At 46.2% G+C, this 70466-nt stretch overlaps 4 protein-coding genes across 5 annotated transcripts in view; 3 read left to right on the top strand and 1 right to left on the bottom strand.

Moving 5' to 3' along the window:
- The first annotated feature begins 3309 nt into the window (after positions 1-3309).
- On the top strand, positions 3310-6197 carry LOC134504901 (immunoglobulin superfamily containing leucine-rich repeat protein 2-like). Its single transcript, XM_063314336.1, has one exon. It carries the CDS (start codon positions 3310-3312, stop codon positions 5455-5457), a length of 2148 nt encoding a protein of 715 aa, XP_063170406.1. The 3' UTR covers positions 5458-6197.
- Positions 6198-16190: 9993 nt separating this feature from the next.
- LOC134504648 (immunoglobulin superfamily containing leucine-rich repeat protein-like) lies at positions 16191-19971 on the top strand. The gene is made up of 2 exons (XM_063313944.1): positions 16191-16330; positions 18673-19971. The coding sequence occupies exons 1-2, from the start codon at positions 16244-16246 to the stop codon at positions 19951-19953; spliced, it is 1368 nt and encodes a 455-aa protein (XP_063170014.1). The 5' UTR covers positions 16191-16243; the 3' UTR covers positions 19954-19971.
- A 1148-nt stretch (positions 19972-21119) lies between these two features.
- Positions 21120-45991, bottom strand: STRA6 (signaling receptor and transporter of retinol STRA6). 2 transcript variants are annotated; one of them, XM_063313947.1, is made up of 17 exons: positions 45867-45991; positions 43529-43607; positions 41068-41153; positions 39360-39499; positions 37746-37912; positions 36347-36472; positions 32548-32615; positions 32363-32439; positions 31890-31951; positions 31634-31811; positions 29937-30012; positions 29645-29778; positions 28540-28657; positions 27716-27817; positions 23665-23828; positions 23043-23177; positions 21120-21980 (listed from the first exon to the last, which is right to left on the bottom strand). In XM_063313947.1, the coding sequence occupies exons 1-17, from the start codon at positions 45965-45967 to the stop codon at positions 21802-21804; spliced, it is 1992 nt and encodes a 663-aa protein (XP_063170017.1). In that variant the 5' UTR covers positions 45968-45991; the 3' UTR covers positions 21120-21801. The 2 variants fall into 2 exon arrangements, with proteins under 2 accessions (XP_063170017.1, XP_063170016.1); XM_063313946.1 differs by having other exon boundaries at positions 21120-21983.
- A 10473-nt stretch (positions 45992-56464) lies between these two features.
- Positions 56465-70466, top strand: part of CCDC33 (coiled-coil domain containing 33) — a 110061-nt gene continuing 96059 nt past the window's right edge. Inside the window, exons 1-5 of the mRNA XM_063314215.1 lie at positions 56465-56774; positions 58192-58667; positions 60046-60226; positions 60487-60516; positions 70160-70170. Of these exons, the coding sequence (XP_063170285.1) occupies positions 56465-56774; positions 58192-58667; positions 60046-60226; positions 60487-60516; positions 70160-70170 (1008 nt within the window). The remainder of the gene's footprint in view (positions 56775-58191; positions 58668-60045; positions 60227-60486; positions 60517-70159; positions 70171-70466) is intronic.

The raw sequence follows: 70466 nt of genomic DNA on the forward strand, positions 1-70466 counted from the left end.
AATCATAAAGAGCAGGACTAGGTGACTGGGGAATTCTGGGAACTGAAGTCCACACATCTTAAAGTTGCCAAGGTTGGGAAATGCTACATCAGCACACTGGGTTGCAAGTACAGAAGGAAGCCATTTGTGTCGTGAGATCACCATGTGCATGTCATTTTGGCCTCACTGCAGTTTGCTGCAGAGGCTTGTGGCAACGTCATTGGTTTAGGAAGCTGAGAATGAAATGGAATCTATTGCCCTGATAGATTGTAAAAATCGATCTTCTATGGGGCCTTTCAGTGACACCATCACCCTGGGCCCAAAACCATTAGGACCTTCACAGATTTTGCAGAAACAATTGTGGGTTTTTTGCGCAAAACTTGCCCTTTTCACTGCCTGGACAATTTATTCATAAAGGAATGATCTCCCTTAATTGCTATTTAAAAAGGGATTTAATCCCTTAAATCCCTTTTTAAATAAAAAATGCCTCCTGCTCCGCTTTTACATAAATACCAAAGATCCCTGGCATGTTTTCAATGACGTGTTTAGCATCCTGCCCAACTTGACCTGAATTTCCCCAGCTTGGAATAGGATTGACACTCAATATTTCCTGGATTGTAAACAATATGCATTCATCATTCGGAAGGTGGTAATAATAAGCCACAACAGTACTACAAAACACAGATGGCCAGTTCTGTAATATTAACAAGAATAAATATGACAAAAGCTGCAAGGAAACAGAGGCTGGGGAGCCATAAATGGAGCAAGATGTCCATCCAGGGTTGACCCTGGCATGCTGAGCTTCCATAAAGTATAAACCCATCAAGAGCTGAGAGTGGGGCCTTCTTAGCAGTTGCTGGACTTTTTTATTGGCCATAAGAAACTTCTGGAAATAAGGCCAGAAATGAAAAGAAGATGGGAACCTTTTGCTGCTGGAGTCTTGGATGATCTTTTTTCTATCCTGATCAGGAGTGCTGGGGGGCAAAAAAGTCAATATGGTGGCCTCAACCATGCAGTCACAGACCTGCTCTTTTTAAATGTTGTTTCTACTGTATGTGTCTGTTGGGGGTGGGCTATCCATTCAATCTAGGTGCCCAAACTCCCATAAACCCTAGATTCCAGGGGATGCTGAGTTTTGTCATTCCACAGTGTCTGAAGAGTCTCACGGTCCCCATCCTGTATCCTTGCCTAGCATAGCAAGCCTACCCCATACACACAGACCACTTGCACCTATTTTAATTTCCAAGGATGAGAGGGGGAGCAGTTAAGAGTCCAAGGGGTAGCCCCCTTTGTGCCACAAAGGCAGGAGAGGGGAGGGGGAGCTAGCAGCTGAAGAATACCCCAGTTTTGCTGATTTGAGTTCAGGATAGAAAAATCGGGTGGAGAAGGATGGAAACAGCTGCAGCCACAGGAGAGGAAGAGCGAGCACAGCTGGATCGTTCAGATTATTGTCCAGCTTTTGCCTTTGAGCTTCCTCTGGGCTGTTGGAAATGGTTTCCAAGCCAGAGCTGCCCACTTAAAGAGGAGGAGGAGGAAGAGGAGGATGGTAACAATACAACTCCATTCTCAGTTGGGCTGGTGCAGAGGGGGCGGGAAGGGCCCGGGGTCTTGGAGAGATCTTGACATGCTGAATATTGTATGGCTTCGCTGGGGAGGGGGCTGCGATTTCCACACCCACTGAAGAAAGGGGAGGTGGGTGGGCGGCCGAGCTGGGCGCGTCTGCGGGCGCCTCGGCTGCGCGCTCAGGCTCTCCAGCCTCTGCGGAGCTAAGGTGAGGCTGTTCCAAAGGGGTGGGGTGGGGGGCGCTGAGCGAAAGGCGCGGGAGGGGGCGAGGCCCGCTCGGGCGTTCTAGGGAAAATCCGGGACTCGGGAAGCCGCTCCCATCCCGGGGGCCAATCTCATCCCGAAGGAAGGAAGGAAGGAAGGAAGGAAGGAAGGAAGGAAGGAAGGACCCGCGGCGACCGCTCGTCCCGGCTGGGGCGGCGCGACCCGCGACCTCAGTCCCATGCCTGGAGTTCCGCAGGGCTCCTCCGCCCCCCGAAGGCAACACTCTCGGAGCCGCCGGTGAAGCGGTAAGGGGGCTGGCTGGAGTGGAGACGGGCTCCGGGGAGGCGGGGGCGTCGGGAGCCGGTAGCAACTTGTCGGCGCACGGAACAGCCCCCCTCGCCCGCCAGGGAAGCTCCCCCCCGGCGGATCCCGGTTTGCCTGGGGTGGGGGGGCTCAAGCCAGGCGGGGAGCGACCCCTGACTGTATCTGGGCAAGGGGAAGCCGACTGGCTTCAAGGAAGCGGGAGCGGGTCCCTGCAATCGGAGGAACCCGTCAGCCGGGGGCTGCTCTGGGCGGTTGGCTGGTGGCGAGTCCAGGCGTCTCGGGAGAGCGCGGGGGCTCGGCGGGCCAGCGGGGGCTCCGACTTGTTTGGGGCTGGGTCGGGATCAGCCCAGCCAACGCCCGCGCTGGCAAGCGCAGTTTATATCTCAGCCTAAAGGGTGGCATTGAAGAAACCGGGGCTTAGCGAGCTGTGTTGACCAAGTCCCTGAAAGGGAGGGAGGACTGGACGGACGGATAAGCTTGTGGGGAGGAGCGGCTTGTGTCCCACCCCGGCAAACCTTTCCGGTGGCGCCTGCCAAACGAGAGAGCACGGGGGGCGGGAGGGCGAGGCTAAGGGGAAAACTCCCGGGACAGAGAGGCATGGAGAAAGCCGCTTGGCCGTTGACAAGGTCCTTCTCCGCTGGGAACCGAGACCAAAAGCGGGGGAGGCTCCGTTCTCAGATTCGGAGTAAGTTCTCTCCGGTCTCCCCTGGCGAAAGATCAGACTCGAGCGGGTTAGGAGAGAAAAAGGAGGAAGGCAGGCAATATCGGGTGGGCAGACTACATCTGCGCCACCAGCTGACCTCTCCAGCCAAAGGCGTGTCGACCTTCGGTGTCGTGGGAACCCGGCACAGATGGTTAGTTAGCGGTTCTCTGGCAAGCCCCGATGACCCGTGTGGAAACCCGGCTGGCCAACGCAGCCGGTATGATGGCCTCCAATTGTGGCGCTTCTTCTGGCTGCGGATGATGGGGGTGGTAGTGCAAGTCTGTTGATGGTAATGCAAGTGTCCGTCGCCCTCAGCATGGAATATCGGGGTGCAGTTCCACTATCTGGGGATGATGGAAGCAGCTAACCCTCCCAATGCAGATGGCACGCCCCTGGTTGGGAGGAAAGCGGGCGGGGGTGTCTGCTCCAGGGTTGAGTGTTTTCTCCTTCCCAAGAGCCCTGGAAGGGGCTGGGGATCCTGGGGGGCGCGCGTCTCTCAGCCTCTCTCTCTTTCTTCCCGCCTCCGCAGGGCCAGGATGGTGGCGACGGCGCTGCTGCGCGCCTGGCTGGCGGCCTCGGCTTTGTGCTGGGCGCCCAGCGCCGGCTGCCCGGAGCCGTGCGCCTGCGTGGACAAATACGCGCAACAGTTCGCGGACTGCGCCTACAAAGACCTGCAGACAGTGCCGTCGGGGCTGCCTTCCAACGTGACGACGCTGAGCCTCTCGGCCAACAAGATCGCGGCGCTGGCCCGGGGTTCCTTCGCCGAGGTCACCCAGGTCACCTCGCTCTGGCTGGCCCATAACCAGATCCGCGCCGTGGAAGAAGGCACGCTGGCCGTGCTGGGCCAGCTGAAGAACCTGGACGTCAGCCACAACCAGATAGCCGACTTCCCCTGGGCCGACCTGCGCAACCTCAGCGCCCTGCAGCTGCTCAAAATGAACAACAACCGCATGGCCCACCTGCCGGGCGGCGCCTTCCAGGCCCTGCGCGACCTGCGCTCCCTGCGCATCAACAACAACCTCTTCAGCGGCCTGGCCGAGGGGACCTTCGACCCGCTCACCTCGCTCTCTCACCTGCAGATCTACAACAACCCCTTCAACTGCAGCTGCCAGCTCATGTGGCTGAAGAACTGGACCGAGCACACCCTGATCTCCATCCCGGAGAGGGAGGCCATCAGCTGCGCCGCGCCCGAGGCCTGGAAGGGCCGGCCGCTGGCCAGCGTCCCCTACCTGCGGTGCTCCGCTCCCGCCGTGCGCCTGAGCTCCCAGCCGGATCTGCAGAGCCTCGCCTACGGCCTCGCCCTGGCCTTGCACTGCCACGCCGAGGGGGTCCCGCGGCCCCAGCTCACCTGGAGGATCCAAGCCTCGGGCCAGACGCTGGAGATCGCGGGCGGCGAGGCCGACGGCCAGAATGCCCTGCCCCCGGAGGGCGCGGCCGGCGCCGGAGAGGGGCAGAGCTTCCGCGCCTTCCCCAACGGCACCCTGCTGCTCCCTCACCTGGGCAAGAAGGAGGAGGGCACCTACACCTGCCTGGCCGCCAACGAGATGGGCAGCAGCCACGGCTCGCTCCGCGTGGCCCTGGCCGACGCCGCCCCCAAGGACCCCGGCGGCGGCCCCAGGGCCGAGGCCAAGGCACCGCCCGGCGAGCGCAAGGCGGCCAAGAACAGCGTGATGAAGCCCGAGGAGAGGCGCAAGCTGCTCTCGCCGCCGGACCCGGACGCACCGCGCGATCCTGACGCGCCCGGCGGCGGCGGCGGCGAGGCAGGGCCCGACGGCTCCGACCTGGGGGCCGACACGCCCTCTCACCCGTCCGGCTTCGAGCCTCGTTGCGGCGGGGGCGGCAGCTCGGGCCAGCTGCCGCGCTACGTCTCCAACCACGCGTTCAACCAGAGCTCCGAGCTGAAGCCGCAGAGATTCGAGCTGGGCGTCATCGCCCTGGACGTCTCGGAGCGCGAAGCCAAGGTGCAGATCACGCCCTTCTCCGCCCGGGAGAAGGGCCAGCTGCGCCGGCTCTACCTGTGCCAGGAGAGCCGCCGCGGGGCCCCGCCGGCGTTGGTGCAGTGGTCGCAGGTCGAGGAGGGCCTGAACGCCTACTGGTTCCGAGGCCTGGTCCCGGGCACCAACTACTCGGTCTGCCTGACCTTCGCGGGCGAGGAGTGCCAGGTGCAGGTGGTTTTCAGCACCAAGAAGGAGGTGCCCTCGCTGCTCATCATTGTGGTGGTCAGCGCCTTCCTCCTGGCCCTGGCCACCCTCCCGCTGCTGGGCGCCACCTGCTGCCACCTGCTCTCCAAGTACCAGGGCAAGACCTACCGGCTCATCCTGCGGGCGCAGAACCGCGCGGACCAGATGGAGAAGCACATGGCAGCCGACTTCGACCCCCGGGCGTCCTACCTGGAGTCGGAGAAGAACTACCAGCCCAGTGAGGTGGGCCGGGGGGAGCTGGAAGAGGAGGAGGAGGACGACGAGGACGAGGAAGAGGAGGGGAGGGCCAGCGAAGCGGGCGGCGGAGGGCAGCTGCCCAGGGACCCCAGCGTGGCGGCCGGCTCCATTGCGGAGTCCCACTCCAAAGCCAACCAGGAGGAATTCGAAGGGGGCTCCGAATACAGTGACCGCCTTCCCCTCGGGGCCGAGGCGGTCACCATCTCCCAGGAAATCAACGGCAACTACAAGCCCCCGCCACGCTGAGCTGGCCCAGGCGGCGCCCCGCCCGAACCTCGGAGGCGCTCGCGCCTTTCCGGACCCGCCGTTCCGACCAGCTGTGGTTGGGAAGGGTCCCCCCTTGGTAAGGGGTGGATATTTGGATTTCAGCGTATGCTGGTTTTGATTGGGGTCGGGGGGTTGGAGGGGTGGTGGTCGGTGGTTTTCTCCCTAGCTCTTTCTTAGGGGGGCTGACCTAATCGGACAACTTGTAGAGGTAAGCGGTGGAGAAATTCCTTCCCCACCCCGATTGTGAAGTCGGAATTACATATGCACCAAACGTAAGCGTTGGCCACGCGTCTCCCCTCCTTTCCCCTCATTCTCGTTGAATCTTTGTCAAAATCGAAATGTAAGGTTCGAGCAGAAGCCGGGCGTGGGTGCGCAGCGGATGTCTGAAACGTTGGCGTTCCTAGAGGTGGGCGCGTCCGTTTCCTTTCAGGAGGTCGCGGTTGCTGGACAGCTCCCGCCCTTTGTCCCCGCTGGCGAACCGCCCGGACGAACTGCCTTGCCTTCCCACCCCGTGTTGGGTGCGGCAAGTTGGTCGTGAGGACGACACCCGGGTCAGGTTCGCTGCTCGGCAGCCGACCCACGAAGGTCCAACCGAAGGAACAGGTTTCCTCCGACCGTGTGAATAATATTGGAGCCCGTGCTGTAGAAACGTGTCAATGTATTTGTGTGCATTTGGACCGCTGGTGGACTCATTCAGTCGAGTAAACAGGCCGTGTTTAGCCCCTGTCGTGTATTTTCCCTCCCCGGCCCCCGCCTGAAGCATTTCCCTCACGAGGATCCGTGTTTCCTAAATGTTTATTCGGTAGAATAGTTGCTTAGAGAAACTTTCCTGCCCTGGCTGGTATTTAGGTGGCGTTAAAGGCACAGAAAGGAAAAGGAAAATATCGGCGGGTCTGGCTGTTGATTCTGGGAGCGAGATAGTTCTTTGCATCCGGTGAAAATGTGGTTTTATTCGAATTAGCGGGATATAGTTTTAGACTTTTGCCAAGGAAAACAACGCTACAAAAATGCAAAGAGAACAGCAGATCAACTAGGAAGCAGCACAACTTTTTTTTCCTCCGGGGCCGGGAGAAATAATGCCACTTAAATCTATGATCGTTTAAAGTCCATGAAGAAATAACAGTACAATCAAACCTGAGCCACAAGAAGGGTATATTTCTGTGTATGGAAAGTCCAATAAAAACAGGCCAAAAAATACCCACTCTGTTGGATCCTTATTTGGCGACCTGAGAGAAAAAAGGTGCCCTGTACCGGATTGCCACTCGAAGTGGAATGGAAATAGAGAGAGAGCGCGCGCGGTAATTCTGCCCCTCCGCCTCCCCGCCCCCAGTCCCTCCCTGCAAATTTTTTTTTTTAATATAAATGCAGAATATCTAGATGCCACCCCAACGCTGAATATATATAAAAAAAAAAAAAAAAAAACCTTCCGCAACAAGGGATTGTTCACAGAGTTTGCCCGACAAGGCAGGGCTTGCCCGTTTTGGAAAATGGGTGGCCCCTTTTGCGAGGAGGAATCTGCCTTTCCTCTCCTCACTATCCCGTCCTCCACCCCCACTCCGCACCGCGAATTTGAAGCCCCGCTTAGGCTTACGAATTAATGGGAGCCGACTGTCGTTTCCTTTCCCGGAGAGCGTAATCGTTTCTACCTTCATTGGTCCTCACATTTAAAAAGCTGTGTGTGTGGAGGGAGAAGACGAATTCGAGGCAAGTGACTAGATTTTTAGGGAGGGGTTAGCTCTAATTGCCATAATTTGGGGCAGCAGGGGGGTGGGGAGGAATGATTAAAAAAAAAAGAATGGTGAAAATGCTAAATAGCTCAAGCGGTCAACATCTTTATGATTCTTAGCAAGCCTTCTCCTGTTAGGGGATTCGAAGATTCGGCACCAAGAATCGGTGAGAGGACGATCAAAAGGGGTCAGCCGGAGGAGACCCCCCCCCCACCTGTGAGCCGCGCCACATGGACCCCGTGGTCGCATGGTGGGCAAAGTAAAGCGAGGTTTGACTTTTGCTCAAGCCGCGCGCTCTTGGGCGCGCAGAGAGCCCTGCAGAACGCTGGCGCTGGGCTTCATTTCAGCTCCGGTTTGAAATGAGTCGCTCGCTTTTGAAACAATGGGAGCCTTAAAAAACAAAAAAACTGGTGTGTGTGTGTGTGTGTGCGCGCGCGCGTGTGCGTGAGAGAGAAGAAGTGAGACCTTGAGGATAGGCAGAGCAACTTTTGATTCTGCGCAGTTGGAGGTTCGGATAGGTCCTCTTATCACCCAAGCATCCAGCGGTGCCCGACCCGAAGCGTTCGAGGGGCCTTGGAGTAAAACTTCCCATCATCCCCGACCTTTGGCCCTGCTGACTGAGGAACATGAGACTTGTAGTGTAACCAGTCCGGGAACGCTGAATTGTGTACAACTTTCCAGCCCCCCCTTCCCCCGGCAGGGGTGCACTCGCCAGGTTTACCCTTCCTAGAAAGGGCCTCCATACGGGGAAATAAAATATAGCAAAATAAAACTCCAAGCCTCCACAGAGGGATCTGGGAACCTCGGCGGGTTCCGCTTGAACACAAGCCAAGTTCGGAGATGGAGGATACCCCCAATGGAAAATATCGCTGGGCTACCACACCCCTAAAACCCAGCCATTGACCCACTGGCTTCACGCTTTTCTTCACCAAATGTTTTCTTTGCGGGGGCGGCGGAGGGAAGCAATGTTCACACGTGAAATGTCGCTCAGTCTCAGTGGACTTTAAGCCAAGGAACTCGGCGCAGACTTAAGAGGTTAAAAAAAAACTACAACAAATCAGGTCCATTGGGGTCGTTGTCGGTTAGAAATGAGGCGTGGGGGAGAGAAGGGGACTAACAAAAGGCTAACAAACGCCCGCGATTCTTTTCTTTCTTCATTTTTACTGTGCGCTCCCACCGCCAAAGAGATGCCAGCGCGGCGCACCTGCTCTGCGCTCTGGCTTTACCCCGCTGCGACCTTTGGGGAAGAAAGGAACGAAATCTAAAGATTTCTGCAGAAGTGAAATCTCGCCTGGCTCGCGTCCCACCAGCTTTCCGGAGGAGGCCAGCTGGCTTTCCTTGGCGTCTCACCTCCTGCGCCTCCCCACTCCTCATCCTTTTCCAGCAGAACCCGTTTTGCGCACCGGCTTCTTTGCACCGGATTAACCAAACCCGAGCTAAGGCGCGAATAACTCTCACCCGCGGAGAAGGACTCCTCGCCCCGAGGTTTAGAAAAGCCAGCCGCTTCTCGCGGGCGAAGGGGTGCTCCAAGCGGGGTTGGGGGGCAGCTAGCAAAGACCCACCGGCGCCCCTCGGCGCGGCGCTTGCGGTCGCAGCCGGTGGGAAAGGTTGCGGCAAGGAAACGCGTCCGCCCTCCGGTTTCCTAAAGTCAGCTGGCGGCAGATTTCTGAAGGGAGGAATAAAAAAGGACAGGAGGGAGATCCGGGAGGGGTCTGTGTGTCAACACCACACCACTGAACCCAACAGGTGTATTGCGAGGAAGCTGAACGTGGCAGCGTTCCACACCCGTCTGTGGCTGTCTCCCCACCCCTCCATCCATCCAACTTGGGAAAAGAACTCGACCAGGCTGATTTCAGCCTGCCATCAGGGCATCCTCGCTACCATTCAGCGCAAATCAAAGTTGCCCCGATTAAGTAGAATTTTTTTCTTTTTATCCGTTCAATCGTGTCTGATTCCTGGAGACTGCCTGGACAAGTCCCTGCGGTTTTCTTGGCAAGGTTTTTCAGAAGTGGCTTGCCATTGCCTCCTTCCTGGGGTTGAGAGGGAGGGACTGGCCCAGTCACCCAGCTGGCTTTGTGCCTAAGGCGGGACTTGAACTCACGGCCTCCCGGTTTCTGGCCTGATGCCTCAACCACCACACCAGACTGGCTCTCAGGTAGAAATACTCTCCACTAAACACAGGGCCCTGAGCAAGAGCATCATTGCACTGTAAGCAGAGCAGGGGGGGAGGGCGCTGTTTGGAAGGGTGACCCAGATACATGTGTATATGTACATATGTACATATATGTATACATAATATATATATATATATATATATATATATATATATATATATATGAAAAACAAACACAGCAAACAATGCAAAAATGGGTAGGGCTGGACTCAGCTCTTTTTGGGGCCGGGGCAGGGTGGGGGATGGAGCTTGTCAAAAGAAGGCCGTGCGTTCAAACAGCCAGTTCCACGCAGCCTTGAAAGTTGCACACCCCATGGATGAAGCCTCAGTTGGGAAAGGAAGCACCTCCTTTTTAGACTGGCACTGCAGAATCTGAAAGGTGAAGGGGGACTCCGCGCTATCTCGCAGTGGGTGTCAGAGCAGATGGACCGCTAGCTCTCTCTCCTGCTTCACCAGAGCTAATCTGCGGAAGACAGGAGGCGCAAAGCAGCGAGTGCCTGGCTTGGCAGAGGCGCAGTGTTTTTTGGGTATTCCTTCCATTCTCTCTATAGCCGCTGCTTGGGCTATCGCTGTCAGGGGGCAGTGGGGCTGGCAAGCATCAAATGCTTAGTCACTTTTTCAGTATGGCGAAGGAGTTGACATGACTCAACCGGGGTTTTAAATTGGGCAGCTGCTCCCCTTTCTGCATTACAGTAGAAGTTTATTTTAATTGCTTTCTCTAAGATTTGCATTTGCAGACCAGCCAGCGCCACACATGGAATCTTATCAATCATCACCTGTCAAATACTACCTACCCATTCATGTTTCTGCCTGTTACTTCATGCAGCTGCATGTCGTTGATTCAAATCTTGAAGGCCGAAAGCCAAACAATGAAATCAAGCGTTAATGCATCAAGGTCACCCAACTATCCTTCCAGACAGGATCAGATAGCTTGGTTGGAGGGGGAAATGTCTCTGTTAACGCAGAGACATCATCCAGCAAGCACCTGCCCTGTGCTCACAATTCACATTAGTAGTCCTGATTTCAAGAAATGTGTTGGCTTGCAAGGAGAGACAAGGAGTCAATCTTCTCACCAATAATAAGCTTGGAGTATTCGGGAAAGGCAATCTTCTTTGCCCAAAGATACGTGTTTGAAATCATACCTTGCAGCTAATGCTATTGCAGATTTTCCATCTGATTAAAAACATGATCCATATGGAAAGCACGTCTTCCTGTCTCTCAGTCATGAAGCAAAATAATGGGTCCAATTAGACTTGGAAAATTGATTTAATTAAATTCTGCGGATATCTGTATAAAATTCAACCAAACTGGCTCTTAAAATGAGCATGCACCCAAAGCATTCAATATAGTCTGGATTGATCTGGGCATATTCAGCTGCGTTCAGCGAATGGATTCAAACATTTAGGTCTATCAAGTTTGGTGAATCAGTTCAAGCATTCAAATATTCTCACAGTCCTAAAAAATAAAGGGGGTGGGGGAGTGCTTGCCGCTGTTTCAAATGAAAAGCAATTTAAGAATTGGGGAGGGGGCAAGATAGGGAAATTATATGGGCAAAAACCTTGAGGGCAAAGTAACATATACTTGGCACACTCAATTTCCTTTCAGCCCCTGCCTGATTTAGGGTCTAGATATCAGAGCTGCAATGGAATAAGTCTTCTTTCTCCTGAGCGGATGACAATATCAACATTTTTATGGTGCATTAGAAATGTAGACTTTCTCATTAAAGAAAAATGGTCTCTTGTGGATGTGCTTTAATTGAGTTTTCTGCTTTAAGACACAGCAAGGAGAGAGAAAACGCAGCTATCTCCACATCCAATTAATTAGAGAGTAATAGATTTCTTTCCCTTTCTGCCCTCCCCATCTAATATTTCTACTGGGAATCTAGTTATGATGAGATATTGGAATTGGATGGTATGCCACGGTTCCCTTCGGGACCGGGAAGCAGACAGGAAACGAGGGAAGATGACAAATGTCTCTTTCGAGCAATGCTGCCATTATGTAAAAGATAGATGTCCTCCAGTCAGTTCTGACCCCTGCTGACTGTGTGAATGTGTACATGCAGGTTTTTTGGTAATAGTATGCAAGTAGTTCATCATCCTTCTTCTAAGGAGGTCTTCAGACTTCCCAATATAACTAACTGGAGCCACTCACAGGGTGTGGTCAAAAAAGTCAAAATGGCAGCCATAATGCTGGGATTGAAGCCCTGCCTGCTTTTTATGCCTGTCTTATGCTTTGATTGCATCACTGTGGCTGCCATCTTGACTCTCGACCACATCCTGTAGACCCCCCTGTAACTTAACCGTCCTGGGATCATAGGCTGGATGTTTCCCAGCTTGTCAGGAGTCCATGCAGAAAATATGTAGTTCTTCCGTGTCACAGAAAGCCTGCCAGAAGTAGACACCATAAAGGTGTAACAAATGCAAATTGAATTTCCCAGATATTTGGCAAAGATGTCACAGAAACCTCTTGGCCTTTACTTGTCTATGCTTCGATGTATTCACGTTCTTAATGTGAATGTAACAGCTTGGCGACATGGTTTAGCCCTCACACTCTTTGGCCTTTGTGGAGAAAGGCAGAAAGCAAGATCACTGGTTTTGCTATCCCAATATTGTCACCATCGATCAGCAGGTCCTCTGTCATGGCGCTGTATCCCTCCTCCAGTAAGAAGCCATCCTATTGAGCCCTGAAGTGGTACAGACATGCATTAGTCGTAGGATGCTTGCTTGTCCCCCTGCATCAGTCCTGAATGTTCCACGTCGCGTCAATGTGATCAATATCCTCATCAGAAGCCATAAAATGGCTCATTGAATTTAACGGACTGTGCCATCAATTACTGTAGAGCAGCTTGACCTGGTTGCAGCGCCCCCAGGTGGCCAGTCACCATATTGCAAAGAGCAGCCTTCGCAATGAAGCATCTTCCAGCTCTGGATAGACCCTGCCCATCTAGGCTGGCCAACGGACCCCACCTCCTGGACAGGGAACAGTATAAAAGGGCTTCCTGTTCTGGTTGAAGCTTGGTCAAGTTCTTGTGTGGGTGGTTGATCTCAGGACCAGAACACCAGCTTGTCTTTTAAGAATGACTCCCTTTTTTGTAGATTCAAGGAGAAAGGGTTGAGAAACAAGTCAGAATTAAAAGTCAGGTTGGGCTAGAATTGTTCTTTAAGTTGGTCAGAAGTTGAGTATCCAGCCCATCTCAGATTTTACCCAGGGGACAAGCAACTCAAAGCGCTCATAGGAGTGAATATCTAAAGCAGTGTTCCTTGGGTGCCTTCAAGTTTGATCCTGGTGGCCGGGGATGAGGGGAATGATAATGCAGCTGATCTGGAGAGAGGTTGCTAGGGAAGTGGTCTCAATACCTGATCACTGAGATTTCTGGGTGAGAGATCTTCTGAAAGTCTATGAAGACAGGTGATGAGTGAATTCTTAAAAGCAGCTGGATTCTTCTGGAGCAATTCATTCCCTCCAACCAATCTCTGCCCTAGAGTTTAAATTCCAGCTCATTTTACAAAGGACAACTATTTTGAACTCACCTTCATACCAGAGAAAGAAATTGAATGGCCTGATTGCTTAAAATAGGGTTTTGTCTTTGAGCAATTTGCCATACAGCAAATCTTTAACCTGCATGACCTTGAGAGGTTGTTGTTAGGGCTGTAAGATGATGTTCTCCTGCAACTAGATTGCCTGTTGGTTGCTTGGTGAGTTTCAGTGGAAACGAGCAAGCTTGGATAAGATAGGAGCTTCTAATCACTGGGGATATGCATGTATGTTGCACTAGTCATAATAGATTCTACATACCCAATAAAGTATTTGAGCTGAAGTGTACAGGCAGTCCTCACTTAACAACCATTCATTTAGTGATGGTTCAGACTTATGACGGTGCTGAGAAACCTGACTTGCGACTGATCCTCACACTTATGACTGCCGCTGTGTCCCTCTGGTCACATGATCATGATTTGGGAGCTTGGCAACTGGTTGCAGCATCCTGTGGTCACATGATCACCATTTTCAACCTTCCTGGCTGGCTTCTGGCAAGCAAAATCAATGAGGAACTGTGTGATTTGCTTAACTGCCACATGGTTTGCTTAACACCCGTGGCAATTCACTTAACGATCACTGCAAAAAAGGTCATAAAATTGGGTCAGATCTGCTTAATGACAGCCTTGCTTAGCAACTGAAATTCCAATCCCAATTGTGGTCATTAAGTGAGACTACATGTATGTATATATAGAGAGAGCCATTTTGGTGTGGTGGTTAAGGCATCAGGCTAGAAACTGGGAGACCATGAGTTCTAGTCCTGCCTTGGGCACAAAGCCAGCTGGGTGAGCTTGGGCCAGTCCCTCTCTCTCAGCCCCAGGAAGGAGGCAATGGCAAAGCACTTCCGAAAAGCCTTGCCAAGAAAACTGCAGGGGCTTGTCCAGGCAGTCTCTGAGAATTGGACACGACTGAACGGGTATATCTCTATCTCTATCTCTATCTTTATGACAAAATACTGCTCTCAACCTGCTCCGTGGGCTATGACAGGAAGAGCACTTGACCATTTAGACAAGAGGTTAGTGAAAACCAACTTGAGGGGTTGCCAACTTTCATCTGGGTGAAGAATCCTCTATTTAGTAAGAATGTCAGCTTCACTTCCTTTTTGATCTGCTTGCGTAGTTGTAAAGGAAACATTAAAAAGAGGCTTGCGGAGCATGCTCCCTCATCCACAGGCACTGCAGTTTGAGAGCGCAAGTCACTTAGAAAAGAGTGTGTAACGTGTTGTGAAAGAAAACAACTTGTTATTACTTTTTCTACCTTAAAAGGAAGCTGATTGTCCTTGCTCCAGCAGCTCAGATTTCACCAGCTGTTGAGGACTTCTGCCAACAGGAAAAGAGAGTCTTGGTTCAGCAAGGAGGAAGGGCCACCAGTGCATTTTACTCTCCTCTAAAGGAGCCCTCACCCCTTCCCAAGTAAGACTGTTCATCTCCAAAAACAAGGGAGGAACCACAACTCTCAGGCAACGGGGGTGGTGGATGGGGTACTTTTGGCCTTTTCTTCCCATTGGGAAAAAGAACAAACAGGGGAGATCAGTTGAGTCCAATCCGAAACACCCCTCGGGTCTGGTAGCCAGAGGAGCAGATCACAGATGGTTGGGCTGCGATTGGCTGGCATCCAATGCCTCATGGGTAGAGAAGAGACATGTTTGAAGAAGGGGTGGACAAAGCTTCTGCAGACTGAAAGAAGCAGCTGTGGGGAGATGCCTTGATGCAAACGACAAGGTGACATCTCTGCCTGTTCTTCATTTGGGATGGGGACTGGGTTGGAAGCTGGATCTTATTTAACAGTGGTGGATGGGCAGCAGCACCACCCGACCAGAGGGTAGCAGGCTAAAAGCAAGATGAGGAGATTCTACGTGGCATCACAGAAGTCGAAGGTGGAGAATGCCAAAGAGGTAACCTCTGTGTCTTCTCTAGCCTACAACATCTGCTGTCTGGGACACCTGAGACACACAACCTCATGCAGGGGCAACAGATACTTTTCCCTCCCCACATAAACTGAACTCCAGGTAGTCCTTGATTTACGACCCCTCGTTTAGCGACCATTCAAACTTACGATGGTGCTGGAAAAAGTGACTTATGACTGGTCCTCACACTTATGACCACCACAGTGTCCCTGCGGTCACACAATCAAAATTCAGGCGCTTGGCAACTGGCTCACAGTTACAACAGTTGCAGCATTCCGGGGCCACAAGATCGCCATTTGCAACCCTCCCAGCCAGCTTCCAACAAGCGAAGTCAACAGGGGAAGCCAGATTCACTTAATGACCATGGCAAAAAGGATCGTAAAATTGGGTGTGACTGACTTAACAACCGCCTCGCTTAGCAATGGAAGTTCCAGTCCGAATTGTGGTAGTAAGTCGAGGACTACCTGTAGCTTTTATAGCATGCTGGCTGGGGAATTCTGGGAGTTGAAGCCCACCCACCTTAAAGTTCCCAAGGTTGAGAGACACTGCTTTATAGTCATCTTACAAAAAAGGAAAGTTGAGTCGGGTTTTCTTTCCCTGTATATGCTTCAGGAGATTTTGTCTATGCTAAGAGACATTACTTCAGTCCGAAGCAGGGAGTGAGTCAGGCTGGTGACTCTGTTCATCTGTTATTCATTGGGGAGAAAGATAGTCACCACTTTATTTACTCTTCTCCCCCCTCATCTGTGCTTTACAGCCAGGAGGAGGCAGAGAATGTGTGAATTTTTAAGTGTGTATGTACAGAAGGAGGGAAAAAAAAATCCAAGCAGGCAGGAATGAAAATCTGTCATGGACCCGGGATGTCATCTGCATGGACTCTGTGGGCAGGTTTTAACCCGATCATCTGAGCTTGTGCAAATGCTGATCTTTAGACAGCGCCCCCCCTCCGCCCCCCAGAGTTGGTTTGTATGGCCCACATTCCTTTGTCTGTATTTTATATTTTGTTTCATGGTGAGTGGGTTTTTAACTGACTCTTGTTTATTGGTGGCCCACACAGCCTGAGCTGTTTGGTGAGCAGGGTGGCTACACAAATCAATCATTTTTTATTTATTATTCACATTTCTATCACCGCCCATCTCCCCCTAAAAGGGGGAGATTAATTAAACAAACAAATAAAATCCATGTATGTTGTTGGGCAGAGGGAAGGAATCTCTACAAAGGATGGGTTCTCCTTGGATGTCCACTATCAATGACAATGCTGGGCTGCTTCTTGTCAGAAAGCATGCTGCGAAGCAGAGGCCCCTTCTGTTAAACCAGAAAAACCAATTTTTTTTTTGGTGAGGCCTGCAAAAAATCACCCCCCCCCGTTGCTGTCTCCTGCCAAGTTGGAGGCTGGACTTGCTCATTATTATTAATGTTTTTGGAATGTGCAAGCCTGTCTGCGCTCCACACAATGTAGAGTTTTTCGGACTGAAACACCACAGGAAAGAAAACTGGGGAGCTTGGAAGAAGGTAAAAAAAAGGGAGAAATGTTCCTTTTCGTGTCTTGAATTCAGGAATCTTTTCTTTAAAGCGTGTATTTTCTGCTATGGCTCTTCGTCTTGTCTGAAACTTGGTTCTGTTTCTCTTTGGATTTCAATTCCTCTCCTTCGCCGAGTTGCTCTGCATTAGGGCCAATGACTGTGAAACTGGAAGAGACGAAAACATCCTGCGTATTCCAGGAGGGCAACAGTTGCAAAAATAGGAAAGGAGGGAATGGGTAAGGACTATTCTGGAGCGGAAAGGCAGCCAAATCAGATTTGCTTCTTTTGCATTCCAGCAGAGAACAGGCCAAACTTTATAGAGTTTGCTAGAGAAGACCACAAACTAGTCCCGGATGGCTTCAAGCAGTGGCGAGAAAATTGCTTGACATCAGGCGTGTTGAACCTGCCCCTCCAGATTTGGCCGTGAATTCCAGCTTTTAGCAGCCCGTATGCTCCATAGTAAGGAATACAAGGTTCTTCTCCTTGGCCCTCTAGAGCTGTTGCCAGTGGGTGAAGCCACACTCCCCATCATCCATTGCCTGTCAGACGGGTTGGATTCTCTGCCAACTTGGGCAAAGCCAGCATTCTCAGGATTCTCAGTTTAGGGGGAAAAACCGTGAAGCAAGGCTCTAGTCTTTGTAGGCAGCGGGCATTAGCACTGGAGAGAATTCAGGGGTGGGGCTGTCAAGGATCAGATTTTAACTGTGACAACCCTAGATTTCCAGGGTGGGGAAGATTCCCACCCAGCCTTTTCATTCATTGAACTATAGAAAGCAGTAGAATTCCAGGGCATTGATGCTGGTGCCACATGCTCCTCATGAAGGCCCCTTTTCAGAGGGCAGTCTAGAGTATCTGAACGGTCATCAAGGGCAGCCTTACACAAAGTATATTGCAGTAGCGTAGCCGTGAATTTGTGAAGGCCTGCGTGATAAGTCTGTAGTTCTACATCCGTGGAAGAGGGCTTCTTAATTAGCAAAACCTGTGGAAAAGAGCCCTGCTACATTAGTGGCAACCGAAATTTGTAACTGACTTGAGCTCCAGGATGGGGTTGACCAAAAAAACATACAAGAAGACCTGGACTCCTGGCTTTCTCTTTACCTGCTAGCTGCTGATTTACTCCATGTCCTGGGATCAACCCAGTTTGAGGTCACTGTCCTTGGGGAGTGTGAAAGAGGGAAGTGATGGAAAGGTGCCGCAGTGGGATGCTGATGATCCACATGAAAATTCTTCTTTTAGGCACAGAGTCATCCTTTTCATAGCAAGGCACGTCTTGTCAGCTAGACAAATGCTGACTCGGTCAGAAGGTACTGATTCACAACAGAGTTGTTTCAGCTGAATGGATAAATTGGCATCCTACAGAATAAGTTGGGCAGGACAGGGAAAGCCAGACCACTAATTTCTTTAGCTTCAGCCCTTGGGTTGAAGCCTTCAATGCCTTCCACCATCAGAACAGGCAAGACCTGCTAATAAACCCACATCTGCCCCTCTGTGGTCTGCTTTGTCCCCCATAGATATGGAGTAAGGCAGCCCAGATCTCTCTCTCTCATATGGTGGGAGGCATCTCTGCACAGCAGTTCAACAAGATCACAAAAGAAGTACACTCAGTCTGAACAGATTATGGGGATGCTTCTTGAGTCGGTTTCCATGTGTTTCTGGGGATAAACCAGAGCTGATTAAGTAAGCAGCAATGGATTGGATTCACACAATATATAGAAAGGAACACGCCAGTAAACATAATGTGAGAACCTTATTCTTAAAGTAAAAGAGCTGGCAGAGGGAAATTATAAATTGGATAGCTAAGTTACATAGGATTTATGGCCTGGCCTACACAGTCTATGCAAAGGATGTATTTCATAATGAAATACATACACACATACATACGTATAAAAGCATCTGTTCTTGATTAAAATTCATTTGAAAGGTTGAAGGACATCCAGATATGAAATAAATAGAAACCAGGCTGATGTATATCTATTTTATTTTTACAAATAATGTTCCTTGCTAGCTGCGATATATTTTTTGATAGTCATCGTTTTCTAACTATTATCCACCCATCCACCTGGTGCTGCTGGAGTGATTTTTTGCAGACATCCAAGAACAAGTTGAGAGTGAATTTGCTATTGCACACAATTGCTGGGAAGAAGTCTTGAGGCCCGATTTGTTAGATTACTGAACTCTAGGTTGGCTCCCTCCATCACCCAAAAAAAGAAAGTCCCACCAGGAAGTGTTTTTATTTGATCTCAGGTGATACAACAGAGTTATAGGCCAATCGTTTGGTTGGACTAGATCTCAGAACTATGCAAGATAATCTCCACTGTTATTGTTTTGCAGCTAAATAGGGAGAAAGCAATGGATCCATTCACCTGCTTACTAACTGCACTGCTCTTTGTGGGGATCCAGAGCTGCCCAGAGGTCTGCCGGTGTGTAACAAAGAAGAAATATGAGCGCCATGTTGCAGACTGTTCTTATCAAGATCTCCAGGTGGTTCCTCAGGGCCTTTCCTCCAACACCACCACCCTCACCCTGTCTGTCAACCACATTGCCTCCTTGTGGGAAGATTCCTTTGCCAACACAGCAAAACTACAAGGTTTATGGCTATCCTACAATGAAATTGGCACCATTGCTGAGGGCACCTTTGTTTTTCTGGTACACCTTCGAGCCCTTGATCTCAGCCACAATCAGATTATGAATTTCCCCTGGGGAGACCTATCCAACCTCACCTCTCTGCAACAGCTGAAGCTCAGCAACAACCGCCTGGAGAAGGTCCCACCAGGAGCCTTTCATTCACTGAAGGATCTGCGTTCTTTGTGGCTCAGTGACAATAAGCTGGTTACTCTGTCGGAGGGGACCTTCAGTTCCATGTCTCAGTTAGCTCAGCTGCAAATCAACAACAACCCCTTTCACTGCACCTGTAAAATTTGGTGGCTGGATGGATGGCTACAGAGCACCCGGATTTCAGTTCCAGAGAAGACGCTCATCACATGTGCTGCTCCTGAAAAACTGAAAGGTCTCGTTCTTGGGAGATCCTTGAAGCTGGACTGTGCACTTCCATTGGTGCAACTGATTTACCATTCCAATCTGGGTGACAATGGGTTGAAAGATGGGCTTACACTACAACTGCACTGCAATGCTGTGGGCAAGCCACCACCAGAGATCAAGTGGAAAATCCAGACAGCTGATCAAAATGTGGCCATCAGTGGGCCCAACGTTGAAAGAGAAGAGGATCTGTTGGCAGACCCTGTGGGTTCCTCACAGAGCAGAGGGCGCTTCCTGGTCTTCAAAAATGGATCCATGGCTGTCACCAAATTCAGGAAGGCCGATGAAGGCACTTATACTTGCCAGGCCCTCAATGATGTTGGCTCTCGCGAGGCCTCAGTCCATGTGGCTTTGGCCAGCTCTGAGAAGCCCACCACTTTCCTCAAGAACCATCTCCAAGCGAGCAAGAATCCAAACAAAACTTGTGACATTGAAGTAGTCCTGAAATCTGATGAAAAACTGGTGTTTGTCTACTTGACTCCTGAAGTGCCAAAGACTGTTTGCAGTGGAGGGACTCAAAGCCAGCTGTATTTCTGGAGCTTATTTCTGTTCTGCTTGCTTGCCTATCATAGCTAAAATATTTGCAATCTGCAATTGTGTAGAAAACCCAACTTCTTTTTTCACTGGCCCCACCCACTTTTTGCAGCATGGCCCTTGACAGTTCTTAATTTAGGCAAAGGGTTCACACCTCTGTTCTAGATCAAGAATCTTTGTTTGAACTGGGGCAGGTTCCCCAATTCTTGAGCACGAAAAACTCTAGTTGCCAAGTTGACAATGAGAGAAAAAAAAATCCAGAGTCCAGACAGGCACTTTGATTAGGTAAATTGAGGCTGTCCAGAACTTTGCAAGCTTTTGAGATTCCAGAACTGTTCCTCAGGGGGCAGGAAAAAAAGTTAGGGGAGGAAGAAAATGTGAGCGATATCTTGAGGATGCTTATCCTGACTTAGTTGAAATGATGGAGAGTTCAGATATATAAGCTCAGCTTTGTCAGATACAGAGTAGAGCAGGATTGCAAGAATGTCCCTTCCAAAACTTGCTGAGAAGATGCAAACAAGGGATTGTCCACAAATTCTCCAGACTGGGAAATGGAAATTCTAGCTACAGTATTCCAAGCCAAAGGTGTTGTCTTTCTGGAACAGCCTTCTTCCATCCCTGTTACCTGATCTTTTAAACTGGCAAGACCTGGACAAGATCTTCTGCCGCAAAGCAGGGGCTGTACAAGGGCCAGGCTACAAAAACACCCTTCTCTATCCAGTTTTGTTCCCTAAAGTCCCAACATCCTCAAAACTACCTTCCCATCAGATGCATCCTTCTGACGTTCAACTTGACGGGCTGAGAAAGATGCATCTAAAGTGCAGGAGAAGACGACAAAACCACAACTTTTCCAAGAGACTAACAATGAGGTTTCATTTATTATTCATAATAGTAGAAATCAGGTTTCTGTATTCTTTGATTACTCTACATTAACTAGATGTGGAGCGCATCTGGGCAGCTCCTGCGACTGGAGCTGTTTTAAATTTAAAGAAGGGGGAAGGAACCCTAGTGTGCCAAGGTAAATAAGGACGAGGAGAAGCAATTCCATATCCAGGCATGAAGAGGGATTGTGGAAAAGAACTGTGTAGGGACTTTCTCAATATAATCTATCAGAACTGGAAGGATTAAAAATTCTGGAATGTGTTCTTTCTTCTGCATCGTATTTTGATCGTCCAGCCTCCTGTTCTTCCCCATATTCATGATCTTTTAATCCCATTGAGAAATGGCAACAGTGCTGTTAAACATCCAGACAGCCTGAAACAGTGTAAGTGGGAATTCAAAAGACTGAACAAGATAAGGCAGTCTGTCAATGCATTTATATAAATTCTCCCTCTCACACACCACCCATCCCAACATTCAAAAAGAACCCATTACTCACATTTGCAAAGCCCTCACATCCCTATTTTGGGACTGCTCCAGTCCCTGTGCTGCTTTTAACCCAGACTTGTAAACCTGCAACATTGGCTTTCTTTCTTCCTAAAAGTGAGCCTCCAAGATTTAGGATGTGCCCTTCACTTCAGGAGGCCTGGAAACCTGAGAAAGTTGAAGGGCAGCAGTGCCAGGTTTCCCATATTAAAAAAAAAGAGGAGGGCACATGCTAAGGAACATCTTGTTATAGACAGAAAAAGACCAGTTGGGGGTCAGTTCAGAGGCTTGCTTGTGCTTCATGCCCATCAAGGACTGTTTGTCTGGAGGGTGGGGTGGGGAAATGAAGGGAGGGCAACTAAGCCTCTGTCATCTTCTAAGTCTACAAACAGGTCAGGGTGGATGCATAGGCCTGAGAGAGGCATGGGGAAGAAGTTGAAGAACCCCAGATGAAAACTCATGGTGGAATCCATCCATCATCCAGTGATGGGCATTCATGGCTTCCAAGAAACCCTGCTAGTTCCATCAAGGCTTTGTGATGCTGGCTTTTGTCCCGTTAGCTGTGGCATCCACAAGGGCCCCTTTTCGGTAGGGCACCAGGGAAGGGTTGTTGAGGAGGGTATACGCCAGGCCCCATCGGACCCGGTTCTGTTGGCCCTTTGATGCTTTAGGTGCCGAACCTGTGGTCTTCATGAGCTTGATTCCTGCTGAGAAAAGAACCAGGTCAAAATGGAGGTCTTAAAAGTTTGGGGGGTCAGCTTGAAGATAATCTGGAAGGCATTTGGAAGGAGCAGGGAGCGGATGGATATGATCCTGATGGCTGATGGGTTTGTTTCATGCAAGTTTTAAAAAGAAAACTAAGTTAGAGAAAGAAGACTTTTAAAGGAAGGTACAAATGTAAAAGAAATATGGAGAGGAAAGGAAGGGAATTTTTTTTTTTGGACTCATTTCCTGGGTTTTTCTCCTTCTCCCTTTTACCTCTCCCCATATCTATGTCCTATATGGGCAGGGAGTTCCGCAGGGTGTGGTCAAAAAAGTCAAGATGGCTGCTGTGACGGTGTGATCAAAGCTCTGCCTGTTTGACCATGCCGTTGCAGCTGCCATCTTGACCTTTTCAACCGCCGCCTGCAGACACAGCTGCATATGGCATTGGCAATGTTTAGCCTTGTGAATTCCAATTGCCTGATCCTGCAATATTCAAAATGCCATGAAGGAAATATTCCTCCCCCCTTCTCCTAAGGGAATGAAGAAACAGAATTTATTTTTAAAAAGATGAGCACACAAGGGCCACAAGATCCTGTCTTCTTCGCTGCTGGCATCAGATGAAAAGTCAGCTTGTACTCAAAGACCGGTTTTCATCAACTCTTCCCACTTCCTACCCTACCCGGATCGGAAGTTCTTTGGAAGAAATTCCAGAATGTGGTGCTTGTGTTCCTTCCCCCATTGCCTGCCCCCCTCTCCCTCTTTGTGCAAAACGATGGGAAAGTGTGGAAGAGGCATGTCGCACATGGATGCCCACCTAGGCATGGCACATAAAAGGGGGAGGGCTTTGATTACATTGTGGTGGCTGCTGTCTTGGCTTGTTGACCCTCCCTGCAGACACCCCTATGTCTGCTCCTGGTACAACAAGGCAGAGGGGAAAGCTTGGGGTGACTTTGGCAAATGTTGGCCCATATGATGTATTTTTCTCCACCTCCAGAGCAATCTGATTCTTGCAGCTGTCTACTCCTTCTGCTCCCAGGATCGGCCCTCAGCTGACCTCTTACCTTCTGCATCTCTGGATGGGTGGCTCTGCATCTTTGGGGGGCCATGCCGATGGAGAAGCAAGAGGCAAAAGGCTCTCATTACTGGGTGGGATTGGCTGACCTCAATTTTCAAATATTGGCAGTAAGTGCGGTAGCCTGGAAGAAAGAGAGGGGTAGTGGTGGTGGGTGGTGGGATGCATGGAAGAGAAGAGTGGGAAGAGGATAAAATAGCAGCATGTTAGAGCAGACATGTACAAAGACATGACGGGAGAGAAGACAAAGACACTGGGGGATCTCAAGTCAAGTTGGTTTCAAGTTTCTCCAGGAACCACCCTTAAGGCTGCCCACAGAGTTGAGAAAAGGTTGTGCGATAAGTGAAGTTAATGTCCTTGCAGTCTGCTTGAATGGAGGTGTCCCATGGCATTCTAAGCAGTGGTTTGTTTAACCTTGGTCTGCTGAATCAACCCCAGTTGGCTGGGCTCCCATAGACCACACTAGATGGGTTTACATGTTGCATTAGGCTGCAACCCAACAAATCTACGTGGGCTTCACGTGACGTGTGAATGGAGCCCTAGGCATCATGAACAAGAGGGAAGGATGCAGCCAGGGCAAAAGGGGCTGGTTGGGGTCTTGTATTCCTCACCTGGATCAAAGCCCTCGACGCCACGGCTCAGGAGACTCCCATCCAGCTGGCAGAAATGAATGACGTTATAAAGCATCGACACCACCATCCTCCAGATCCCTGCCAATAAGCCCAGGAGCACGTTGATGGGGAAAAACATGTATGTCACAATGTAAAGGGCTCGCCTGCATAAGAGGGATGCAGAGACAGTCGTGAGTAAAGCACGCGCACTTCCGTACAGTACTCGCTGCAACCATATAATAATAACTTAAATGTTCAGGTAACATCAGTTCCAATTATGGTTGCTTCCCGTATTGCATAATTTCCTGTTGCCTTAACCATTTTAAGTTGGTGGAAACTTTTTGAGGAAGTGGTTGGGGCTGCGTCCAAAACTTTCAAGGGCCTTATTTGGCCTTGCGGCCCCAACCGAACACCTCCTGGGAGTTCTTCAGTCCTCGAGCAAATCAGTTCGCAGCCCAGAGTTCTACTGGATGCCCAGATGAATTTGTGAAGGACCCAATGGCTGAGTGGTGTTGAAGCCAAACCAGAACTTCTCTGCTCCTCTCGCAAAGAACCATAGGATTTTGTCAGGTCTGGGAACACAGCAGCAGAAAGCAAATCAGGGGAGGGTGTGGTGGTCCTACCAGCTGTGCTTACACAACAGGACTCATCCTTTTTCTGGGTTTCTCTAATAACTGAACCACAATCTAACCAGCAGCCTGATTTTTTATAACATGCTAGTTCACAGGAGACTGGAATGCTAAGGTGGGCAGTCAAATGACACCTCGAATTACAGGTAAGTATGGCCTGGGAGAACAAAACGAAGCAGGACACAGGCTGATAGAATTTTGCCAAGACAATTCACTCTGCATAACAAACACTCTCTTCCAACAACCTAAGAGACGGCTTTATACATGGACTTCACCAGATGGACAACACCGAAATCAGATTGATTACATTCTTTGCAGCCAAAGGTGGCGGACATCTGTACAGTCGGTAAAAACAAGGCCTGGAGCTGACTGTAGTTCAGATCACGAACTTCTTCTTGCACAATTTAGGATCAGACTAAAGAGATTAGGGAAGACCCACAGATCAGCTAGATATGAGGAATTCCTAAGGAATATGCAGTGGAGGTGAAGAATAGATTTAAAGGACTTAGTAGATAGGGTCCCGGAAGAACTCTGGACAGAAGTTGGCAGCATTGTTCAGGAGGCGGCAACAAAATACATCCCAAAGAAAGAGAAAACCAAGAAGGCAAAATGGCTGTCTGCTGAGACACTAGAAGTAGCCCAAGAAAGAAGGAAAGCAAAAGGCAACAGTGATAGGGGGAGATATGCCCAATTAAATGCAAAATTCCAGAGGTTAGCCAGAAGAGATAAGGAATTATTTTTAAACAAGCAATGCACGGAAGTGGAAGAAGACAATAGAATAGGAAGGACAAGAGACCTCTTCCAGAAAATTAGAAACATCGGAGGTAAATTCCAGGCCAAAATGGGTATGATCAAAAACAAAGATGGCAAGGACCTAACAGAAGAAGAAGAGATCAAGAAAAGGTGGCAAGAATATACAGAAGACCTGTATAGGAAGGATAACAATATCGGGGATAGCTTTGACAGTGTGGTTGGTGAACTAGAGCCAGACATCCTGAAGAGTGAAGTTGAGTGGGTCTTAAGAAGCATTGCTAATAACAAGGCAACAGGAGACGACGGCATCCCAGCTGAACTGTTCAAAATCTTGCAAGATGATGCTGTCAAGGTAATGCATGCTATATGCCAGCAAATTTGGAAAACACAAGAATGGCCATCCGATTGGAAAAAATCAACTTATATCCCCATACCAACAAAGGGAAACACTAAAGAATGTTCAAACTATCGAACAGTGGCACTAATTTCACATGCCAGTAAGGTAATGCTCAAGATCCTGCAAGGTAGACTTCAGCAGTTCATGGAGCGAGAATTGCCAGATGTACAAGCTGGCTTTAGAAAAGGCAGAGGAACTAGAGACCAAATTGCCAATATCCGCTGGATAATGGAAAAAGCCAGGGAGTTTCAGAAAAACATCTATTTCTGTTTTATTGACTATTCTAAAGCCTTTGACTGTGTGGACCATAACAAATTGTGGCAAGTTCTTAGCGCTATGGGGATACCAAGTCATCTTGTATGCCTCCTGAAGAATCTGTATAACGACCAAGTAGCAACAGTAAGAACAGACCACGGAACAACGGACTGGTTTAAGATTGGGAAAGGAGTACGGCAGGGCTGTATACTCTCACCCTACCTATTCAACTTGTATGCAGAACACATCATGCGACAAGCTGGCCTTGAGGAATCCAAGGCTGGAGTTAAAATCTCTGGAAGAAACATTAACAATCTCAGATATGCAGATGATACCACTTTGATGGCTGAAAGTGAAGAGGAACTGAGGAGCCTTATGATGAAGGTGAAAGAAGAAAGTGCAAAAGCTGGTTTGCAGCTAAACCTCAAAAAAACCAAGATTATGGCAACCCGCTTGATTGATAACTGGCAAATAGAGGGAGAAAATGTAGAAGCAGTGAAAGACTTTGTATTCCTAGGTGCAAAGATTACTACAGATGCTGACTGCAGTCAGGAAATCAGAAGACGCTTAATCCTTGGAAGAAGAGCAATGACAAATCTCGATAAAATAGTTAAGAGCAGAGACATCACACTGACAACAAAGGTCCGCATAGTTAAAGCAATGGTGTTCCCTGTAGTAACATATGGCTGCGGGAGCTGGACCATAAGGAAGGCTGAGCGAAGGAAGAGAGATGCTTTGGAACTGTGGTGTTGGAGGAAAATTCTGAGAGTGCCTTGGACTGGAAGAAGATCAAACCAGTCCATACTCCAGGAAATAAAGCCAGACTGCTCACTTGAGGGAATGATATTAAAGGCAAAACTGAAATACTTTGGCCACATAATGAGAAGACAGGACACCCTGGAGAAGATGCTAATGCTAGGGAGAGTGGAGGGCAAAAGGAAGAGGGGCCGACCAAGGGCAAGGTGGATGGATGATATTCTAGAGGTGACAGACTCGTCCCTGGGGGAGCTGGGGGTGTTGACGACTGACAGGAAGCTCTGGCGTGGGCTGGTCCATGAAGTCACGAAGAGTCGGAAGCGACTGAACGAATAAACAACACAGTTCACAAAAAAGGTTAACTGTGGGTAGCACGCTGTGGAAATGCAGCTGTTCGGAGCTAGGCTGCGTAGAAGCAGGTTGTGGGAATAACCCAGCTCGTCCTGCCAAGACAGACATGTTCCTGATGCAGTTGCAAAAAAGGCAAAGGCCATCCTAGGTTGCATCAATAGAAATGTAATGTCAGGATGGAGGGAACTTACTGTTCTTCATTTTGCCTTTTGTACAAACTAGAGCGTGTGCTGATAAGGGGTCAAGATGATAAGGGGTCTGGAAGGAAAAACTTAGTAGGGATAATTGGAGGCATTCAGTGTATTTAGCTTGGAGACAAGACCACAGCAGTGAGACAGGATATATGTCTTCAAGTAGCTGGGGCTGAAGGTAGAAAATGGGCCAAATTGTTCAGAGCTGTTCCAGAAGATATGACCCAAAAGAAGGGCCTTAAATTACAAGGAAGTAAATTTTGGCTGGACATTAGGAAGACTTTGTGAATGGTATGAACTTTTCAGCAATGGAACAAGTGACTCAGGAGGTGACGGACTGTGTTTGCTGGAGGAGTGTAAAGAGAGTCTGGATGGCCATCTATCAGGGATGCTGAGGTATGGCATGGAGGGGAGTAGACCGGAGGATCTGCAGGATCTCTTTCAACCCTTCCTTTCTGTTATTCTAAAATGTAGCATATGTCCAAAAGAGTTTAGAAGCACATAAAGGCATTATCGGTGGACAGATGTTGCCAGTCTGAGTGGGCAGTTCTGGACTTGGTGGTCGGGTAGTCCAACATGGGCATAATTAATGACTTCTTTTTCATTATTTTATCATCATTCAGTGCAGAATTCCAGCACTGGGCAAGGATTTCAGCTAGATGATCTCCAAAGTTCTTTCCAATTTTTATATTCAATAATGGATGATTTTCAATAATCACCTGTTGGTCAGCTCTCTGGGAAGATGGTCCCGCTCCAGAAAGTAGTAGTGAGCCAGCAGGTTCTGGGCAATCCCAGAAACCCCCAGGGTCAGCCAGAAGGGCCTAGACGAAACCAAAATCATCCAACCAAATGAATGAATGTCCAATGTTACTTAAAGTACATTTGCACTGCAAGCAACAATTTGGGGATACAATATTTGTTCTAATCATCACATTAGGAGCTAATGTAACGTTGGGGGAAGGGGAAATGATTGCTGTCCTGACTCTGCAGCTACATAAAGAAATATTAGAGAGGTATAGCTAAGCTTGGCAGTTTTTAGTTCAGGGAGAGATGGGTGGATAGGTCAATAGATAGGTTGGGACCTCTTGAATTTCATAGGGGCCTGGCTGGCAGATGGATCATGTTACAGGTAGTCCTTGACTTACAACCATTCATTTAGTGATCATTCGAAGTTACAGTGACACTGAAAAAAGTGACTTGTGACTGGTCCTTGCACTTACGACTGTCGCAGTGTCCCTGAGGTCACGCAACAGCTCACACTTACGACGGTTGCAACATTCCAGGGTCATGTGATTGCCATTTACAACCTTCCCAGCCAGCTTCCAACAAGCAAAGTCAATGGGGGAAGCCAGATCTGCTTAATGACCACAGAGACTTGTTTATCGACTGTGGTGATTTACTTAATAACTGTGTCAAAAACAGTCGTAAGATTGGGCATGACTCACTTAACTGCCTCACTTAGCAACAGAATTTCTAGTTCCAGTTGTGATTGTAAGTTGAGGACTACCTGTATCTCCAAAGCTTGGGCCTGTGGAACACTTACCACATGTTCACCACAATTTTGAAAAGATGCATGTTGGTGCCAGACTGCAGCGGGATAGCTATCAGGAAAGTAAAACTCATGATGCAAATGAAGAAGACAACATGTTGGATGAGCAGAGCTGGGATAGAGACAAAAATGCCCAGTGGGTTGCAAGGAAGATCACAGATGAAAATCAGTTCTGAACTTTGGGCCACCATCACCTCTTCCCATCTGCACATTTTCATTCTTTAGCCCAGTTTGGAGGATTGCCCAGAAGGTGGAGTTTAAGGTCAGATAATCGGTCAAGCCTGACTCCTGGTGGCCATAATGACATGTCCATGTGTTTTTCTTGGCAACAGTATGGATGTGGTTTGTCACGACCTTCTTCCAGGATATTTTTTCAACTTCTCAATCTAACTTACAATCCTGAGACTTCCTAGTGGTCTCCTAACCAAGTGCCAACCAGGCTTTGTTTCTGAGCTTGGACTTGCTTTGCCACCTTCTCACATTCTTGGATAAGGAGCCTGTTCATTCTTCACCTGATACATTCTGCCTTAATAATAATGAATTTATTCTCCACAAATCCCCAGGTAGTCAAAGTGGGGTCAACCATGCTCGAAATCCTTAAGATTTATGGAATTAGTAGCCCCTTTAGAAAACCCCAGGTAGGGAGTAGATGAGGAAGAGCTTAAAAAGAGCAGGACTGAGCATGCTCAATGGGCACAGAATGCTGGCTGGGAGTAGTAAGGGAGAGGAATGGACTTGAGTACCTGGGAGAATGGGCATGGCAGGCAGAAATTCTACCTGTCCTACTGTCAGCCCTTTGAGGTAGGCAAGGTCAGGAAACAAGAGTCATTAGGACTCTTGGAATGGACTTTAATGAATTGAGGGTGCTGTAACAGAAACTTGAAAGTCTGCCAAAACCTCTCTTTACTTCAACTTATACCTAATCAAGGCAGAGTTGCTTTCCCAGGACTCAGATATCTTTTCTCTAATGGCTCAACATTCTTCTGACATTCCATCACATCTCCATTGCAACTTTTTCTTTCTCTTTTAACCAGTCCCTTTGAATTCTAGCTTCCCTTTACTCCCACCCTCCAAGGTGTGGTTAGTGCTCCTCAGTTACCTAGGCAGGCAAATGATATCTGGAAACCCACAAAATACATCCAGCATATGAGAGACTGCTGGGAAGGCTGGAGTTTACAGGAACGATAGAAAACATTTTCAACAGCCCCTCGGTAGAGACACTGGAGATTAGTCCTGAAACACAGGGAGAACATGTGATCAAGTGAAATATGCGAATACCCTTAAAAGAAGGAGAAGGGGAAGGAGAAGACGTTATCCACCCCGTTTTAAGAGCCATCTTTTAGCAGCTGCTCCAGAGGGTTGGGAGCACTGAACACTTGGAAAGGCCTCACCTGTGGTTTCCCAGGGACTTCATTAACATGCAGAAAGTCAACAAGCAGGAGAGGACCAGGGAAGAGATGAAGCACACTGCAAAACAGGAATGGGCAGAGAGGGATCCGGACAAAGGCTGCAGGATTCCCAAAGGGCTGCAACTTCACAAGAGCCAAACAAAATGCACCCAAACCTCAGACAAGGTCAGGCCTAGAATCAGCGTGCTGCAAAAGAGGGGCCAATCTGTCTAAAGCTGACCCATAGCAGCCGTAGGTTCTACACACTTTCTCCAAAGACATGCTTCTATTATTTTTCCCCCCAAAACCTATCTCTCAGGATCTGTAGAATTATTTTCTTCAGCATCTCTCTGCCCACCAGCATCTGCCCAGTATGGCAGCTGCTTCACATTGTTCAACGGTAGGACTGGCCTCCTGATTGTAATTTACATATAGGTTTTTTGTTACGGGTATCAGTTGTACTGTCTTTATAAAACCCCTTTAAAAAAAAACATTGTAATGCATTTATAGTCTGCCCAAAGAGGAACAGAGATATAGACAAGGCACCTGCTGTTTGCAAGGATGCACCCTCTATTCTAGGGGCTGCAAAGGAAAACCAGGGTATTATGACAAAGAAGGGCTTAGTGTAGGTGGAGGTAACAGGAACAGCAGGGCAGCTGTCTGTTATTGGCTCCGATGCCCCCTTCTGTCCTGTTTTGTAGTTTCTCTTGTGCCACCATGCCATCTGCTTCATGCCCGTGGATCTCAGAAGTCTTTGTGAATGCGAACATCAGCACAGATCAGTTGCATTGCTGTCCTATTTGTTTCTTAGAATCAGACAGAACTTTTACAGTTTTCTGATCACATTTTCTAAACAACCCACATGTCTAAGATCTTTAAATGCCAGGAAGTTTTACAGACTGTGAAACATCTCTGAAATTATTCCACTTTCCCCTGAGAGTTGTAAAGAATGCCTTGGCTGCTATGTTCAGTTGACCCTCAGCCCAGAGCCCAATTTAAGGCCTGGATATCTAAAGTGTCACCTTTCTCATGAAGAAACAGGCACTTATTCAGATTTGCAGGAAAAGTGTATCTGAGTGCAACTATGCTAGCAGGGGCCTGCTTGCCAACATATGTTAAATGTTAAGGAGATAGGAAGCTGTGATTCAGACCTTTGAGTTGAAGGCAATTTTACTGAGTCACCCACCCCTGAACTGCAGAATCAAACTGCAGAATCAAATTGCAACAGAATCAGTCTGATGAATCCAAGTGGTTTGTGTGCCTTCAAAGAGATTTGGAGAGTCAGTGGGCTTTTACGCATGCATGCAACTTTTTTAAAAGATCGAATCAGATCTCCAAATCAAATGTGTTCAGTTTAGTGATCCAGACTGACATTCTGAATCAAACTGACGTTACTTGTCAAATGGAACTGTTGAACTGCATGTTCAGAATGGATCTTGGGTGATCCTTACAGGATTACAAAAGATGGGATGTCCATCCTTAAAAACTATAGTTTGCTGGGGGAGGTGAGACAATCAAGAACAAGCATTTGTCATTGCTTGTTGCATAGATGAATTCCTCCTAAGCAGATGTCACAATACTCTGCTCTATTTTCAGTTCCTGGACTTAACCCTTGCATTCTGGATGCAACCCTCTTCATTCTAGCTGCAGCTGGCCAAGCACTGAAATGGACACTGTTGTCCCATGTTGAAGAAACATACCTTCCAGTGACCAGATGTAGTGCTTAGCTGTTGCCACCTCTTTGTCTCCAGGGACACTGGCAGGTTTTTCAGAGGGGATTATGCCAAACTGGACAAAGAGGGCTGTCATTTCTTTTGTCATCCCATATCTTATGATTTGGATGTTGGGGATGAATGATGCAAGTAGAAGAAGGGCCACCTGCAAACCAGGAGAACACAGATGAGGCTGGTCCTACCACAGGTGGACAGGTTCAGAGGAAACTCTGATGTATGTTACCTGGTAGACAGCTATCACAGCCATGGCTAGAGAGAGGGCCAGCTTCAGTGGGATCTGGAAGCCTGCAATCACAAAACCATAGGTACATATCAAGAAGCATGTCCTGATTGGTAGACCGTCAAGCAATGGTCTTTCAAGGATTTGCTAGCTAAATTTTGCCCATTGGGGGTGTTGCTGGGGTTAGTGAGAGTTGAAGCACAACACACCCAGAAGACAAACTGGTTCAATACACAAATTGTGTTGAAAAGCAGGCACATAATGAGGGAAAGATAAAGCCAAAGAGATACAGAACTGCTCAGCAATTCCTTGCTTCAGGATGTATGTGGAAGTCTTGAAGATGCAGAAGGTCTGTTTGGGAGATCTTTCCAAAACAACCACCAAAACAGAGAGGCAGTAGAGAAGGAACAAACCTAAGCCCTCCCAATACCTCCTAAGAACCTACTGAAAAAGAATATATATTTTGAATGTAGTACCTTCCTGGGGTGTGTATACAAATGAACGCAGGTAAGACCGGAGACTTGAAAGCATGCTTAGCTTCACTCCACTGGGGCTGGAAGAGAAAGTTCAGAGGGGGCTGATATAAATGCAGAGCTGCTCCTTACCCCCTGCACATGATTTTGGGACTGCCTACCTCTTGGGGGTCAACTTTAGGTCTCACCTTTTCTTCGGTGTTCTTTTAGCCAGGATGTGCTTCAGATATTCTTGATAATAGCTACTGCCTGGAACCTTCAAGCAAACAAGGAAACAGTGGAGCATTGCTCCTTCAGCAAGAGCATTCTGTGTAAGCCCAGACACTCAAAGTGAGATTCCAATAATTTGGGGGCTGAATGAAATCCATGAGATCAGTCCCCTCCCCTTCCAGATTTTGCCCAATCCCCTCCCCTCCATGCAGCTTTCTAAAGACAGCACCTTTGTTAGGGATGCTGGTTGCCAAAGATGAGGAGGTTGCTATTCCAGGTTGACAAGATTCCCTAACACAATATACTAGGCAAAAAATGGATTGATAATTTGGGATTGGGCGGTTGTGGGAATCCATGACTACCTTAGCATGTTGTGTAAACCAGTTGATCCTCTTAGGCCAACATATGGTTTTGTTGCTTGGGCATACTGTAGCACGTTACGGGAACACAGCTCTTGTCCATGGTTAACCCAGCTTTGTTTATTTATGGTTTATTATATTTATATACTGCCAAAATCTGAACCGATTCCTGGCAGGTTTGGGCTGATCAGGCGGTGTGAACTATTCTAAGCCATCATGTGATTTGTTTCTTTTTGGTTTAGCATGATGTGCAAGCCCAGCATTTGCAGTTTTTAAAGCACGGTTAAGAAGATTTCAAGAGCTACTTAAAAACCCCTGAAAACCCTGAATGTAACTTTTGAGACCCTCCTTAATTGCTACCAAATGGCAATTAAAAAGGCAAAGTAGGTCAATTCTTGGCTATTAATTGTGTCTCATGAATTTCTTTTAATTTTACTTCCTTTTCAATGCTGAAAGGGAGAACAAATTTTGTCTGCTGCTTGGAAAAAGTTGCACAACCTAGTTAAAACACACCAGGGCTTAGTGTGACAGGTAAAGCCAAACACACCCACTTAAGCAGAACACAGTCACTGCTCACTGTCTGGATGGTGATTATTGACCCAGTTCAGTCCACCCAATGCATGTGAATCAGTAGGTCCATTTATTCCAAGTCACATCTCAGTTCCTGGCCTTATGCATAAAATCAATTAAAACATACGATTTTTACAGATTGTGGCAGAACACACCACTGAAGCATTTATTTTGCACCAACTGCCACAACCCAGTCGCAATGCTGCATCTCCCAGCCTTTTCTCCTGCATTCTCCCCGTGCTTTAAAAGAAATGAAAGAAATAAGTCTGATTCGTGCCACCCATTAAAAATGTCTCGCATAATCTCCATCTGCCCTGCGAGTCGTGATAACAGTTGCAAAGGTGCTAATTACATGGCTGCGCAGATGCCCAACCACATCTGGTGTGAAAGAAGAGGACGGGCACTGCCACGGCGGCTCATTCTGAGAGTTGTGAAGAAAGGAGAGAACTCTGGGTTTACAAGGAGAAAAAAATATCCCTTCCTTTTATCTCAGGGTTGTATAAGCAGTTGGATTTGGCGAAACCCGAATACCGCCTGCAGATTTCAGGGCTGAGGCACCAAGCCTTCATCTGACTACTGTCGGTCTGCAAAACAGAGATTTCTTTTGGAGCAGTCCAAGGGGATTATAATGCTGTGGATCCAGCAAGCCGCTTTCTGTACAACTGTACAATAAGGCATCAGTTCTCCTCTGAACAAGGGACATTAAGACCCAGACCTTCTTGTGCTAAGGGGGTTGGGCGACACAAATAAAGAAATTAGAGGTCATTAGAGAAAAAGCAGGATTTGTTTTTTAAAAAAAATCTCAGCTCTCTCTCCTACACTGCCCCAACATGTTGGTTCTAGTTCATAGTTAATTTCTGGTGGATGTGGAGAAGAATGCTGTTCCGGTATCGAGGTCCTTGAGAGGGGTGGATGACAATGGCAGATGGTTATAAAAATCAAATGTTGTGAGACGTACAGATAGTCCTCGACTTACGACCATTTGTTTAGTGACCGTTTGGAGTCACGACGACACTGAAAAAAGTGACTTATGACTAGTCCTCACACCGTCGCAGCATCCCTGCAGTCACATGATCAAAATTCAGGTGCTTGGCAACTGGCATGTATTTATGATGGTTGCAGCATCCCGGGGTTACGTGATCGCCATTTGCAACCTTCCCAGCCAGCTTCTGACAAGGAAATTCAATGGGGAAAGCTGGATTTGCTTAATGACCATGTGATTCACTTAACAACCATGGTGATTCACTTAATGACTGTGGCAAAAAAGGTCATAAGATCGGGTGTGACTCACTTAATGACTGCCTTGCTTAGCAGTGGAAGTTCTGATCCCCATTGTGGTCATAAGTCGAGGATTACCTGTACAGCAGTGAGTCGAGGATTACCTGCTACTCAGCAGTGAGTCTCAGTGAATCCAATGCATCTTACTCCCAGGAAACGGTGTGGCTTCTTTAAAACATTGCAGATAGTTGCCATATTTGTTCCCCAAAGCGCTTTTTGGAGATCAAAGTTCTATTATATTCTCTATCGGAAAAATGGAAAACTGCCTTGTGTCCAAAGGGGTCTGCCCATTTCATCCCATCAATTCAACGCACCATCCAGTCAGGAAGTAAACGCAAGCAGAGCTTACTCAAAGCAAAACAGCAATGAATGGCTCCATATTTAAACTGTCCTTGCTGCATTATGATGGATCTGAGCGCAGGCAGAAAAAGAATTTTTTTCTGGACTCATTAAAAGATACATGTCCATGGTATGCACATTAACCTGGCATCTTGAGCACTGCCAAGCTGGCTAAGCTCCGCTCTGCATTTTCCCTGACACATAAGATTTGAATCTGATCCAAGCTAAGGCTGATATTTACAATATTTCATCTCATTTGCACCTGCCTTGTGAAGGAAGCCACCAGCAGTTGGAAGCCCAGCTCTCATCAGATCAGCCCACATGCTCAAGACACCGATTACAGCACTGCAGACACCCTTGGATCATCACCTCCCCTAAAACACTGGATAAGAGACCCTTTACCCCACTTTGTCTGTTCTTCCTGTATCAGCTAAAGGAAGGAGAGAGCTGGAACAACCAGTGACATATAACAGAGCTGGGAGGGAGGGAAAGCAAGCTAAAAAGAAAGTAAATAATTTCAATTTTTGTCTCTTCTGCTGCTTGGTAGAGAATATAGGTAGTCCTCGCTTAATGACCATTCATTTAGTGATGGTTCGGACTTACAACATGCTGAAAAAACCGACTTACAACCGTGCCAGCATCCCTGGGGTCACGTGATCACGGTTTGGGTGCTTGGCAACTGTTCACATTTATGACTATCGCAGTGTCCCATAGTCACGTGATTGCCATTTTCGACCTTCCCGGTTCTGGCAAGCAAAATCAATGGGGAAACTGTGTGATTTGCTTAACGGCCACGTGGTTTGCTTAATGCCTGTGGTGATTCACTTAATGACCGCTGCAAAAAAGGTTGTAAAATAGGGTCAGATTCACTTAATGATTGCTTCACTCAGCAACTGAAATCCCAGTCCAAATTGTGTTTGTTAAGTGAGGACTACCTGTAAGCAGAGGGAAAACGGAAAAAGAGTTGATGTGTTTCGGGTCCCTTCCATCAAGCAATGATGGCACACAGGGGAAGTGTGCCTTCTCTTTTGTGGCACGGGTATATTTTTATTGTATCATCACTGTTTATTTTTTATTTGCTAATCTCTCTATAATCTATAAAATATTTTTTTTAGAAATGGAAAAACCCTCAACGAGTTCAACTGAGGAAAATGAAAGCCGGTGGCCTCTTCTTATTGAAGCTGACGCTGCATCCTTGTTGGCTTGAGAGGGCAATGTCAAGATACGTTACCTTTTCCGCCCCCGTCTTGGCATTCCCTTTGAAGCTCTCAACCAGTTTCATAGGATACCAAAGGCTCAGCATGGCAAGGCACAGAATGATGGGAAGGTAAGAAAGCAGGGAATAATATCTATAAATCTGAAAAGGAATGAGAGAGGAGAAAACAAATAGAGGATGCCACGGAGGGCTAATGACATGAACTGTATCTTGGTCATAACCACGCAACAGCTAATACCACACAAGGTGCTTGGATGTTTCCAGACCCAGGGATTGTGGTTTACTGACCAGAAATCTCTTCCAGAGCAATGCACTGGTGGATGAATTTAAAGAGGGAGCTGGTCTCCCTTACTAAGCCCTCCATGAATTGCTTTGAGATGCAACATCACAAGGAAAGAGAGTTAATTAATTGCTCTCCATCCCTTCCTCGGATTCTCTGGAACTCAGAGGGGGCGTTCTTGGCCTCCTTGTGCCTTTGGAGGGACTCAAAATATGCTTTCGTCTTAATTGCAAGCTGTGCAAATAATTGCTTTCTGCCATCATTCCTGGATACGGAGAACACAGTCCTTGAGAAATCCAGACATTTTGCTACTCCCTTAAATCAAAGCACCCACTTTGTCCAGTGTACAGATAATAAATAATTCCTGGTCTGAAAGCAACATGGGGAGAGCTCCATGCCATACTGATTCCTGAGAGCTTGCTTCCCAGTGAGCCCCTTCCTTATTCTCGTGGGACATATCCTCACCGTTAGCCTGCAGTGGTTGGGTCCTACGATCTATCTAACTGAGTTAGGCAAACGTAAGTGATAAACAGCCATGGACCTTCTGAAGCATCATGTTCAAAAGAGGCATGCAACTGTGGCCCCAGATCAATGCCCCCCAACTCTAGGTGTGGCTCTGAGCTTCTCTGGAAGTGGCCCCAGGGTGTCCTTCTGAATGTGATAAAAGGAGAAATGGCTTTTTTTTAAAAAATATTTTCTACCCCGCCCTTATTGTTTTTATAATAACTCAAGGGGGGGAACATACCTATTACTCCATCATCCTCCTATTTTCCCCACAACAGCAACCCTGTGAGGTGGGTTGGGCTGAGAGAGAGGGACGGGCCCAAGGTCACCCAGCCGGCTTTCGTGCCTGAGGTGGGACTAGAACTCACCAACTCCTGGTTTCTAGCCCAGCGCCTTAACCACTAGACCAAACTGACTCTCTTTACTTGGGTTACTATTAACTGCACTGAATTAATATATTTTAATTCCTTGGCCCAACCCCATTTTTAAAATCCAAAACTTGAGTCCCAAACTGCTCCAGAAGCTTAATATATTCTATGGGCAGAAAGTCTTCAGGCTTCACACAAGACAGCTGCTCCCCTGGTTGGCTCCCATCCAGTCTCTCTCAACCAGTCTCCTTCTCTTCTTTACCTTGGGTGACTGAGGGCATTCCACCTTCTGCCAGACAGAGAGCACACAGTGGCACCAGGACAGCAGGCAGCCAAGGAGGTACCCAACTCGGTGCCGGACAGTCGCACATGCAAGTAAGGGATAGTAGAAGGCAGGATAATAGAGTAAGGCCAGCATCTTCCAGTATTCTAGAAAAGGGGATCAAAGGGAAGAGAAGAGCATAAATTAAGAGCCAGGGGATTTTGGCAGAAGGCTGTGCTGACAGCATGCAAATCAAAGCCACTGGGGGGGATTCCTATGACCCTCTGCTAAGGGGGCTTCATCAGACTTCCCACGTGAGACAGCTCCGGGGAAATTTACTTTTATTTTATTTATTTATTATTCAAATTCTGTTACCACCCATCTCCCCCAAAGAGGGACACTGGGAGGTTTGTGATAAAATTAATACAATAACAATACACATTAAAATCCCGTAAAAATAAAAACAAGTTACAAATATAAAATACAATATAAATAAATATAAAATCCGAGTGGTTCTAAAGCTGCCAATCCGGTGGGACGGGCTCTAAGGCATGAGCCACCCCCAAGAATGGCTACCCACCTTCCTGCCCCAGGCGAGACGGCAGAACCAAGTCTTCAGGGCCTTCCGGAAGGCCGGGAGTGAAGGGGCCTGCCTCACCTCCGGGGGCAAGATGTTCCAAAGGGCGGGGGCCATTGCAGAGAAGGCCTGCCTCCTGGACCCCGCCAGATGGAATTCTCTTACAGACGGGGTCCATAACATGCCGTCTCTGCGTGATACTTGCACAAAGACGACCGTTGGCCCGGAGACCTTGGACTGGCCCTCTCCTTGGGCAAAGCAAGGAAACTACCTCTTGCAGCAGATGCGGAAGGCAGAAACAACCAGCTTTCTCCTGAACCTTTTGACCGTTCCTCCTGCTGCTAGCTGAAATGGCTTTTAAAAACCAGAGCTGGATCAATCTGTAGAGCTCGTTCAGCTAAACCGTGGTGGAGGAAGGGAGTATCCTTTTTTCAGGGCCATCCTGCCATCTGATGCCAATTGGCATGGGTCAAAAGCAGGGAAGATGTTTTGTTTTCATGCCCACTTGTGGTGGGAGGAAGCAAGATGGAGGCTAGATGTTTGCTCTGATCCCGTGAGGTATTTCTGATGTTCTTGTGAAGAGATGAATTATTGGATTAGACACAACTCTTAACCACAACTCTTAATTATGATATGATATGTCTAGGAAGAAGCAGATCTTAGCCCCACGTCCAAAGCATCAGAATGGCTGCTGTGAAAAGGGAGATGTGCAAAGTGAGATGGACGTGTGGCCTGATCCAGCAGGGCTCACATTTTGTTCTCCATATGCTTTCTCTATAGATGACAAATTCAATGCACCCTTGAGGCCATGAATGTCTTCGAAAAATTTAACTGGCCACCTTTTTAAAAAAAAAAAAGATGATTATGGCCCTTATTTGCTATCTACCTTGGTGCTATTGAAATATCTTTGACCACAGCTCCCATAATTCTTAGCCAGCAAGGCTAACCTGAAGGATGGAGGATGTGATCCAATGCCTTGAAGATGCCTGTTTAGAAAAGATTCCCCCATTGTCATGTCGGCAACCCCTTGAGATTACCTCGGTTCTGTATTGAGGAGTTGGAGATGAAAGGCAGGGGGTTATTATCCAGCATCAGCACGCATAATGAAGAGAAGAGAATGCCAAAAACCACAATGGCCAATCCTTTGTTCTGCACTTCTTCCAAGAAATTCACAGGGCTGTGCAAGCAGACAAAGAGAATGGCAGGGATGAGGGTTGAAGAACACCAAACAAAAATTGAGCTCCACAAATAGAACGTCTCTCCAGGACAGCTCTGAAAATATAGACTTCAAAGTTGCAAGACCCACAAGGCAAACAGTGCACTTCCACTTCCTCAATACAGTGTTTGGCTTCGAGAAAGATGGAGATTAAAAAAATAAGATTGCTTCATGCAGGTATCATGTATTGATGTTGGCATGCATCTTTGTAGCATGTCCAGGGGTGTATCTATGGATGGGAGCAAAGGAGGGAGTCAAACTATGTGTCATGATGTCATCTGCAAATGCCATGAGTTATGTATGGCAACAGATGTGGGGATGAACTTGCAAGAGTCCTACAAGGAGGTCATTGTGAGCAGGTCAGAATTTGGGCATTGTTGCAGTTTCCTCTGGACACAGCTGCAGATATATACACTTGATGTGTGAATGTAGTCTGGCTGAATTAGTTGGTTGATTAAATAGCCATCATATCTGCAGGAAGTCACATTTCAAGAAGTTGGACAATTTGCCTTGCATTGTCCACTTATAAGGTAGACAACGGGGAGGTTCAAGAAGGTTCGTTCCATCACCAGCTATCACATTTGTTCTTCATAATAGGAGATGCCAAGGATTAAACTTCGTGTGCAAAGTCTATGTTTTGACTGATTGACTCTCTCATATGAAACAGGGACATAGGAAATTCCCTTGTATCTGCTCAGTCTGTCATAATCACTCTCTTTTCCCATCTAATATTGTTCTATCCTGTCTTCTCAATCAAGGGCAACCTTTTGGAAAGATTTCAGAGATTGTTGACCTAAAGTCCAACCCACTTCAAAGAGAGCCCACAGCACCCCCAGAATATAAATCTACACCAATTTCAGACTTGGGAAACAAATCCCTTATAGCTTCATCAATTAATCTAAGCCTTCAAAAGGCTCTAAATCTTCAGGAATTGACAAGGGCCTTTCAGAAACCAGAGCCAGCATCCAAATGAAGTGAACTTACTGAAACATCAGATCCTACCGTCTTTCTGAAGGCCTCAACTGACTGCAGACTTTTGTTGAAGCAACAGCTTCTACACCTGTGTTTCTCAACCTTGGGAACTTTAAGATGTGTGGACTTCAGCTCCCAGAACTCCCCAGCCAACACTCCTGAGATTTCTGTGATTGTCAGACACAGCTTCAGGCTGCTTCATCCCTGGCCACGTTTCAGACATATGAGACCTGGATAGTAGTTGATAATAGTTTAAGCAGGATTTCAGGTGCCTGTTTCCCTTCCTCTTGCTACTGGAGATGTCAAAGATTGAGCCTTGGACCCAGGGCTGGGAATCTGGTGCAGCCTTGATGTTTCTGACAATATTTCCCATGCATCTCAGCCTACTAGCAATAGAAGAAGTTGCAGAGCCAAGCCAAGCCAAGGGTTGGATAACTCTCTAAGTGGAGTTATCCAATACGTTGAATTTCTAGTTCAGTGTTTCCTAACCATGGCAACTTTAAGATGCATGGACTTCAGCTCCCAGAATCCCCCACCCAGCACGAACTAGCCAGTACCTCAACAGTCCAGGTGCTCCATTCCAGCAATTTGGGTAGCATTTCTTCCTTTTCACCAGCAGCGAGAGAATCAAGAGGATGACTAACTGAAAGAAAAAAGAACACATTCCTTCTTTGTTTACACAGCCCCATTACTTATTAAAACAAACGTATCCCACTTTTCTTAGATACAGAAAACGAAGACAAAATATATTGCATTTCTAAATTCCTCCATCCAGCTGGTGACCCAGACTTATATCTGTTGATTGGGCAAAGGTGTGCCACAGGCCATTGGTTGGCAAGTGGCAGATGTGGAAAACTGCTGAGGGTCCCATGCCTCTCCCATTTGAAAAAGATTGGGGTGCTCTCACTTTCAGAATCTGCTCAGCATAGTGCAATGTTTCTCAAGCTTGGCAACTTTAAGACGTGTGGACTTCAACTCCCAGAAGTCCCCAGCCAGCCATGCTGGCTGGGGACTTCTGGGAGTTGAAGTCCACACGTCTTAAAGTTGCCAAGCTTGAGAAACACTGGCATAGTGACTCTGAGCAGTGTTAAGAGAATAGATTTTAGGTCTAGCCGTGTAGATTGCCTGCTGCCATTGCAATCAAAAAACAAAAAAATAGGTCTAGCTTTGCAGTAGACCCCACCCCCCAAACCATATGTGGTCAGTACAGAGCGCTTCTAATTGATTGATTGAATGAATGAATGAATGAATGAATGAATGAATGAATGAAGATACATGGCACCATCAATGTGTGAACTGCTATTGGGGTACTGTTTCAATTTAAATGAATGATAAACGGTTTTTCTACGGCTTCACTACTGGATGAGAGGGTAATCTGTCTGACACCCCATTGATCACCAGGGTTGGTTTCATTCTCTCCATTCATATTGCTATCCTGTGGATGTTTTCGTTTGTGTGAACCCCCAAAAGTCCCAAGCTTGTGGCTGTTCAAAAATCCAATATGGTAAACACAAATCAGGCAGTCAAAGGAACGATAAGCCAGAAACAAATCTGATTTTCCTTCTGGTTCCTCTGTCTTTGCTTTCCATAACCTCACATCCTCACTTGAAGTTTATCTTCATAGGTTCGATTCTACTTCAATTTTTAAATTGTTCTGTATGCCCCAAAGTGGCCGAGATCTTTCTAAAATATCAAAATATTCCATAATCAGCCCCGATCTTTTGACGAGGCAATTTGCCATCCTGCACACTGTGATTTTGCAGTGTTTAAAACACAGTCCTAAAGTTTCTCAAAACTGTAAACCATATCTGTCCACACTCCCTTTTTTAACTGAACATTTTAGCAGCTGTCAGGAAGGGATATTAAAAGAGGGTGGGTAACACCACAATTTCACTACTCATAAACCATTGGCAGCAACTCTGTTCAGCTGCTCACGGTGGGGAGATAGTTGTTATGGCAACACAAACCAAGAAAGCAAAAGAAACTTTGAACAGCCAAATTTTATGGAAGAAATTTATTTATTTATTTATTTATTTATTTATCTATTTATCCATCTATCCATCCATCCATCCATCCATCCAATTTGTCCCCACCCATCTCCTCTCATCGGGGGACTCTGGGCGGTTTACAATAATCCATTAAAACAACGATCATACAATAAATAAAATATACAGTATAAAATTACAGCAATAAATAATATAAATAAGAGTAAAAAGTAAAAAAAATGCTAAGCAGTTAACTCTTGCACGATCTGGACCTAGCCTACTTCACAGGGCTGTTGTGAGGATAAAAAGTAAGAAGAGGTGGTGGTGGTAGCAGTGGAAAGAGGCCAAAATGTGCTAGCCAGGCAGAAAAATGGAATAAACATGGGCTGTCACAACAGCTAACTTTGGCTTATGCTGGAAAAGGTGCAACAAATTTAGACCTGGTTCACATTTGGATGAAAGGCCATCAGGAAATGCCAGGAGTTCAGTCTGAAAAAGCATTCATTCATTCATTCATTCATTCATTTCTGGGATTTACATGAATGTGGGTTCTTATGTCCTTAAATTAATACTTTCTTGGATAGGTTCACTAAACACAGGAAAGACCCAATGAGGTTCAATTTTCCTTCCTGGATAAATAATCAAGGAAGATATTTGTAACTACAGTATAGTATCAAATTAATGGTCTGTTCCAGTGTTTTTCAGCCTTGGCAGCTTGAGGATGTGTGGACTTCAACTTCCAGAATTCCCCAGCCAGCATAGCTGGCTGGGGAATTCTGGGAGTTGAAGTCTACACATCTTCAAGTTGCCAAGGTTGAGAAACACTGGTCTATTTCATGGATCTGAAGATCACCAATTCCATGGATCACCAATCAGACTGATAAATGTTGTGTAAGATGAAGGAACAGCCATTTTGGGTGGTGCTCCTGTATAATCTCACGGTGCTGGCTCCTGTTTCATCTTACGTATTTGAGAAGTGGCCCGTGAAGTCTAAAAACTCATTTGCAAACTCCTTTTTTTCTAAGATACTTACTGAAATTGGAGCCATGCAGGAATGATAGAGATCGAAAGGGATAGTAAGTTGGCAATCAGCAATACCGTCGGAAGCTATGCTGCAAGAAAAGCATCAACATCATTTGAAAGCGCGTCTGCTTCAGAAAGCAACATTTTGAGAGCTGTAAAACATAAACCAATGTCCTCCAGCTAAGCCAAACATTTTGCATTCGATATCCTTGCGTTAGGAGGAAAAAATACTTATATCTTATCTCATTAACCAAGTACGGGAAAAAAAATGTCACGGTGCACGGAGATTTTTTCAGTTCCTCACAAGATAGGGGCCGAAGGGCAGAATTTAGATAGGTCATATTCATAGAAAACAGAGCATTAAAAGGAATAATTTTAAGAAAGCAACCCAAAGCGCCATAAGCCAAAAAACCTTGAGTGGGAACAGAGATTAAGGGCGCTAATATGCATCATGTGGTTAGCTGGATTTGGGAAGAGAGAATACCATGGAAATGTAACCGAAGGTACTTATTAAAATGAGTCAAAACAAGCAAAAGATTCTCTGACACAGGACTGCTTCAGTGGCATCATGATAATTTAAAAAGAAGTGGGCTTTACAGGTTTAAAATGTCTTTCTCTTGTTAAAATGCAGCAAGAACTAACTTTCCGGAGAATGCTTATAATAGGATGCCAGTTTATCAGCCTTGAGAGAACACAGTCCAGCTCTTTGTAAGTCTGAGGGGACCAAGCTTAGATGGGTATAAAGTTACAGCCATTGAAGGAAGCTTCTGAATCAGTTCCCCTCCGCTGACAGACAATCTTTCTGCAGAATCGGGAGGAGAATCGCTCTCCTGCAGGCCCTCCTTCGCTCTCAGAATATATTCAAAATATATTCAAAATGACTGGGAGGATCTTCCCAAGTAGTTTGGAGGGCCCTCAGGGTGAAATGCATTCTGTTTGCGCATTAGATTCTTCCCTAAGTAAAGGCTGAAGAATAAAGCTGGAGGCAAGGTCAGGAAACAAGCAAAAATTCAGGATGGGAAATGAGCTAAAAACGTAGGACCAGTCAACTGTTCGGAAAGACAGTATTGCTCAAGAAAGGCTCAACTAGGACAGGGAGGCTTTGAAAACTCTTTCCAGCCCCAAAGGATCTAATGTCCAGCCTGAATGGGAAGAACCAAATCAGGTCCCTCCGTTAAGAAGTTTCTTGCTACACTTCAATGGTTTGACACAGGAGGGGCAAGTGACACAGGAAGGAATCCGGTATACCATGATGAGAGGTGTCTGGATCCAGGACATGGGATGATGAATGGGGTGGGGGATGGGGAGAAGGTGTCACATGTAACCATGTGAGGATCATCCCAAAGCCAATTCAGAGTGAGGGTAACAGCAGAACGTAATGGCCAGTACGTAGAAAGCATTGAGTGATGGCATTGGGTACTAGCAGGTAACTTATATGTCAGGATGAAATGAGATGGAGCAGAATTGTTCAGCTGTTGACCAGAAGTCAGGACAAGAGACAGTAGGCTTAAATTACAAGGAAGATTGAACTGGACATCAGGAAAAATTCCTACAGTTAGAGTCATTCCACAACAGAACTAACAGCCTTGGGAGGCTGTGAATTCTCTTTCCCTGGAAGAGTTTAAACAAAGGCTGGATAGTCATTTGATGGGGATGCTGTAATAATGGATTCCTGCAATGGGCAGGGCATTGGGCTCGATGATCCTTGCGTTCTAGGATGCTGTGAGAAATGAACCGGTAGCAGTGGTTGCAAACAAACAAATATAGGAAAGGGAATCAGATGGCATCAAACCTTCCACTGTGTTTTGCACCCCTCTGAGTCGAAGCTGGGGAAGTTAAGAATGTTTCAATTCAGTCTTGATTGCTTACGCATCATTAATCCTACTTCTGGGCAGAATTAGTGAGTTATATTAGAACTTCTGATATCTAATCCCATCCGAGTGCTAACTGCTCAACTAAATATGGATAGAGTCAACCCCCCACCCCCCAGTCTTATATGTATATATTGCTTTGACAGGCATTAAGGCACAAAGCTCATAATTGCCAGTATTAACCACTAAATATTCATGACTTGATTTCCATAAGTGCTAATACATTTTCCTAACACCTTTCAAACCCAGGGAGACACTACTGCATGAAAAATACTTCTAAACAACTTGACCGGCCAACTTGTCAATGTCAAACTTCACTTCAAACAATGTACAACATTGCCCTCCCAAAATTCTCAAGCTTATTCTAAGAATATTGGACAAGGACATTCACAAATACTTTGCAGAGAAGTCTTTAAGCTCTAGATGGAAAAACGATGCATGGATTAAACTTGAGAAACAAGTAGCATTTATACTCACTCGTTGGAGCTTCCTATTGGTTCATATATGTACCAATTGTCTTCATCAGCCAAGTTGCTATTGAGGTTCAAGTCATCTCTTAACAGCTCTTGGGAAGACATCCCTTTTTTCTTCTTCTCAGCCAATCAAATCTAAAGAATATTTTAAAAAACAAGATCGGTCCTGAGCTAGAGATCCAGTTCTTCCAAATATTTGTCCTGTAGCTGATACACTTCGGTGGCCAAATTAAAAACCTGGCATGCTTATTGGTATTTCAGCCCAAGCGACCCGTTTTCCGTCTCTTGTTTAAGCGCCTTTTCCATAGAACTTTATCCAAAGTGGCTTCGTCCTGTTTCAGCAGTAGAAGAGAACAAAGGAGGAACAGAGGCTGGTGGTAAACACACACACACACACCCACACCAAAAACCAACCTAAAAATCCTCACTCATGAAAGGCTGGGCTATGCCCAGAACAAGGAGATTAAAGAAACTAAAGATTTGTTTAACTTGGTTTCTCCCCATCTACAACGTGCTTCTATTGCTTAATAGTCAGCTGTGAATTCCCTGTTTGAAGTCATCAGGATTGTGTAAAAAGATGTGGCCCAACAGTTTAACAATAACAATGAGGTAGGTTGGTTTGTATGCAGACTCGGCTGAATGGGATGAAAGATTTTGGAAAATCATTTTTGCTTCTTACCCCTACAGTATTTGAAAGGATGCTCTTTTCTTTTGGCAAAAAAGTCCAAGAGAAGTACTACTTAAAAGGAAAGCTTCATTCCCCCAACCAACAGTTTGGTGTGGTCTTCTTAACACTTTGAAAAGCACCATTGTTTGATCTGAAAACCTCTGTAGCAAAATATTAAAAAGAGGTTGCTCTGGTCTCAGGGAAACCCTGGTATGCCTCCAATATTTAACTATAAAATTAATAGGGTGATGATCTGACTCCCCCTCTCTATTTGACAGGGATCTTGGCCATAGAACAGAGGAGAACATTGTAGAAAATTTCTTCAGCTCTTTGGAGAAAAGATGGGGTGTGAAAGTATGGAACCAATCAGACTGGCTTTTCATACCATGCTAAGCAGCTTTGCCTCAACCGTAGCTGGTTGAGTAGGTTGCGATTAAATGGTGATGAACCACAAACTAAACCAAAACCAAATAAACCACATTATGGTTTAGTGTGATGAATGAAGCCAGTCAAAATCCTAGCTTATTGAGAAAATTGACTCCAGTGCAGAAGAAGGATATTCCCTGTTAATAGTAAGACGCTCCATAAGAACTTTATCTGCTTATAACTCAAATAAAAAAACTGGGTTAGATGGGCCAGGGAAGAAAGCAGGGACATCTGTTCCTCTGCTTAGCTAAATCCTGGAATCTCAGGAAGATTTGCTTTGCAACACCAACACCGAGGTTGTGATAACCCTGCCGCTCAGCTGCAACAGAATAGGACACTGGGAAGTTGTCTAATCTACACAAAGCTGTGGTTAACTGTGCATACACAGCATTCCATTGCTAATTCAGAATCAGAAGACCCTTCCATCATGGATTACAGGGCCAAACCTTTGGAAGGCTGTCTTTCGGAAGCAACTTCTTTACTTTGTGAGCACAAGTCAAACCCTATTTTATTGAGCTGATTAAGCAACCTTGGAATTTTGAATTTATTTCCTTGATTATTCATTTAGTTTCTATAGCCACCCATCTCAACAAGTGCCTCTGGGCGGCTTACAATCATAAAACCATGGTTGGTTCTTTGATGATCAGACTCAACCAACGCATTAACCAAACACAGTTGGTTGTAATTGTGGCTTGCTGGACAAGCCATCAGATGGCTGGTTGACACAGTGGTGTATGGAGCAAGCCAGATTATGGCATAGTGCTGCAGTCTCCCCAACTGATCTCATTAGTCCCTGGAGACATGGAGTCCGACAGAAATTGTAAACTCCCAAAGGCTGGCCAAGATGAAGACAGAACACACCACATCCCCTGCTGCATGGGATGGGAAGACCTGTGCTCTGTTGCAGTCTGGTGTTGAAACTCCACCTTCGGTTTACCCTAAACCTGATCCTTTTGCTCCTCTGCCTGACCTCTGCTAGGGAAAGCAAGTGCTTTGATGGGGACGCAGCAAGGGAAGAGATTGATGACTGCAATAAATATTATTCATTTCCCACTCTCCATCCCTCCCCAGGGAACGTTTTGCCTCTCGCCAAAATAAATAGAGCGGGAGGGAATCGGGAAGGCCGAGGGGATGGGGGAACTGAGAATTGAGCGTGCAGCTTTTAATAAAAATGATAAGAGATCCGTTTCCGGAAGAGCTTCGGAATTTCGGGAGGGGGAGGTGATTTCATTCAATTGAGCCTTGCTCGGAGTTGCCATGGGAAGGAAGGATGCTCTGCTGAGTTAGGAACTGGCCCTGAGGTCAACCGAGGTGGAACCCGGGAAATTCACTTTAGGCAGACCAGATGATGTCTCCATAATACTTGCTTCAGGCCCAGTGTGATAGTATCTTCCGTATACAACTTGTTACTTCTTCATGTGCTGGGACCCTTCCTTTCACACACATTTCTGTGATGGGTTTGTTTCAGCCAGGACAGTGTTTCTCAACCCTGGCAACTTTAAGATGGGTGGACTTCAACTCCCAGAATTCTGGGAGTTGAAGTCCACCCATCTTAAAGTTGCCAAGGTTGAGAAGCACTGAGCTAGGATATTCTTCCAGTCTTGCCGTACTCAAAAAGGGCTGAGCACATCAAATTTTGTTTACCTTTTTTCTTTGTCTCTGCAGTCTAGATGCTACTCCATTGGCATGGCCAATATCTTACACTAAAACAATGACAACACAACACACACACACATACTGAGCCACCAGATTATGAATGCCCAGCCCTGCCTAGTCACCTCCAGACTGGACAATGCTACCATCCTGGTTTAGGCACATTGGGTTCCACATGGGTAGGCCATGTTCAAGCATTCCATCTCAGCATGGATGGTCTAGGCGTACTGGAAGTGGAAAACGTTGGAGAATGTCTCCTATTTTACAGAGGGCAGCACTCTCCTTGAAGACCTCTTTAATCCAAGACTGACTTAAAGAATAGGGGGAAAAACTGAGAACAGAGAGTAGGGAATCAGAAGACCTGAAGTTGTTTGGTTGTTGCAAGCAATATGAGACAGATTACCTGTTCCCTCTTCCTATAGGATGAGGTGGATTGTACTTCTAGTTAAAGTATTATTTTTAAATATGTGCTGGCATCTACGCCTTAAAAGATATTATTTTTTTTAGAAATTTCGCCCTTTTCCTTGGGTGGTGTTGAAGGGGGACAAACTCATGCGTTCATGGGTGGCTATATAAATTAAACAAATAAACAAATAAAACCATAAACTGGAAGCCTGTATGCTGGGTGGGTACAAAGGAGATTTTCTTGGTGGCCTGATCGCAATCAAGGAGGTCATAGAATTCTCTAGGACATGTCAACATCTTTCCTCAACTGAAGCATCAGATCCAGCAGATCTGAAGGACCGTTTATGGTGCATTCAAAGCAGGAATGTTCGCTGTTTCCTAATCACCAATCAGCACTTTGCATTTACTTCTTCTATCTGATCCAATGATCTCAAGGCATGTAGACAGTGCTGCTCACCTTATTTATAATCCCCTCCCATTTAGCTCATCCCAAGGAAGGGGGAAATCACCGAGGGGCCCAATGTATCTCAGGAAGGTTCAAAAATGAGCTGGAATGTGCTCCACTTTCATTCACTGGTTCTCCTTTTTTTACTTCCTCCTCAGGGAGAGCTATTCTACCAGTGGTTCCTGTCCCAAGATGTGAGAGATAAGCTCTTGATCAGGCAGCCCAACCCCACTGTTTTCAAAACAATTTTGCTCTGTGAGGTTTCTTAGACTGCCCTTTGCTTCATCCTGGTGGGGTCACTTCTGGCCCGAGCTGTTTGTACAGATGTCAACTAACAGCAAGGCAGCTGCAAATGTGTGAGAGTTTGCAGCGGGGCTTCACAAATTCCACCAGCATCAGAGTTCAAAGGACTCAAAGGATTGTTATCTTCTGCTTCTAACCCTTCTATTATTCCACGTTCCTTCCCCACTTGGCTTAGAGAGGGGGAACCCTACAGCCTCCTCAACAGGAGACAAACCAAAGATGAGGGAGCTACAAATGGAGGCCTGGGTAAAGGACCCAAAATATACCCACAAGCTGGGTTGGCTAATCATGCAGAGCTGTAATGTGGATGCTTGGTTATGGCTTAGTCTTGTCATGACAATGGGAGAACTCAGCCCATTGTGGTTTATAAGTCATATAGGCTGAGCCTGACATATGGTTCATGATGCAATGGCTCATTCAACAGGCCATGGTTTAGTATTATGGGTGAACCCATAGACTTGGTCCTCACTGTGCTGTAAGTCATTAGGTGATGGTTTGATGATGGCTTTAGAATGAAGTGTGAATGCAGCCACTGGGGTTTGTAGATAATGGTTTATGGCTTAGTCCAAGATACAACTGCATTTAATTGTGGCATTTTTAATAGACCTGGCTTGATTATACATGGTTTCATGCAGTGGGTGAAATGGATCATGTGTATAGCTCTCCAGTAACTTTCTAAGCTGGCTCATGCAAGGCCAACATCTGCATATACAGCCAAACTATAATAATGAATCCCGAGGGACGCGGTGGCGCTGTGGGTTAAACCGCTGAGCTGTCGATCGGAAGGTCGGCGGTTCGAAACCGCGTGGCGGGGTGAGCTCCCGTTGCTAGTCCCAGCTCCTGCTCACCTAGCAGTTCGAAAACATGCAAATGTGAGTAGATCAATTGGTACCGCTTTGGCGGGAAGGTAACGGCGTTCCGAGTCGTCATGCTGGCCACATGGCCCGGAAGTGTCTATGACAACGCCGGCTCCAAGGCTTAGAAACGGAGATGAGCAGCGCCCCCTAGAGTCGGACTCGACTGGACTTTACGTCAAGGGAAACCTTTACCTATAATAATGAATCAGTAGCAAAACCATCTAAAGCTTCATTAAAAAACAACAACATTTTTTTTCATCTTGCAGCACCATCTCTCTGGAGGATAAGATTCCATGAAGAGTGGGGCCACCGCTGACAGAGCCCTGTCTGCTCATCCCTCAGTTATTGACAGTACCTGGCAGCGAAAGCAATTTTGGCCAGTTGTTTCCAGGTGAGCGATGTTGGCCCTTTCTCTTCAATGCTTAACATATTTACGACTAAGGAATCACTTGAACTAGTTCCCAGCACACAGTGACCCATATCATGGTTGCTCTGCTTTTTACTTCAGCATCTTATGGAAACCCAGTCTCAAACCACGCTTACTGTGTAATGTGAAGGACGAACCTGGCCAATGTTTAAACTACAGCTTAGCAATATGTGAACTCAACTATTGTTTCATAATCAGCCTAACCAGTTATCCCATCCATAAAAGAAATACTCCTGAAGGCAGCATCTCTTAGAGAGATCTGGTTCTTGGGTATCACCAAACAAGAATCCTTCTACCTCCCTCTCAAATATGAAATCACCCACCTTCAGAACTAGACTGCCCCACTGCCTTGGTTTTTTTGGAGACAGCTCAGCCACATCGTTTCAGAATGGTTTGTAAGTCATTTTGGGGAATGGAAAAATGCTGGGGGGAAGACACAAGTTTGTTTCAACTGCAAACAAAACTTCCCGGAAATCATTTTCTTGCTATTACCCAAGATCTGTCCTACCTGCTCATTCTTGGGCAAGAAAAACATCGGTGGCTATTAAACTCAACAGTCACTTGGAACATTTAGGCCCTGATGTAAAAGGACATCTCATGCTTTAAGGAGATCAAAGGAAGGGACAGGGAGAAAGACTTCTTAAGTCTTCTCTGAAGAGGTCAACAAGCCAACCAATTGCGCACACAGCAAAATAAATCACAGCCTTCCCACCATGATTCAGGTTTAATCAATCCTAGTGGAGGTCTGTGTGGGAGGGGTTAGAAATGTCCCCATTCCCAGGAACTGGGATGTTTCCTCAGAAAGCGGCTGAGGGAGTCAATGCCTCACTGTGATTTTTAACAGTCTCAGCCAGAGCTTTTGAGTCAAAGGAAGCTCAGTCGTTGCAAGTGTAACTTGATAGTTCACGAAAAGGAAAAGCTCAGGCAGCATGACGTTGATCTGGGGGTGGGGGCGGGCAGGGAGAAAGAAGATTGGGACCGGCAAGACTCTCACAAAATAGCTGGCAAAGATTCAAGGGTTCTTTGTGAGGGAGGAAGATCTGCTCATTCAAATTGCAAACCTCAGACTGACCCCCAGGAAGGCAGTGCCTGGCCATGATTTCATTTATCATTTCTTAAAAGAGCCATAAAAATCTTGATCAATAACCGCAGAGTTTCAGAGCCATGATGGAAGGTCTGTTTGTTAAAGTCCCTGTATAATTCACTTCAAATGAGTTAGCAAACGTGACCTGTCGGGATCATAAATTGTGCTTTTTATTAAAAAGAAAAAGCAATCAAGCCCATGTTACAATTAGACGCCTCATTTGCTCTGAAGTCGGGGTAATTATGTTTTTTTTCCAATGCCAACTGCCTCTTGATGAAACACCTTTGCCACCTCCTCTATTCCAAGGAGCTTTCTTGCCGCCTTGCAAATGTTTTGCCTACTGAGACAACAATGCAGACTAAGGAGGGTGGCTGTAACGTTGGCAGACTATAAACTGAAGCCAAACAAAGCTTCCACCTTTTCAACGGCTTGTAGATATAACTTAAGCACCTCTATTAAATTGATGGAAGTATGCTGGGAATGGGCAAGATGAAGACTCCCTTGTGATCATTTAAAAAAAAGTTTTGGGGGCTGGGAAACACTACACAATCACAACCTTTCTTCTGGTTAAGAATTCTGTACCTAAAAAGCCTTGCTGGGGATGGAGTGATTATTACTCTTGATTTCTTTCCCAAGTAGAAAAAGACCTTCTTAAATAGAAAAGAATTATTGAACCACTTCCTCTTGCTAATTAACGAAGACGCATTCTAAAGAGGATTTTTTTGGGGGTGGAGAAAACGATCTGGCTCACCACTAAGAGTGCTTCCCTAAGAAAGACGGTCCATTTCCTTTGTACATCTGGGCAAACATTCAACATTTAAAATGACATTGTTTGGTTAAGATTGGGGTAGCGTTTTATGATGTGTTTTTCAAAGGCACCTGGTTCAGTAACTGATAGGGACAAAGGTTATTGGCAAAGGAAACACAACAATGGAAAGAAAGCTTGGAAAAGTAGAACATTACCTTGAGCCGGGGAAGATTTCCGAAGTCTGACCAGGCCGAGCACCAGACAAACACACAAATCCCAGATCAAAAGAAAAGGCCAACTCCTCCACAGCCGGTAGGCAAAAACTCTGATCAAAATACTCCAGGTTGTCCAAGGATTACCAATCCGTAGATTCAATATTTTTCCCTGGCAATTGTATCACCATCTACGCACCTCAAGGAATTCCACGCTTAGATGTTATCTCGGGACTTACTTGTCTAGGGGGTGAGAAATGAACTTTGAAAACTCCAGCTGCAACAGCTGCCCCCACCCCAGAGCTTCCTAAGTCCAACCAGAAGACTCCAAGCAGAGATGTGACCCAGCCTTGAAACTTAAAGGTAAAGTTGAGCTTGCAGTGAGGAGGAGAATTTCCTAGCCCTGAGGAACTTTAGCCCCTCTACGGTTAAGAGGGATTGGCTTGGGGCCAGCCTGGGGCTCAGAAATTGAAAACAACCCGCCTGGCAGGAGGGGAGGGGGGAAGAGAGATTTATCTAGCCTAGTGTTGGAACGGCAGCCAAATGGAAGGCTTTCCCCCATCAAGTCTTCTCACCTCTTCTTAAATCCGGTAACATCTCAGAGTTGAGTTCGAAGCTTTGCTAGAAAGCTACAGCCTCCAGAGTCTTCCCGTGTAGTGAAGTTTTTTCAGGCCAAACGCTGTAAATAAATATATAATCATGACCAGGGTCAGACCTGTCATCAGATAGAGTGGAGCACCTGCTTTAGATGGAAGAGGCCAGGAAGAATTAGCAGTCATAAATCCCCAGTTGTACTTTCTGGGCTCCCCATTGTCTCTTGGATCAGAAGCTGTGTGTGTCCCACAGACTGTGCTTCAGCTCCTACTCTTGACTGTTGCCCACAGGAATGATGTGTTTTCTATCTTGTGGCTGATGCTGAAATAAAATGGAATGGAGGATGGGGCTGTGGGGAACCGAACAGCGAACTATCATGTGTAGATCCTGAAAATGAGGGCTAAAAGAAGACAAGGTTGCCCTCAAGTTGGGATCATTCCTGGTGACTTCCTGGATACATCTTTGTAAGGTTTTTTGGCAACAATAAGAAAACATTTTGCATTGTCAGAAAATTCCCTACCTACTATTCCATGGTAGTCTCCCATCCAAATCTTAACCAAGCTTGAGCCTACTTAGCTTTCTGAGATCAGCCAAAGTTGGCTAGGTGCTGCCACCTAGCTGGAGCTTTATTTTAAATGATATGATTATGTCAACACTGGTATTAAGGAACAGCATTTTAAGAAGCTTTGCTGTTTCTTAAGAATTCAGCTGGTCACCAGTTTGCACACCGGCAGAATTTGAAGTGCTTAAGAGTTGATAACCAGTGGCATGGCCTGCCTGGAACTCTTTGTTGGGAGTTTTCAAAGAAGGATGGAAGGTCATTGTTAGGGATAGCCGAGTAGCTTCTAGCACTGGGCACAGGGTTGAACTAGATGACTTCTAAGCTCTCCTCCAAGAGCCCATTTAGTGTAGTATTAAAGGCACTGGAGTAAAAGCTGGGAGATCCTGAATTCTAGTCCTGCCTTTGGTGCAAGAGTCAGCTGGGTGACAATGGGCCAGTCCCTCCTTCTTAGCTCTAGGGAGAAGTGTTCTTCTCCCAAGCACTAAGAATGTTGCCATGAAAACTCCAGGGACTTGTCCATGTGGTTGCCATGGACTTGACAGCCTGCTTGGTGTCGTGGTGAAAGGCACCAGGCTAGAAACCAGGAGACCGTGAGTCCTAGTCCTGCCTTAGCCATGAAGCCAGCTGGGTGAATTTGGACTGGTCCCTCTCTCTCAGCCCCAGGAAGAAGAAGGCAAAGGCTCTGAAAATGTTGCCAAGGAAACCTCATCATCTTCACTAGGAGTAAAGACCAACTTACACACCAACATTAAAAAGAGGTCCCTTCCAGCTTATACGTTCTACGATATCCACCAAGCTTTACATTTCAGGATCATCTGTCTTTCTACTAATATTCCCTTTAATTGTGCTCTTTTCCAACAGCACTAGGATGCTCTTAGACACATGCATTACGGCTCTCATCCCATATCTCCTTATTTGGGAGCAAACTCCAGTGGTAGTTCCCCTATTATATGCATTTTTATACCCAGCTATCCCTCATATGATGAAGATTCCCACTGCTCCTTAAAAACGTAGACATATATTATGGCCTGTGTTTCTGTGGGGGATAGTTCCCTTTATCACAAGGAAGGTTTTTCACTTGGAAAAATTTCTGAGAGGTAAGTTTCTGTTCACCCATCCAACACCGCATACTTAAATTTAACTCATATTTAATTTAGGCTCTCTCTTTTTTAAGCTATTGACTTTCTCCAGTTTCAATCACTGAACGGCTCAATTGTGAAACTGAGCTGATAATTTGGAGAGGAAACGGTCGCCTCTCTTTTCCTAATTTTTCAGCACTTTCGCTAGATCTCTGCTCTGATTAGATTAGCAGAGGATCGCACTGTTCTTTCTGGATCTCCCCTTCCCTACCATAAGAATAATTTGGCACAGGATGCCTTTAAAACATTTAGGGTCCAGATACATAGGAACTCCACCTTGCAGCTTGTAGTATATAACCTGCAGACAACGTGGTGCTTGGCCCTGAATAGGTTTCCTGCTCCTGAAATAAAACATATTTTATTTTATTGCAAACATATCTCTATCGATTTGGCCAGTTTGCTAGAACATTAATAAATCAAAGCAACCCATTTTGGTATGAGTGAAACAGCTAGCCGTGGTCACTTTGAGCCCAACGTGTCTCTGGGGTAGAGCATATTTTTCGCACAGATCATTTTCTCCCCCTTCTATTGCTAGAGAAAGGCTCAAGCATGGCCTTGTTTATCCAAGGGCATGCAACACCTTGGGTTGAGTTGCCATGGCTTCGTGCAAACAAATGGAAGGCGCAAAGCTTTTGTTCCCTTCTCTACCTTGTCAACTTCTTCCTGTGCAGCTTGTGGACTGTAGGAAGAGTTTTCTCTCTGGGGCCTGAGTAGAACATTCTCCAGGTTTGCTCCCCTTCAAGAACCGGTTTCATCACTTGGTTTTCAGTCCGAGCAAGTTTCTCAGAACCAAGGACAAGCTGTTGGGAGAGCTGTTGTGGGCTGGTTTGAACAGGGCCAGGGGCTTTATGGAATCAAATCCTTGTCCACGGAGTGTGCATACCTGTTGTTGAGAGGACAGGGCCATATCAGACAACTACAACGCTTCAGCAATGGCACTATCTCTGTTGTCCCGGCACCAGCTCCTCTTTGGAATACAGACACCATGCTACTAACGTGGCAGGTGAAATCACTGACTACTTGTCTGGACTATCCATACTTCTTTGGAGATCTGGCTTCTTCTTTGGGATGCTCCTGGCCATGGCTGGAAAAGCAGGGGAGCCCCGTGTCCCTGCCACCTTGCAGAAATCCCGCCTGAAAGCCGAGGAGAAGATCCTGGATTTTGACTTCCAGCTGGAGAGCGTGCAATTTAATGAAACAGGGAGGTATGCCCTGCGGCTGACAGCAGAGAATCCTCTGGTGGAGGGCTCTGGAGCTGGGGTGCAAGTGCGGGTGAACGAGGGAGAGGTGCTTCATACCAACACGGCCACCACCGACGTGGTGGAGCAGACCAACCTCAGCGAAGTCTACATGTTTGAGAAGAGGAGGTTCCTCTTCATCCTGCCCAAAGGTAAGAGGAGGGGAAGAGATGGAGAGGAGGCAGAACCCACCTTCAGGGGCCTAGAATGGGCATGGGGAGATGATTTTGAGAAGGGAGCAATCTAAAGTCTAGCAATGCAAAGCCAAGGGGCTGCAGGATTTGGGTGCTCTGTGAAGTCCAGAACTGTCTGTCTAGGATTAAAGAGCAGGGAGACTGGAAGATTGCATTGCAGACCCAGGAAGTGTGAGACCTCCTCTCCTCTCCTCTCCTCTCCTCTCCTCTCCTCTCCTCTCCTCTCCTCTCCTCTCCCTCTTCTTGATTCAAACACCAACCCTTGGCAGTTTCTATACCAAAGCAAAACAGGACAAAAAACATCATCTTGATTAAACAAAAGCAAAAAGACTATCATGATATCATAATGACAGCCAATTTGATGCAGTGGTTAAAGGCACTAGGCTAGAAGCCAGGAGATGTGAGTTCTAGTCCTGCCTTAGGCACAAATCCAGCTGGGTGACATATCCAATTTCCCAAAGACTCCACTAGATGCCTCTAAAGAATCCCACAAATCAGGACAGAAAAGCAATGGGGCCCCCAGGAACTTCCATTCAGAAGAAGATGGTATATATATTCTTGGTACCACCATCTGGTGTAGTGGTTAAAGGCACTAGACTAGAAACCAGGAGGTGTGAGTTCAAGGCACAGATCCAGTTTTGGCCCAGTCTCTTTCTCTCTCAGTCCGTGAAAGAAGACAAACTCAAAACACTTTGAAAATTCTTGCCAAGAAAACTGCAGGGACTTGTCCAAGCAATAACCAAGATTGACTTGAAGGCACATGTGCACACACACACACACGAAAAAACCCAAAACCACAGTACTGTTTTATCTTGGCGTTCACCTTTCTTTTCTTAAGCTAAAATTAGCAGGCACTTTTGGCAAACCCTGTGATAACAGACAGAGGAGAAAATCAGGTTATTCTACTACCTCAGCGGAAAGGTCATCTGTCTTTGGCTTTCATCTGGTTCCCTGAACCATGTCTCCAATCAAAGATTGCCTGAACTAGCTTTTTTGACCTCCTCCCTCCCATCACTCTTTCCTTCTGTGCTGTGTCTTTTATACCGGAAGCCTGAGGGCAGGGAGGATCACACTGCTCGTCTCTGTGGGCCATCCTTGCAGCTATTTTAGGGGGGCAGGCAGGCTAAAGAGAAGAATAAAGATGCTTTAAGTGACCAGAGTCACTATGGTGAGATGGGTGGCCATATCCATTATTTAAACAGATACGTTTAAATTAAAGATAAAGAAAGTAAAATGAGAGTTCTGTTCAGGTGGCCTAATCCACAGCTTTGGCAAAAAGTACATAGCTGTCGTCAGAGAAAGTGGGAGCAAAAAGGGGGTTCCCACAACCTGCCAGTGATACTGCGGATTTTTCCTCCCTTTTTTAAAAATGTAGGCTTCTGCAAAAATGATAAAAACCACGATGCCCGGCTGCGGATTGAAGCCTTGCGCCTGCGTGGCTCTTTCCTGAAGACCAGCGTGAAGACAGGGGAAGCTTTCTTCGCTATTTACCCCCGCACTAACCAGCCCAGGATGAACCTCTTTGCTAGCAAGGAAGAAGATTTGTATCGTTACGGCGACATTATGGTGCTGCTCCGGGCGGGAAGCGATGACCTGGCCATGCACTGTGGGCGGCTGGCTTACACTGTGTCGTTCCATGAGCACCGACCTGGCGCCAAGAGAGAGAGACCCATCACACCACGCCGCCTGTCTCCTTTGCTACCCCGCAAGGAAGGAAAGATGCCGGTGGAGACTGGAACCACTTCCCCGGCTCCCTTACAGTTGTTGGGGGTCCCCCCACAGATGACCCCAGGAAGTTCCCTTCAACACCCGTTTGTGGTGTCACCAACTGCAGAATCCCAGACTCGTCAGGTAAGGCGTGTCCGAGTATCTGTGTCACCCCCAAATTTTTCTTTGGGGGAAGCGAACAAAAATGAATCAAAGAGGAAGGGGTGGTTTTCATCTCCTTTGGGGCAGAAAGCTTGGCTGTAAATGGAATGAATGAATACGTGTAGTCCTCGACTTACGACCATTCATTTAACAACTGTTCGAAGTTATGACAGTGCTGGAAAAAGCGACTTATGACTGGTCCTCATGCTGATGACCATCGCAGCGTCCTAATGGTCATGTGATCCAAATTTAGATGCTTGGCAACCGGCATGTGTTTACAATGGTTGCAGCATCCTGGGGTCACATGATCGCCATTTGTGACCTTCCCAGCTGGCTCCCAACAAGCAAGGTTAGTGGGGAACCGCGTGATTCGCTTAATGACCATGGGAAAAAAGGTTGTAAAATCAGGCATGACTCACTTAATGACCACATAGCTTAGTGATGGAAGTTTCGGTCCTAATTGTAGTTGTAAGTCAAGGACTACCTGTACATCATTATTAGTGTTGAATAAGCAAAGTAGAGCGAATCCAGCGTAAGCCGGTGTAAGAACCTGTAATGGTCTGTGAGAATGTCCTTGGGAGACAGGTGGGAGAGCTGCCGACTGGACAATCGGCTTGTGAATGGTGTCTCATCCCACAGAAGGAGGGAGGGAAATGTTTCAGAAGGGACTCTCCCTAGTATTCCAGAGAGTAAAAGGAAAGGAGGGGAGAAATACTTTCTGTCTTGCAAGATTCTGTTAATGTAGTGTTTCTTAACTTTGGCAACTTTAAGACGTGTGGACTTCAACTCCCAGAATTCCCAGCCAGCATGCTGGCTGGGAATTCTGGGAGTTGAAGTCCACACGTCTTAAAGTTGCCAAGGTTGAGAAACACTGCATTAATGTAACCTTACAATAAAGATACAGTTAGTACTCATAGTTTTTGAGACAGAAGCACATGGATTGCGCTTCTTGTCTGGACTATCTCGCAGGGTTAACAGAGCCCTTCTGCGATCCAGTCTAAAGCAGAGGAAGGGTTTCTGCCCAGAAATCATCTGAGCTGATCCAGAAGCCGCCGATTCAGTCGTTCAAATCGACCTACAGATTTGATCCCAGAATATCGTCCTATCAGACAATTCAATAAAACTCAATGAAATTGGTTTCAATACCCCAGTAGAATGTTTATCTCCTGCTCCTTATCCATACACAATCATGGGTGGTCACAGAGGAGATCCAGAGAGTCAAGAAGGTGGCCATGACACCATGATTGAAGCCCCAAGGGATTCAATTGTGGGACGGTAGCTGCCATGTTGTCTTTTTGGAGGCCCTCTGCTGAGGCCCCCGTACAGCCGTGTGGAATTCATTTCCTCTCTCTCTTCTTAGGGCTCGCTGTATGGCCTGCTGGCGTCACAGAAAGAAGTCACCAATGAAGGCACCCAGGACTTTTCTGAGGAAGAGCAATCTTCCCGGCCAGCTTCCTCTTCTTCCTCCTCCTCGCTTGCTCCAGCTTTGCCAAAGAGGTTGCCAAGTGATGCCAGTCTTCACCTGCCTTCTCCAGGGAATAGCCCAAAGCTAGCATCTTTCTTGGGATTGCTGGTAAGTCAAGAATCTGCGCAATCGATCATGAAAACGGAGCATTTGCCTGCTTCTGTTGGTCATCTGGATCCAAACAAGGTTAAGCCAGCAACATCCAGAAGCTGGTCCTCCTTGGTTTTAGCGCCAAGGATTCATTTGTTTTATTTAGGTATTAATTAAAGAGCAGGTTTAATTCTCTCCGCTGAGAGCTTTGCAAGTCTTCAGCAGCATATTCTACTAGCTGCTAAGGTAAATCGTGGTCCTTCCAGAAATCTTTTTGTTATCCTGGGCTTGTGTTTAATCCAAAGTGTGCCAAGGATGAGTTCCAGAGACTTGCAGAAGTATTTGCAAAATGGAAATATTTCACGTGGCTGAAAGGGAAAACAATTCAGTGCCTGATCAGTGAGTCCTTGTGAGGTTTCTATTCATGGTTAGTTAGATGGAAATGGAAAGGAAACAAATTCAGGTTTATTTATTTATTTTTGGTGTAAATTTTATTAAAAGTCTTTAAAAGAATATAAAAACTAACAAAAACAAATACAAAGTACAGAAAAAGAAGAAAGGAAAAGAAAGAAAAGAGAAGTGCAAAAAGAAAAGATCAAAAGAAATAGAAGAAGCTTTGATTTTCTTTGCAGCAAATACAACCCACTTTACTTAGTGGATTCCTTAAAATGGTTGCATCTTTTATAATTGTAATGTTTACGATCACCAAAACTCCCAAACAGCAAAGTACTGGCCCTAAATGTATTAAAATTTACATACATCCATATTTAAATATTTGCCATTATTGTAATGGCAGCTGTAATATTTATGACCTCCAAAAGTCCCAAACAGCAAAGTACAGATATAATCAAAAGGTTTAGCACAAGATAAAACAGTCTGGCAGATAAAACAAGTTGATAGTTATTGCAGAAAACATTTAAAGACTCAAATCTTTATTAGTGAAGACCCTGTTTTTATAGCCATAGTTAAACATTTGGCTGTTGCTGCTGTAATTTTAGGATTTTATCTGAGAGTAAAAAATTAACATATTCAAAGATGTCTCTTCCTAGTTTCTATTTTAATGTTTGCAATTAGACTTTTTATGGATACCTTTGAAAGGGAATTGGTGAATTTCAGCTCAACGAATGGGTGACAGGTGTCCTGCCTGATGGTGAATGAAAGCGTGTTCTTGTCGTGCTATTGTTAGTGTGACACTAATTGTGAGTTCGTAGCTGGATGGCTGAGCATGGACAAAAGAATACAAATGTCTGTGGATTAGTGTCTCTGATGGGACAGTCCCCATATTGGGAAAATTATCTGCATTAGACCTTTAGTGTGAAATGGCGACTTCTTCTTTTTTTTTTAAAGCCTTTTAATAAGGCTACTTAATTCTATCGTTCCAAATAACTCTCGTTCTGTCTTTGCCTTGAGCTTCTTCGATCTTTTGTTTTTTCAAGCTGCAGAAAGTGTAACTTCTTTTTCTTAAAATTAGCACCATCGTCCTAAGTTTAGAGCAATGTTTTTAGGAGGTGTGAAGTTGAAGTTAGCAGTGATGTTCTAGGCACCTTTGTCTTTTTTTCTTTTTGGCTTATATGAATTATTACTTTTGGTATACTGGGAGAAAGGTTTGGGAATGCCTAGACTCAGTGCCTGTTTTTTCCAGGGACATACTGAATAGGAAAGTTGTGTGTAACACACTGAAGAGTGGGTTCACTCCTTCCTGCTTTCTATCTCTAATATTGTTTGTTTCATTTAACTTTTAAAACATGTTTTTAAATTAATGCACCTCTGCATTTCTGCTATAATTCTTCTCTTAAACAGGTTTGTTTATAGAATAGGGATGTTTCTCCAAAATAGCATTTTTAAATCTTACTGTTGAAGGGTTGGCAGATATAGAGAACCAGAAATTTAGCATAAAACATTCTAGCATTACACCCATATTGATGAGTGATTGACTACAGGTCAAAAATGATCAAATGGAAGCCCTAGATTTACAAGGGAAGACATTTTGATCAATAGCAGCAATGACAATTATGCCAACTCTCATCCAAATTTCCAATTTGCAGAGCACAACAGCTCCAATCTCCATCTTCCATACGAAATCTGTAAGATATGATTGAATTGTCAGATAAATTAGCATAAGAGATCCAAGTTCAAATGAAATGATCATGTTTTGAAAAAGGTTTACCTTTAGGCATTTTAAGTCAGCTCTTATAAAGCCACCAGTGTGGAATAAAACTCTAAAGATGATGATTTGTGATATCACACATCAGTCATAAAAAGCAAACAATTACACGTTCCTCTTCAATATATTTGGGGTTCTTCAGCTGAAGAACAAACAAAATGCAACAACAAGTAAAAACACTTCAATCATTTAACCCTGAGCCTTGCAAGTAATGGATCAGAACAAACTTTTTGGCCTAAGATCTATATTTATGCGTGGAAAGCAAAACACCCAAGTGAAGTAGGAAATGGCTGTTTTTTTCCTCTGACTCTGTTCTTTCAGCATCTTCCTTTCTTTCTAACACGCCCTTCTATTTCCCTTTTCTTCCCTAGTTGAGGGGCTGCTGTCTGTTGGGGTCTTGATGGACCAGACACATTTGTCAGACATCTGAACCAGACCTGCAAACAACTTTTGAATTTAGACCAAGGGTATACACCCTTGTAGTGTGCACTCCCATGATGCTGTAGCTTCCAGATCCTATAGACTAGAAGGTGTGGGGTAAAGCTTTCAAATTTGCAAACATCTTGAAGCTGGAAAAAAAGTCAAAACAAAAGATCTTGGACCATGTTGGAGATTTCTGATGAATTTCTGTGAGAAGTATGATGTTAGAACAGATGTTTCTCCAGGCCCATCTGGGTGTGTCTTTTTCATGCTTTCTTTTATTAAAAACCTCCCCCTCCCTCCAGCCTGAGTATCAGTTTCAAGACATTAGGGGTCTTTCAAGAGAATGTGATCTAAATTAAGACAGTGAGAAAGTCAAGATGATTCTCTGACAAGTAGGTGGAAAAATGGGACGTGGTGGCACTGCGGGTTAAACCGCTGAGCTGCTGAGCTTGCCGATCGGAAGGTCGGCGGTTCGAATCCGCGTGATGGGGTGAGCTCCCGTTGCTAGTCCCAGCTCCTGCCAACCTAGCAGTTCGAAAACATGCCAATGTGAGTAGATTAATAGGTACCTCTTCGGCGGGCAGGTAACAGCGTTCTGTTCAGTCATGTCGGCCACATGACCACGGAGGAAGTGTCTACGGACAAACGCCGGCTCTTCGGCTTTGAAACGGAGACGAGCACCACCCCCTAGAGTCAGACACGACTGGACTTAATGTCAAGGGAAACCTTTACCTTTACCTTTACGTGAGAAAATAAGAAGAAAGAAGGGGGGAAATAGGTATGGTAAGGAAAAAGAAGAAAAGAAAAATGCTTTCTAGCAAAGACGGAATTCCAAAGTCAACTCAATGAACCAATTTAAAAATTGGTTGAAAGTCTTTGTTTAAGGAAAACCCAGTCAAACATCAACAGAAATCATGGCAGGTATTTCCTAGCAAAGTTCCTTTATGTTCATGGTATAAAGAGCAGAGCAATGCTTTGGCTTGATCTATAATTAACCTAATGTTGTCTTCAGATCTGCTTTTTGGTCCTTCCTTTGTGCGGAAGAAGAAAATGGTGCAAGGGCTTGCTTTGCCCTGGCTGTCTGCCTTCAAAGGATGTTGGAAGAGCAGCCCGTGGCTCCAGAGGGGTTCAACCCCACATGCTGGGAAAGGGGGAGAAGTGGAAAGAGGCCTGCTTTGAAAACTAAGGGAGATGCTGGTCGGGCAGGGTTGAAGATGAAAAAAAGGGAGTGATGGTTGAGGAATTTATGGGCAATGTCATGCAGTAATTGGCTGGTTCCTAAACAGTGCTGTGGAGGTCAAATGTGGGGGTAAGCAAGTTGATGGATCAGGTAGAAGTCCTCCAGGGTGGCAAAAAAGCAGAGCCAACGTGCAACTGCCAGAAATGCACCTTTAAGGGAGCGCTATTCATCTCCACCTCTTTCCCCTGGCCGGCCTCCCAATCTTCTGTGTGCATTTGCAAGGCGGCTGTTTGAGCTGTTCCTTGCTTTGGTCGGTCATGTGGATCTGATGGTCTCGAGCTTTTCACCGGGACCTCATTGTATGTGCCAAGAATCAGAGGTCTTTTGCCAGAAGGTGCTGGAGAGGGGAATTAGAAAGGGATTAGCAAAAGCAGCCAAGGCTGGGTGAGAGAGCGGGAAGGAATTTTTACTTCTTCATCAAATCTGTCTAGATAATGTATTTCCAGGCACGAGCAGGGAGGCTGAGTTGGTTGCAAAGGTGCCACTTATGGAGACAGACATTTGAAATTAGTCTGTTATTATGATGCACAAGAGAACCCTAGCATGGAACAGAGACGTCTTACCCTAAGCCTTTTGCACTAAGCCTTTTGCACGCTGGAGAAAAGAAGACTTCACAATACAGGTAGTCCTCGCTTGACGACCACAACTGGGACCGGAATTTCTGTTGCTAATTTAAGCGGTCATTAAGTGAATCTGACCCAATTTTATGACATTTTTTGCAGCAGTTGTTAAGCAAATTGCCTCAGTCATTAAACGAACCACGTGGTCTTTAAGTAAATCATGTGGTTCCCCACTGAATTTCCTTGCCAGAAGCCGGCTGGGAAGGTTGAAAATGGCAATCACGTGACCATGGGACACTGCAAAGGTCATAAATGCAAACTGGTTGCCAAGTGCCCCAAATCGTGATCATGTGACTGTGGGGACGCTGCAATGGTTGTAAGTGCGAGGACCGGTTGTAAGTTGGTTTTACTTTGTAACCTTTAACTGGGCAAAATGGTGTATCATAGGGCAACCATTTTTGAACCAAGGTACCTCAAATGGCTAACTTACAGAATGTGTCCAAAATCTGGGACTCATGACTCCCATGGAATAGAAATTTGGCAAACTTCATAAGATATTTTATGACATTAAAATTATCATAAAACTTTATGACATAATACAAACATTCATAAAACATTTCCTGTGGTCAGTTTCTGATGTTTGACTGGGCTATACAATTCAGCATTGGCTATTTTCAAGGCAGATCCGTCTCTGAATTTTTAAGGACTTGTCCAGTGAAGACAGTACGTTAGAAGCTCTGCCACTGTTGAAGGCATTGAGGAATCTGGTAAGGAAATATCTCTGAAACAGTGACCCAAGTATATGTATATATGTGTATGTGTGTGTGTCTTTGTGTTTGTGTTAATGGCAGCTTCTGGTTGCTGAAATCAGAAACATCTGTTCTCAGTTGCTGCTCCCATTATGGCAAGTTTGGAGCCCTGGCAATGTTGCAGCTTTGACTTTCTGCTTAGATGTCAAGTGTAGATGTCTATGCAGGGCCACAACTGGGGGCGGGGGGGGGGGCAAGCGGGGCATGTGCCCTGGGCACCGCACTGGGGGGGCACCAAAATGGGTGCAGAATCCATGTTTGCCCTGGGTGACACAGACCCTAGTTGCGGGCTTGTGTCTATGTTACTCTTGAAGTTGGGGAGCGATGCACTGAGGCTTCCCTGATCACGGAGAAACCCATGCTGTTCAACCACTGAGGATAAAATACCTCTGTGGCTTCAGAAGATAGGGAAGGTTTCTAACACATGCTGGCTGGGGAATTCCGGGAGTTGAAGTCCACACGTCTTAAAGTTGCCAAGGTTTAGAAACACTGAACTAGACAGACCAATGGCTTGCTTTGGTTGAAGGCCACTTCCAGTGTTCTCGGGACTCAACCCCAGTGATTCAGATGGCAAGAAAAGGGATTTTGGATAAAAATGAGGAAGAACTTCCTCAAGGTACAAGCTGCTGTGACTTCAGAAAGTCATGGACTGTCAAGCTCCACGCTGCTGGTCAAGCAAGCAAGAACTGCACTGATTTCAGTAAGATCTCATTAATGCCTCCCTGGGATAAACAGAGAGTCTTCGAAACTGAAACAGGAATTCCCCAGCCCCAATTATAGGGAGTTCATCAAGGAGGGACCTCTGGGAATGATTTCAAATGCTTCTTCCCAAGTTGCTTGCCACCTGGTCTGAGTTAGGGTTGGACTCCCTTTCCTTATGGTTTTCTTAGCAAAGAGAAGAAGATACAGCATGCTGTAGCAGTGGTTGAGCTAAATACGACCTTGGAGGTCTCTTCCATCTTTGATTCTGGGTTTTGCACATCACCTAAAGAGTGAGCAAGCAGGCTATCGCTCGGTTAAATAAACAGCATCTCTGGAATGGATTGGGTTGATGTTTCAGTTTAAATACATACTTAGAATTTAAGTGGGTCATAAAAGGAGCCTCGTTACAAATGTCAAGCCTTTACTAAGCAGAGGGATGGGATCAAAGCTGATAGCTGAAGGCAGGATTTATGGGCAACTTCCTGCCACTAAACCCAAGTGTTTTTGGTCCTTCTGTGCAGATATGCAAGGGAACCATTATTGCCCTTCTTGATCACTGGAGAGAATCCATCACTATCATTATATTATATTATATTATATTATATTATATTATATTATATTATATTATATTATATTATATTATATTATATTATATTATATTATATTAAGATTATCTTATCACTGGAGAGAATCCATCACTATTAGGGCCATGATGGAAGATATCCTGTCTCTTGCCTTGTTGATGGATTTCTCTGGCCTGTGGCTGTCATTCATCGGGACTGTATTGGCCCCTGGGCCTTGGTGGGTTTGTAAGAATCCTGGGCTGTTCAGGGAGCTGTCATGAGGAAGTTGGCATGAGGCTCTGTGGGGAATCTGGAGAAGCCAAAGCTCCATCCATTCATTGGGAAGCCCAGGGGAGCTAAAAAACATATGTCTTGGCCAAACATATGGGCCCTGCTTTCTCTGGCTGCTTAGGCATAGCCATGCTGCTTATCAGCGCACAGGGAGAACAATTTGCAAGCCTTTGAGTGGCTTGTCAAGACAGGGAGATGGATTTATCAGCAGTAGTTGCAGAGCTGGGATATAAGTAGATGATGAAGAGGCAACAATGTAAGACTCCCCCCAAAGGCCCGCTTGAGCAAATTATTATAAATGCCGAGTCTACCCGACATGCACTTTTCTATGTTCCATTTTTTTAAATACAAAAGCAGGGTGGGGATGAATGAAAGAATAAGGAGAATGAAAGAACAAGGTGCAGAGATCAGTCTAAAGAAGATGGAACAGGGGTTAACCTGAACAGGCTGCCTGGGGAAATGCTCACTTCCTCGATGCGATGCGTTGAGCTCCGGGGTGGGGGGACCCCCCCAAAGAATCGGTTGCAAAAACGGTAATACATTAAGGAAAGGTAATTATGAGGTATTCACCACCAGCTCCTTTTCTCTATAATAATCGCTCAGCTAGTGACAAATGTCTGCCCGTACAAGACACTTAAATGGGCTTAAAAGGGGGAAATTGCTTTCTTTTTTTAATACGCGGGGAGCAGGGCTTGCTTTCTATTATATAGGCAATGGGAGGGGGGAAAGGAGCGCTGACAAATGTAAGAATGGTAGAAACCCACCGAGCGAAGCAGATAATGGGTATGGCATTTAGCCAACCCTTTTTAATTATTTGCCAGATAAATTGGGGCAATTCTGCACAAATGGGTTGGAATGAATGCCACAAGGAAGGTTACCCCTAAGGGGTCCAGGGATCAGAGCTGCTTTTCTTCCTGGGATAAATGGCATAGCTCCGTCTTTCCTTGGGAACCTTCCTTTTTCCTGGAATTTTTCAGGGAGGGTCAGAATGGAGCAGCTTCGCCCAGCTCCATCGCCATAAAATGCTAAGCAGCTCCCGAAAGAGATGGTGCGGAGGGCAAGATTTTATGCAACCCACGCCCTTCCAGCCATATTACACAATTCCTCCCAAGTGATTAATATGCAAAAAAGCTCACTGGAGGATGGAAGCATGAACACTGTGGCAGGAACAAGCATAAGCCCATGGGTGCATCATGCTAGGTTTAGCCATCTGTGGCAGCATATATGCACCCCATACCTGTGTAAGATATTACTGAAAAGGACTCTTGATGCAGCCCTTTGTAGCATGCAAGCTTATATAGAATCAGTGACGTAGATGAGGTGAATCACCATCCATCCTACGTGCTTCCTCTTTTTCCACTTTTGGCATGGCGGGAGGGAATTTAGAAACCCTCTGAGTCAACCACAGTTCAACATTACAGCCAAAGCCTATCTGTGGTTATTCTTAGCCGCAGTTTCTCCACCAGGGTTCCGTGGCACCCTAGGGCTCCACAAGAGGTCACTAGGGGCTCCCTGGGAGATCACGGTTTATTTAAAAAATTATTTCAAATTCGGGCAACTTCACATTAAAGAGGTCAGTTTCCTTCTTTATTTTTAGTTTAAGAACCCTGTTCATGCATATATATATCAGCCTTTGCATGAAATGAATGTAATAATTTTGTAACAAGCATTTCACCACCAAACTAGGTGACCTCGTCAAAGCACTGACGGTGTCGCCTACTTTGACAATGAAACATTTATTTTCAGCAAACACCAAGATCCCAAACTTTCACCTTTGAGCTGTACCGCTACTGGCGTCAGTGTGGGCAAGCTGAATAATCCCATCTCTTGATCAGTCAGTCGGTCAATTGCTTCTCAGGGTGGAGTTAAGGAGGGAGGAATTTGAGTTAATGCCGAACAGAAACATGGTGCGCCTTTTTAAAAATGTGCATCTACCTACATCCTCAAAAGGCTCTATTCCCTTGTCTCCGTTCCCGACAAACATTGCCTGTAACTGTGCTTTGTCCCTCCTTTATATATTTGCATCTTTCTACCACTTCGATTGCTAGTCAGAAATCAGGGTTAAATTCATCAGGAGTTACTAATTTGCGTTAAATTATCTCTCCTTGGTGCACCCAGCTATTCATGGATGCTGGGTCCAATTATGCAGCATTTATAATGGCCATATCATCTGTTTTGTTTTTGGAGCTGGCCTCCAATGAGGTCCCAGCGTTTTGCTGGCGTGTTCCCGAGACCCATTGATTAAAATTTTCTTTTCCTTGGGTCAGATGTTGGAAAGCGAGCAAGCCTGTCAGCCTGCTAATTGCTTTCTGCAAGAAAGTGCCTGGAAGTCATATTTTAAGGACCTGATCCTTGGCTAGTTGCTTTGAGTAATTCAGAGATTTATCCCACTTCCCTGGAGAGGGGAGAGGGGAATCGATAGGAAAAAATGGCCCTGATTTTTTTTTTTAATTTCCCTCCTAAAGTTAATTGCTTTCTGATTCATTCACACCCTTTCTTTGCCCTGTTCCAAGACGTGGGCTCCTCAGTGAAATTGCTTCCTATGTTTCAAGTAACTGGAGACAGGACGGGGCCTGCCTCATTCCAGCTATGCATTAATAGACCTTCAAATGAGATTTCACAGCCTCAAATCTGATTATTTGGAGAGCTTTGGTTACCCTAGAGAGCTCAAAGGAATAGATGGAAACCTAACCCCGCCCCCTGCCCGCAACTGTCATGTTTTGCAAAATTGAACCAAATTGTAATGTAGGCTAGGCAACCTTGCTTTTTTTGAGAGGGAGAGGGAGGGAGGAAAATACAGCAGAAGATTGGGCTGCTAATGTTACTTTTTGCACTTTTGGAAATAATCAGCCCAAATGAGCAATCAGAAGAGCTTAGAAATCCGTTGTAAGCCTATCTGGGGAGAGGTTAACATAGCAACCTCCTCTCCAACAGAGATAAAGAGTGTTTTTGCCACCTGACGGTTTCAGCACCGTTGTAAGTCTGAACCGTCACTAAACAAATGGTTGTTAAGTGAGGACTACCTGCCTCTCAGATGGGAAGGGCCAGGCATTCATCTCACTTCCCTGCCTTTGCTCCTTGTGGGCATCTCCTTCAGGAAGAGGATCTAAGTGGGAACAGCAAGGCTTTTTGTAATCAAGGGCCACATTTAATGTTTCTTGGAGGAGCAAGGGCCAGGGTGAACAGGGTAAAAATTTAGGTGGTTGAGACTATATCATTCACAGGGCAAAACAAGGATTTTCAGGGTTTTGCCACTGAGCTGGGGGTGGGTGGGGGAAGTTGAAGGGGGTTCCATTTTTAAAAAATTATTTTAAACCAGATTTAGAACTTACACTACTGAGTCTACATGTTTCCCACTTCGAAATGATTTTTAGCACTGGTGGTTGGAAAAGGCTGGAAAAACAAAGAAAATCAAGAGTTGTATGGTGACCACCACCGGCCTAACATAACTTTGTTCTCTTTGCCAGAAAATGG

Source organism: Candoia aspera, chromosome 13, assembly GCF_035149785.1.
Source record: "Candoia aspera isolate rCanAsp1 chromosome 13, rCanAsp1.hap2, whole genome shotgun sequence".
Classification (NCBI taxonomy): Eukaryota; Metazoa; Chordata; class Lepidosauria; order Squamata; family Boidae; genus Candoia; species Candoia aspera.

What these genes read in the sequence shown, in the direction of transcription:
- LOC134504901 (XM_063314336.1), top strand. Translation starts at nt 3,310, where the DNA reads ATGGTGGCGACGGCGCTGCTGCGCGCCTGGCTGGCGGCCTCGGCTTTG.
- LOC134504648 (XM_063313944.1), top strand. Translation starts at nt 16,244, where the DNA reads ATGTGCAAGCCTGTCTGCGCTCCACACAATGTAGAGTTTTTCGGACTG. An exon ending in ACTGGGGAGCTTGGAAGAAG is followed by an intron (nt 16,331 to 18,672) that starts GTAAAAAAAAGG and finishes ATTGTTTTGCAG; the next exon opens with CTAAATAGGGAGAAAGCAAT.
- STRA6 (XM_063313946.1), bottom strand. Translation starts at nt 45,967, where the DNA reads ATGTCTTCCCAAGAGCTGTTAAGAGATGACTTGAACCTCAATAGCAAC. An exon ending in CCTGCATGGCTCCAATTTCA is followed by an intron (nt 41,154 to 43,528) that starts GTAAGTATCTTA and finishes TTTTTCTTTCAG; the next exon opens with TTAGTCATCCTCTTGATTCT. An exon ending in CCAAGACGGGGGCGGAAAAG is followed by an intron (nt 32,616 to 36,346) that starts GTAACGTATCTT and finishes GTTTGCTTGAAG; the next exon opens with GTTCCAGGCAGTAGCTATTA.